Consider the following 72,089-nt stretch of genomic DNA (forward strand, 5'->3'; position numbering starts at 1 on the left):
GATTAATAATCTATCAAATAACTTCAAAACATATTCAAAAACAACCGTGGCAAGTCCTTTAACCTTTAACAGTTTTGCAAATTAACCCCTAGGCTAGCAAGACTGAGCTAAATTGAGCTCAAAAACATAAAAATCGTTAAAAACATGACAAATTTACATACCATGCAAAAAAAAAGTGTTGGCCGAACCTTCCCTCTTCTCTAATGGCTATTTTAGGTTTTTGAAACAAAATGGAGAAGATAATATCTTTCTTTTGTATTTTATTTACTTAAATTTTCTTTTATTTACTAAATTACTACTTTAACCTTATTATTAATCAAAATTTTCAATAAAATCTTGCCCATAATTATCCACTAACTTGATTACGATATATTTACTATCTAAGTACATTAACTTTCCTTTCCATAGCCATTTAGCCCTTTAAACCAATAGATGCCCACTTTTGCAACCTTTACGATTTAGTCATTTTTATTTAATTAACCATTTAAACTTTAAAATTTCTTAATGAAACTTTAATACGACCTTAAAATAATCTCATAAACGTTAAATAAATATTAAAATAATAACCCACTCGTCGAAATTGTGGCCCCAAAACCACTGCTTTTGGCACTACTGAAATTGGGCTATTATATGGTTCTTCTAAGAAAGGAAACATTCTTTGTTTTCTTATTTCCTATAAGAGGGTTCTACTATCAGGATTTCTAGATTACTATAGCTGCTTACAGGGATACTTTGTCTTTAACACGCCTAACCCATGATTAACTGAACTGTGTATCAATACTCAACAAAAATAATAATACATTAATAAAGACACTTACACCAAAATTCAGAAATACTGAAAACAAATTGAATATTTTCAAAAGCTTAGAAATATTTGTTCCTCATTGGCTCTGATACAAGAATAGTCCTGAGGATCTGGGAATTGGATGGATTATAATAGTATGGAAATATTGGAAATAATAATTTGAAATTAAATTTGATTGGTTTTAAATTTAGATTTCTGAAAAACAAAATTAGTTTGAAAAAAAAAGTTAGATTCTCTGTAAAAAAAAAGTTCATAATCTAATAATATATTCTCTGAAAAGTAGCAATTATGTAGGTTTGGAAATAATGTAAGGATAAGATCCCTCCAAACAAAGATGTAAAAAGGCAAGAGCCCATTTATAAAAGACTCTCAGTTTTGTAATGAAAGGTATGACTTCAAATCACTCAATACAGAGATCAAAAGTTTGTTTCTCCGAAATTTTCTAGCTTTCACAATTTAAGTTTTCAAACTATTTAAGTTTTTCAAAAATTTAAATTTAAAACCAATCAAATTTAAGCTTTCAAATTATTATTTCCAATATTTCCATACTCTTAAAAAAATATAATACATCAAATACATTAAAATAAATATTTCCCAACAAATTGAAAATATGTTAAAAAAGTCTTTATACTTAAATAACATAGAGATAGTTGCAACTTAACAAGCAAATGACTTTAAAATAGTACCATCATTAGCAATAAAAGAAGAGTTATATAATATCCAAATAATAACAATTAAATAGTAGCAATTTAATAACAAAATGGCAACAAAACAACAACAAAACAGCTGATTCCGGCCGAGCTGGGGCCAAAAAATCTTACCTGGGGCCTGACAAATTTAAAAAACGGGTTTTATTTTTATTTTTTTGTCTAAGCTTATTTTTCAGGCATATATTTTTACTTAAACCCTCTCACTTTTAGAATGAGGACTTGAAGGATTAACCTTACCACCATAAGATCTAAGTGTAAGGGATCACTTTTCCTAATTATTTGTGTTCAAATTTGGCGTTAAAAATTCATATAAAAATTGTGCTAAAAATAAAATAATAAACGCTACAACTAATAATAATAAACTAGGGCCAGATACTGTTCATTGTATTATGAAAAGAGAATGTATAATATTGGGGCTGTTATTACTATAATAATAAAGAAGATGTAGATTAGTAAAGTCAGAAAAATACACTAATTTCATTATCCATCCTCGTACTCAATATTTGACATTCAATAACTATGTTTACATTTTATCAAGTTTACACAATTTTATCTGTGGGCATAATTTAGATGCGGGCTTTGGATTGGTGAATTGTCCTATAAATTTCCATCTTCAAAGATTGAATTGTTGTGAATTTAATTTTTAAAATGAAATTTTAAATAAGGGATAAAATCAAGTATTTTTGTTTCAAAGTTCATATTTTAAATTAAGTCAGTGTTTGTTTAATTTTGGGTTCAATTAAATTGAAAAGTTATTTTAATTTCTTCTTAGTTTAATTTAATTTAATTTTTAAAATTTTGACATGAAATAAGGTAGATATTTGGATATCCGTTTTGAGAAAATAAAATAATTAAAAAAAACCAAAAGGATAAATTTGTTTTAAATGAAAAGTCATTTTGGTTTTGGGCTTTAATTGCCCAAATTAAATGTGTTTTGCAAAATGAAATTGATTTCTTCTCCTTTGAAAATCAAATTTTGAGTTTAACTTCTTTAAAAGCAAATCTATTTATTTTAATAAAGCCCAAATCAGGTTTAAATTTCATATTTGCTTTTTAGAGTGATAGACCAACCCGAGGCCCAATTTGTGTTGCTGCTAGGATTGAATCCACACCATTTTTAGGGTCCATCAAAATAATCAAATTAAAATGATGTCTTAAACACAAAATCAACCCAAACCACAAATACCTTCACCACTCATAATCTACCACTATTGAGACACCGCAATTTGAGCGTTTAGCGACCGACGGTGCCGTTACTGCGAAATAGTGGCTACAACACCACTATCCAATCGCTATTTAAATCTCTGGTTTTTCTTACAGTTCACATAACGATCGTATGCGAACACTCATTGGCGGATATAAGGGGTAAGTAAAGGGACAGTAGACCCTAAAATTTACATACCATTTCCTTGAATTTTATTATATTAAACCCCTTAAAAATTTATAATGTGTTCCCCAAACCCCCTCCCAATATATATACTTTAATTTTATTCATATTTTAAATCATGTGCTTAACATATCAAATTTACAAGTAGCAAATTTACTTGATAATAAGAGAAAAAAATATGAATAAAATTAAATAATAGTTGTTGAGGCCCAATTTTGGCCCAACTTAAACAAAAAAATTAATACCCAACTAACCCTAAATACCCCAACCCCAAGATTAACAGCCCAAATACATTAAAAAAAGAAGAAGAAAGAAACCTAAACCTAAAAAAACCCTAGCCGCCGCCCTAGCCTTGTCAGCCACTTGCTCTACCGCTTGTCAGCTACCTGCCACCGCCACTTGCACCTGCAGAACAGAGGAAGAAAATACAATAAGTAATAAAAAAAGGGACTTGCAAATGGCTATAAGCCAAGCGAAATTGTAATGAATGGGGGGGAGCATATTTTTTGTATACTAATAGATCAATATATCGAGTAGAAATTTCAATAATACAAAAAGTGCGAGTTTAACGCCAAAACCAGCAACCATATAGTCCAAATCGGAAAAACAAAACACCAAGAATCAGAGATCGAAAAACCAAAGGTGATTTTACCCTTTTTTATTTTTTATTTTTGATTTTCGAATCTATTTACTCACTTGCATGTATATATAAAACATAAAAAAAGGAAAACTTTACCTTTTTCAGCCACCGTGCACGGCGGCCGGCGACTGCGGCGACGGTTGTGGGCCACGGTGGCGATCGGACTGAAACCTCGCCGGAGCAATGGCCTCTGCAGAGAACAAAGAGGAAGAAAGGAATTTTTTTTTAAAAGAGGAGAAGAAATGAACTTTAAAAAAAAAATGGGTTTATATAGGCCACCAAAACGACATCATTTTGGGACTGGCCTTAAACACGCAAAACGACGTCGTTTTGAGACGACCCGACCCGATCCGACCTGCTCCAACTTCAGGATCCGTGTGTTTTCATTGGAGGGGCTATTTCCGCATTTAGCCCCTCCGCGTTTTTATTACTTTGCAATTAAATCATTTTTTATTTTTAATTTGGCCCCGAAATTTACCGCGTTTTGCGATTTGGTCCTCCCTTCAGTGACGTCGTTTTAAGGGCTAAGGGTAAATTTCCTTTTTGGCCCTCTGCAGTCGCACCCGCATTCAAATGGGTCCCTTTTTATATTTCTTTTTAAATTGGCCCCAAAACTTCATATTTGTTTCGAATTTAGTCCCCTTTTTAGATTTAATGTGGTTTCTATATTATTTTTACCATTTTTTTAAAATATTATTTATTATTCAATTTACTATTTTCGTTATTACTATTATTAGCATATTTTTACTATTATTTAGAAATTTGTTAGTTTTAATTAATACTTATATATATTTTATATATTTATAGTTGCTTTTTAATATTATTATTATCCCTAATATATATTTTATGTATACACATTTAAATACTATATTATACACAGATTAATACCATGTTATATACCTATTATTATATCTATTTTTACCCCTATTATATTTGTTACTAGTATTAGTATATGTTTTATTATATATGTATATATCTTTAATATATATATATGTATGTATATATTTATGAAGTATTATTAATAGTTGTTTTTAACATTATTATTATTTCTAATATGTATATATTATATATTTACCGCTAATACTATATATTGTATATTTCTAATATTATCATGCTATTACCATTACTATTATTACTATTGCTATATCTATTATTATTACTATTATTATTATTATATTCTAATCTATATTTATTTTACCTAGTACTACTTATTTATTTATGTTTATGTTATCATTATATTTCACATATTACCTATGTTTATTTACGTATGAATGCTACTATTTTACTATTGCTTTTCTTATATTATTTTCATTGACATTTTACTTTTCATCATTTTGTATTTTTATTAATATTATTATCATTATTATTTATATTATTATCAAAGTTAGCATTATCTTTTAGCTATGTTACTATTATTTTTATATTTATTCTTGCTATTATCATTATTACTACCACCGTTATTTTTATTATCATATTATTGTTATTTTTTTACCATATTATTATTTCCTATCCTTTATATATTATCATTGTTATTAACATACATTATTATTATCAATTCACTATTAATTTCACTTTTATTATTATTACTATATTATCATTGTTATTATTATTTTCCATTATTATTAATATTAATATTAATTTTCTTATTATTACTATTATTAGTATCATAGGTATTATATTATTATTATTATTATCTTTTATATTATCCTTTTATCACTATTTTTATTATCAATTTTGTTAATATTATCATTTTCATTATCATTGCCATTTTCATTTTGTCATGTTTTATATTCATTTGTTTATTTATGTATTTGCTTATTCCATTTTTCCTTACACATTTGTTTTATATTTTACTAGCCTTGTTTTTATTTCATCTTTTTTGCCCATACTATTGTATTTGACATTATCACACCTATCATTATGTTGTTATACGTGTTAATATCATGATTTGCTTTTGTATTTTACTATAAATCGCATTATATTTTTTACCCAACCCAAAATAATTCTTTCATAAAAGTAATATTTCGTATTTGGTAATTCGAGACAATCGTGCCCTAACTTATTGGGTTTCGATTTTTCTCATTTAACCTAAATAACGGAATATTCTTTTAAATCATAATACGAGTTTTAAAAAATGCTTATTTTCAGAAATACGAGGTGTGGTGCCCTAACTTACCGGGTATGACATTTTGTTACCTCGAAATAAGATTTTTCGCGAATAAAGGCAATATTCGGTGTTCGGAAATTCGAGGAAGCGTGCCCTAACTTACTGGGTTTCGATTTTCCTCGTTCACTCTAACTAACCGAATATCTTTTTAAAAGAAGTTAAAATACACAGATTTTTAAGTAAAAGGCAAGCTCATTCTCAAAAGTTCGAGATGTCGTGTCCTAACTCACTGTATATGACATTTTGTTACTTCAAGGCGAGAAGGTCTTTAGCATTCGAATGTTTTTTAAAGAGGGACCGTATTTCAAATTCTTTCAAGTTCTCAAATCTTCGACACTGAGACACTAATTAATTAACTAGGTACCAATTTTGGCGTATCGAGGGTGCTAATTCTTCCTCGTGCGTAGCCGACTCCTGAACCTATTTTCTTGATTTGCGTGGACCAAAATCGTTGTTTAGATAAATCAAACCATTTATTAAAAACAACCACTTTTACGAGGTGACCTGATCACACCTCATCAAAAAAGATTGGTGGCGACTCCTCTATTCATTTTCATTTTCAAAATTTAAGTCGATTCCAGTTTTTCAACAAATGGTTACGACAATAGTTGTTAATTTTTTTTAAAAGTCTAGCTAGCAAGCTCCAAGCGACAATTTGATAATAGGTACAGTGGACCAATACCCATCATTGAGTAGAACATATCTTAGATCCAAGTCGATTCAACGATTAGTTTCGAAGATCGAAGAAGAAAGCTTTTTAGATTTTGGTTCATAGATTCGAAATATTCAAAGTTATTTCATGAAAAATATGAGCAAAAGAAAAGAAGGGGAGGAGAGCTTCGATTGGTGCAGACAGTGCTAATAGAGAAGACCATACAATAACAATTTTAACAACCCGGTAACTTAAATAAAAACTTTCAAATAGTTCAATGACCATTTTATATCTTTTTAAACTTAAATGATCAAAACATAAACTTATTGATAATTTGGTGACGTTAAGAGTAATTTATCTTTATAAAAAATTCATAAATTCACGGTTTCACTTTTAAAATATATTTGTTTTCTCGTTTTAATACTTAAAATTTTTTAAATTATTTTAGTACCTAAAATATTTCACTTTTTCCGTTTTAGAGAGAACCTTGTTTTGAAAAAGGGAAAACTACATCATTAGTCACTAAACAATGGGTAAGTTTTTATTTTAGTCATTTAACTAAAAAAACTTATAATTTGATCATTGAACTATTAAAAAATTTTCATTTAAGCCACTAAACTATTCAAAAGTTTTATTTAAGTTACTAGGTTATTAAGTTTTTTTTTAAGTTTCGCCAGCGTGCTCTAAGCAACGATTTGACGATTGATATGATGACTCAGTACCCATCAACGAGTAGAACTCACTTTAGATCCAAGTTGATCTGAAGGTCAGTGTTGGAGATCGGAGAAAAAAGTTGTTTGAATTTTGATTTACAAATTCATGATTTCCTAAGTTATTTAATAAAAAAAACTAAACTATAGAATAAAAAGGGAAAGAAAACTTTCGATTGGTGCAAACAGTGCAAACAACGAATGCCATATAGCATTGACTTTAACATCTTAGTAGCTTGAGTGAAAATTTTTGAATAGTTTAATGACAAATTGTAACTTTTTTAGTTAAGTGACTAAAACAAAAACTTATCCATAATTTAGTGACTAATAGTATAATTTATCCTTGAAAAAACAAAAACTTCCTAACTGATTAAAGAGTGGGATGCTATGTCACTGTAATGCAACACTCTTTATTAGTTAGTTTTGCTTAATGTAGACCATAAGTTACTGGGATTTTAAATTTCTTGGTTCAAAATTGGAAAAGCAAAAGGCTTTTTGGCTTCTTTAACCACATAATATTGACAATAATGTGCAACTTTTTGTTTATACTTTATATTCTATCTGGTTATGCTTTAACTAAATGCTATGCTTTTCTTCGGATAAAACCCATAAATTCTTTCAAGAATTTGGTTAAATTATATTTGCAGTTAAAATATTTCATTGGTTAGAATTTAATTTTTATATTTTTATTTTTAAGAATTTATTTTCTCTACTTTTAAGATTTTAAATTGATAGTTTTTTTTTATTAAATTTATTAGTGTGACATTTTGAATTTTTTTTTAAACATTTGATTGCAATGTAACATTCTTAAATTAAGGTAGGTTCAGTGCCCTAAAAGAATCGGTCGTTGTTAGACTAGCTCTGGCTTGATGGCATGGGCGTAGTTAGGAGGGTTAGCAGGAAAAAAATACCTACTTGAAAGCAGGAGTGTAGCTAAGGGAGCTGGCAAGGGCCCAACCCCTAAAATAGAATTTTTTTTATTTAAGTCTTTTAAAATTTTTAAAATTTTAAATTAGTAAAGGTCAAATTATACTTTGACCTCTAAAATGATAATTAATTTAATCTTTTAAAAAATATAAAGATATAAATTATTAAATAGTGAAATTATATTTTTACTGCTTAATTACAATTTTATTTTTCCCCCATAAAAAAGCTTTCTAGTTTCGCCCTACTTGATGTCCTTGGCTTCAAATGCCTGGCTAACAAAGCCTTAAGGGGGAAGCAAAGTCAGTAACTAGACCATAGGAAGAGAAAGGATTGATCCAAGATCTAGGCAAAAGGGAATTGATTTAGGTATGTAAAGGCTCAAGGCGTAGGAAATGAATCGCTAGGAATATCTCTTCTTTCGTTTAAACCAAGTAGGCCCTAAACCAAAGGTTTGATCGCTGTGCTTTCCCCTTATTGTTAGTCCTCTTACCATACACCACTTCGTATGGTTACTTCCCCCCTTAACATACGCCGATTCACATCGTTTTTATAGGCAAACTCTGCAGTTGGAAGAACTTATTCCCACTTGCTTGGTCTCCCTTGCACTAAGCTCCTCAGAAAGTCTTCCAGTAAACCGACGACTGGAATCTGGCCATCCTGAGTGATAAGCATTGCTAAACCTCAGTTCAGTGCCTAATTTCTTCCGTAACACCCTCTATTTGGTGTCTTGATCGGACGTAATGCTCCCCTTTTGTCATAAGGCATGGTTTCTCACCACCTAATGATGATATCATATCACGATCATGTGGTAGCCCCGTTCGAATTCCATATGCAAATTCTAATTGAAATAAAAAAAACCCGATTCAAATTTACGAAAAATACAAAGGGATCAGTGATTTGAGTATAAATGGTTTTTACATTTCATTTGTGTGGATGGTCTGGCAAGCATTTTTCTTAGCTGACCACTTTATTAGATTCTCTCAGGGAATCTTTTAGGCCTTGGCATGTCAATTGCAGATTTACAGACATGAATACTGTTAGCTGGCATAATATATCTGTCTACTTTCATAAAGACAACCATTTTACTAGTCAAGAGAAGCATTGGTTTTCAATATAGACAGATACATTTTATGCATTTCTTTTTACTTTATTGTTCAATGATGCAAACTTCTCAAATGAGTAAGGCTTTCTTATACTCATCCAGCTTATTCTATACTACCTACATTTGAGGAAAGTAGCATAGAAATTTGTGCTTGTTTAAGTAGTGTAATGTTCCTTTTTTACTACAATTTGCTTTCAAGGAAAATTATCAATGATGAATGCAGTAGTTATATAACCCTTTTAAATGGCATATGATTAATATAGTAATTCGATTCTTGAAATGCATATGCTTGACTTCCTTGATTTATTTATTCTTCTCTTGATATTAAGACCCAGATTCGACCACACTTGGTTGTTTGTTTTATTGCAGCTCCACCTTTACTTAGTTGCAAGTCATTAACAAACTCAGTCCATTAAATGTGTGTTTTTAAATTTAACAAGATTAAGAAACTTGCTACAAATTCTTCTTTCTCGCGGTCTCAGTGTTTATCCTCTCCTGTATTGATATATAAAGAAAAGATTCTATTGTAATTGTATCAAATAATAATATAAAGATGTATATATAATTATTAAAAAATAAATAAAAATTATAAATTATAAATATTGAGAGGTGTTGGATGTCGAACTCTCAACAGAAAGTATTGTTCCACTCAAGAGAACACCTCGATTCACAGTTGATGTAGATACAACCTAAGTGTACTTTTACATAACCTCTTTTATGAGCTTGCAAGTTATATGTATACCAACCATCAACTAAGACACCTGGAGTGAAATAATACTTCCCATTAAGAGTCAAAAATCCAATTTCTCTCGACAATAAATACACCTGGACGGAATTGATGAACACCACCTATATTCAACTACCATTTTTACAAATTCACATTAAAGAGCTGAAGGGTTTTATTATTATTAGTATTATTTCTTTCTTTAGCCTTTTATGATGTTTGCAAGTTCACAGCCCAGTAACCTTCTCCACCACAAAATGCGGTACGGAAATATAGTCTCTCCTACCTTCATTACTTCTCTTTACTTTTAAGGGAAACCGATCGCAGGAGCAATAAAAATAAATTCAATAATTAAAATTATTTTGTTATATTTTTATTTATCATAATATTATTTTTAGTTACATTATTATAAAATATGTTTTTTATTTCAAAATGCAATATTAATAAATTTTAATTTTATAATATTAGTAATTAAACCTAAATTTTTAAAATTAAAAATTAAAAAAATCTAAATTTATAAATAATAAAATAATTTATAATATATTTTAATCAAAAAAATAATTGAAGAGACCATCATTGTGTTAAGTATTAAAAGACAACACAAGTTTTAAGTAATATAGAGGATAATCAACGGCAGAAATAGTAAAACAAACCCGAAAGGTGTAAAAACAAAAAGGAACACGCGTCCTAATCCCAGGGCTAGCCGCCCAATTAATGACCCATACTTCTTGGTCAGAATGACCCCCGTTATTTCACCTTTGGTAATAATATTCTAATAGTTACTATGAACAAAAACGTGCTGATTAAAATTTTAATGGTAATTCAATTATTATTGGGTTTTTATTTTTGTTGTTTAATTGTGAAAATTCTAAAAATAAAAAAAATTTAAAATAAAAATAAAAATAGATATTTAAAAGGAAACTATAAGTATCAAACTATTACAAATGAATTATCAAAGTAATTATAAAATCAAATCAAATCATTATAATATAAATAAATTAAGAATTGATACAATTCAGACTAAAGTCAACAAACTAAACTAAAATCTAAATACATGTTAAAATTTTGACACCATATAATTATGCACAATAAATCTTAAACTTAAATGCTAAAAACCCATAAAAATCATTTAAGAATTGACCCAATACCACATTAACAAATAATAATATTTCTAAGTTCGGTAGACGAGCTGATTAGCCTCTTTATGTCAATGTTGTTGCATCAATAAATTTAGGCCCCCTATATGGATGAAGACAGAGAATTGACAATTGATGATGAACACCTACCACAAGTAATAATAAAAGCTGAGAAGGAAATTATTGAACAACCCAACATTTTATACCTATCTCACATGCTTCAGTCTCATGATAATTGGGATCTACAATAAATGTACTACATAAATAGGGCAACCCAAACCCTGAGACCCTCATCAACTCAAGTTAGATATTAGAATCGAGAATCATAATGAACATTGGAAGTGAAGCTCAATATAGAAACATGGTGAAAGAGTTGAATGTAGATGAAGGTGAGTCTTCAGAGCCAGTTAGTCCCACTGGTCAGTATTTCAACAGCTCAGTGCTGTCCATTTGTGTTCTTGCTGTTTTGGACTCCGATATCCCTATCGATGATTCCCCAGCCTTGGCTTTGCTTAAAGATGTCTTCCTTCCCATTAATCCTCGCTTCTGTTCCCTCATGGTATATATATATGTCTTACACTTTATTTTCTCTTTCTCAATCATCTTTCAATGGTGCTAACTATTAAAGTGATGCTGAGAGACAGGTTAAAGATGAAAATGGAGTAAAGCAGTGGAAAAAGGTAGAAGTAAAGCTAGAAGATCATGTAAACATCCCTAATTTTCCACCAGGGTTATCACCAGCATCTTATGACAACCATCTAAGCAACTATCTGTCCAAAATAGCAATGGAACAACTCCCACATAACAGGCCACTATGGAACATTCATATCATCAAGTACCCAACTAGCAATGCAGCTGGTAATCTAATATTCAAGCTCCATCACTCACTGGGTGACGGCTTTTCTCTCATGGGTGCTCTTCTTTCTTGTCTACAAAGAGCGGACAACCCTTCGGTTCCATTGACATTCCCTTCACTTACTTCAGCCCCCACAACCACAAGTCTTTCTCTCAAGACCAACTGCATCTTCAAGAACATTCCTAATGTCTTATGGTCAGCTTTCAACACCGTATCAGATTTTGGGTGGAGCCTGTTGAAAAGCAGCTATGTTGAAGATGATATTAGTTTGATAAGATCCGGGGGTCCTGGAGTAGAGTTCAAGCCAATTGTAGTTTCAACAATGACATTTTCACTTGATCACATCAAACAAATCAAGACCAAGCTTGGAGTGGTATGCTATTTTTTGGTACTAAAATTTATGTCACTTGCACATTAAATAACCCATTAGTTGTTTTCATTCAATCTGCCTTACAATTATGCATTTAATTGAAAAGACTTATATTTTAATAAATAATAGTAATATATTGTTAATGAATTAGATAACAAAATTTTAATTCAAAAATTCAAATCAGGTAAAGTTTATATATAATTTTAATAATTTTTCACATAAATAATTAAATATAAATACTTTAATCTTTTTAGTGAAATGGTAGAGGATATAAAAGATCTAAACATTTAGCCTTATTAGATAAGTTGCATTTAAGAATCTGCAATTCTGCGCCTATTTTCCTTCATTGAGAAAACAATATGCTGGTAGACAAGTTTGTTGATGTTACACCTCTGTATATCTTTCTCATTATATATATTTTTTAAAGACAGTCACGAACTTAAAATATAAACAATAAAATAAATATTAAATTTTTTTAAATTGTTATTTTTATTAAATAATTATTTTATTTAAAAAAATTAGCGAATTTTGATAAAATGAAAAAATATATATATTTAAATGCTGAATGGAGTATAATGGAATTATGAAATTTTGTTGGATAAATTTTAAAAATGCATTAAAGTCTTCGATATTTCTAAAAAAAAGAGTATATGGTCATAATATTTTTACTATGCTCCATTATCAGTAAGGTTTTGTTTCATATTTTCCGTTTAGACTTACTTATTTTTCGGGTCACTAACAGACAATAAATGATGTAATTACGGGGATAATTTTCTTTGGAACTCGATTATACATGCAAGGAGGAAGCAATAAGTTGAATAGTGAAAATTCAACAGCACTTGTGTTGCTCAATACTAGGAACATTGGAGGGTACAAATCAGTGAAGGAGATGGTGAAACCCGATCCTGAGTCAGCGTGGGGAAACCAGTTCGGGTTCTTGCATGTTTCATTGCCTGAATTGACCACTGTTGAATCTTGCAAACCGCTTGATTTTGTTTGGAAAGCTCAGAAACTTATCCAGAGAAAGCGAAACTCCAGAGCTGTTTTTCTTACTGGTCAGCTGTTAGAGTGTTTGAGGAAGTTTACAGGGCCCGAGGTATGTTATTTCAACATTATTATATATGAATAGTATTTAGTATACTGGTAGTGTAGTTTTTTTATTTCACAAGTAGCTTTGAAAATATGACAAGCCTTTTTTCTAAACATATATATATTTTTTAAAATTTTACTATATTCTTATAGGACATTTATTAACCTTTAACCTTATGAAATCTAAAAACTCCATCGGTAGTACACTAAATGCTTTCTTCTCTATATATAATAATGATACCTATAATGATATATACAAATCAAAATCCGATTCAATCTTACTGGATAACCCAAAATAATTTGTAGATATTTGGTTTTAACAAGAACAATTATCAATATTGTTAAACTCAACTCCATTGCCACCTTAGATCAAAATGGGTCTCATTTGAAAGTTTCATCTATCAAATCCTAATGAAGCAATTACCCTATTAGGATATCATTTCAGAGGAACTTGGTCTAGTCTAGCTCTTCCTCTTCCATAGAAGCAAAGAATCCTTTTTTTTATACTAATATTCTGTCCAAATTTCAACTTAGCTCATTCAATCCCTATAAATACTATGAGTGGCTCTCCACACCACCACAGTGTAAATCTTTTACAACCTCTATCGCTAAATATTGCATCAACAATTAGTGTTGTTTAGGGGAATTAGAAAAAAAAAGTTATCTCTAGAAAATGAAACCATTCACAACATGCAAAACTTTGAAATCCCAAAAGAAATTGAAGAAACATAAAGAACATCACAAAGTTAGCAAAAAAAAAAGAAAAAGAAGAGTTATCTGAAAGAGTTAGTCAAGAAAGAAGCTAGCCAAAAGGCTCACCAAATAGTTAACCAAAAAAATGGGCTAGATAAAAGAGTTGGTTAAGAAGGGAGCAAGGAAAAAGGTTCACAAAAAGGAGCTAGCCAAAAGAGTTTGCCAAAAAGGAGATAATTAGAAAAGTATGAAAAAAGTAACTAGCAAAAAGAGTTAGCCAAAGAACAGACATAGCCAAAATAGTTAGCCATGAAAGGAGTGAACCAAAAGAGTTCGACAAAAAAGAGGCTAGCTAGATGAATTAGCAAAAATGAAACCTAGCTGAAAGAGTTAGAAAAAAATGGACTAGCTAGAAGAGTTAGCAAAAAAAACAAAAAAAAAAAGATCTAGCAAGAAGAGGTAACCAAAAAGAGAAGGCTAGCCAAAAAAGAAGAAGCCAGATAGAAGAGCTAACTAAAAAAAGGCGTTAGCCTGATGAGTTTTCTAAAAAGGAGTTAGCTAGAAGAGTTTGCCAAAAATGGGTTAACCAGAAGAGTTAGACTAAAAAAAAAGGGGCTAGCTAGAAGAGTTTGCAAAAATGGGAGTTAGTAAGAATAGTTAGACAAAAAGGAGGTATAAAAAATAGTTGGTCAAAAAGAGAGCTATAGAAGAGTTTGCCAAAAAAAGGGGGGGCTATGTAGAAGAGTATGCCAAAAAACAAGAGGGCATCTCGCCTACCAAGGGAGACCCCCTAGCACACCAGTGCCGACCACTACGGGCACCCTTTGTACAACAATGGACTCACACTTTCCCAACCTCGCATCAATAGCCAAGTACTTTTAAATTATTATCTATTAATGCTTATCCACTATTAATGTTTATTGCTTAAGGGAAAAGGTGGCTAGCATTCCTATTATATGCCAAAAATTTAATGCTCAATGAGATGATGAAGTTTTCAAAGCTAATTGGGATTCACTTAAAGAAATGAAAGATTAAGAGGAAACCATGCCAAAACATCTTACAAATAACAAGGAAATCAGATATTATGATCTAAGGTACGTCATTGGAAATCCCTACTCTTTAGGCTCACCTCTAAGGCATCTTATTTTGACTTTAGAGACATCAACGAATTAGTCCCACCTTACATTGCTTTTACATTATCTCAAGGGTAAAGACTACATCCTTCCTTGAATCCAAAGAGAGAAGCACACTCCCCCTCGATGTCTTAAACAAGGATGCGAAAGGAAAAAAAATCTTGATGCCAAGGTGAAAAGTACAGTCCCCCATGATACCTTAGAAAAGGATACAGAGATGAAAAAAATCTCAATGCAAAAGGGCAAGGTACAATCCCCTTAATTCCCTAGAGAAAAATATGATAAAGTAAATCTCAAAACTAATGAGTGAAGCACAGTTCCCCATTGTATACAAACTTATGCTCTCAAAACACAAGGTAAGGGTTCTATCAAAATTTGTATATATAATGTATGACCAAATAATTCGCCTCTTTAAGTCTGTTTCACTAGAATTTGCCTTAAAGGCACCTTATTTTGCTTTGCCATATCAAGCTCGAATTTATAGGTGTTTTATTTCGCTTCACTAAATCAAGCTCACATTAACAAGCGTCCCATCTCATTTCACCAAATCAAGCTTACCTCTATAGGTATCTTATTTCGCTTTGCCAAACCAAGCAATTTATTTTTCTTCGTCAAATCAAACTCACCTCTAAGGCATATTATTCGCCTCTTCAAGTGCACTTCACTAAATTCACCTCTAAGGTTACAACAATTAAATGTTTCTATTGCCATAAACAAGAGACACAAAGAAGCATTATCTTGAGGAAGGTCATTTTATAACTTTCCCTTCGACTAGGGACTATAGTTATAACTATTTTTACTACCTCCTTAAATCCCAGAGATCAATTTGGAAGTCTTATCTATCACATCCTAATAGACCCTTCATACCTTCACACCATTCTATATAATAAGGCATCATTCTAGAGAGACCCACGTTAAGTTTCTTCCTTTATATAAGCTCCCCTTATCACCAATAATGCCTTAGGGCTCTTTTCCTATACCAAAACTCTACCCAAATCTAAACTTAACTCCCTCTATCACTAGTGGCTCTTGGCACCACCATGGTGTGAACCACCATGGTGTGAACTATCCCAACCTCTATCATCAAATCTTACATAAAAAATAATTTTTTTTATTATTTTAAAATTTGTTTTGAATAAACCATTACTGTTTATAATATTTTTTGTCCAAAAAAACAATTGTTCAAAAATAATAGTGTTCAAAACAACTTTGTTCATAATAGAGCTTTAGTCTAGAACAATTGTCATCCAAAGTAGTTGTCATTTGAGAATAGCTCTTGTTAGAAACAACTCTTGATTAGAATATTTTTTCCTACAAGAGCAATTATGTCCAAAACAACCATGATTGATGATAGCTCCTATTTAGAAAAATTGTTCTTAAAGAATAGTCATCATTCAAGACAACTCATATTTAGGACAACTATTGTTAATAACAACTATGTTGAGAATAATTGATGTTGAGACCAGTCATATTTAGAATGGCTCTTGTCCAGAATAATCTATCAAGAACAAGTCATGTTCGAAATAGATCAAGATAACTCTTATTAAAAACAGCTTTTTGTTCAAGAACAACTCATGTTGGGATTGATTTTGTTCAAAACAACACTAGTTATAAAAACTCTTCTCCAAGAACAACTCTTATTCAAAACAACCGTTGGTTGGAACAACCTACGTTTAGAACAACTCTACCATAGAAAAAACATGTTCATAGAACAACTTATGAAAGAAAAAATGATTAAGAAAAACACATTCTTCCAAAGTTGTTTTCTAGAAGATGTATATTCACAAGATATCATTTCACCAAAATAGAAGAAATTGAGATAACTTTGTATTATAGCAAGATTCTTGGGTTAACTTTACTCTTCGAATGTTTTCAAAAGCTTAGCTCGGTGGATCAAAGATGGAAGTAGTTAATAAGCCCCTTTTTAACTTTTCCTTATAGTATCGAGTGTTTTTTCCTTTCTTTTATAAACATTGCAAACTTTTGTTCACTATTCACCATTATCAACAATTTAATTATTGTTTATATATTGTTAATATCTTTGTAATCTAACGTATCTCAATTTACTCCAATTCAATATCTAATTTTGTAAATTTTATCATCTACATCTATAAATAAAAGTTCCCATAACTCATTTGAGAGAATTTTGGAACTTTTGACTTTGGGGCAAGCTTACTCTCAAACTCTTTCTATAATTCTTTTATCTTAATTCTGTCCTTATCTTGGTTCTCCATCTTATTAAGCTTTGAATCAACATTCTAACCATCACTTGTCATTGCGCTCATTACTTACGGATTGCTCCAATCCCTTTCTAACGTCTCTCAACACATTTCATTTCACTCTTTGGAATATTTCCTCTCCTTACCAATACACCTCTACCTTATCCGAACTCGAATTTTTCAAAATTTATCCAAAATTTATAATATTTGAATTAAATTGACCTTAATAGTTATAATTTAAACCCAACCAATACGTCAAATGTACTGTTATGGTTCCAAATTAAAAGAAAGGGTACAGTCAATAATATTTTACATATATTATAGACGACAGCCAAATACATCCATAGCACATTGAAGAACTCAAGCATGACAATCTCAAATGTGATTGGACCAGTGGAACGAATGGCATTGGCTAATCATCCAATTAAAAGCTTGTATTTTATGGTGGTCGGCGTACCTCAGGTTTGTTTACAGATTTTGCTAAAACTTTTTATTTATATATCAATTATATATATATATATAGAAGATGAATTTAATGGATGATTTTGCACATTTACAGAGTCTAACCATAACAATGGTTAGTTACATGGGAAAGCTGAGGATTGCTGTAGGAACCGAGAAAGACTACATTGATTTGCCCAAGTTCAAGTCGTCTATCAAGAATGCCTTTGAGATGATACTCAAAGCTACCCATGAAACTGTTTAAACTTTTTTTTTCTATTGTTTACAGTGCATCATGAATATGGATGTATGATCCTCATTGGCCCCAAAGTTTAATATTATTTTATTTTAGATTTTTCCTCATTTCATTGATAGCATTTAACTAGTACATAATAATTTCACAATTTGGTCTTGATGGACGACAATGAATTCACAAGAACAATAGAGCACCATGCAAAGCAACTCCAATGTCAAATATACAGAAATGGGAAAGAAAAGGGGTCTATCATTTCAATTAAAAAACATAAATTTTAAATTATGAAGGAAATAAAGAGAAAAGGGTTTATTTCACTAAATGTACCTAAACTATCTATTAAATTTTAAATTGGTCTCTATATGATCCTAAATAGTTTACTATAATTTTCTTCTATAATTAATGTAAAAGATAATGTACTCAAATTATTTCAATTTAACTAAAAAATATTAATAAAAAAATTGATTTTTATATCAATCTATAAAAGGTTTATTAAATTTACAAACATATAAAAAAAATAAAAAGACATAGGAATACTTTAGATGTGCTAGCTTAATAAAATGACCATTGTTCTTTGCATAATTATTTATTTAGTTCTCCAACTTTATAAAAGAAATCATTTTAGTCCTCCACTTTGCAAATGTCTATTAATTTAATTTAAGCTAATATAGCAGAAAAGCCTTCAAACACCATGTTTAAATAAACTTTTGTACTCATTTTGTAGTCAAACATGCCCCTAATTTATGGTTTTTATTCATTAAATCCCTTAATGATAGCTGAAATTGACTTTCTTTTTCCTTTTATAAAACACCATGAACGTCAGCCATTAAGGAGCTGCAAACTTCAGCTCAAACCTCTGTATTTGCAAGCTAAAGCCTGTTGGTATTTTCGCCATTAGGTTTCTTTGTATATATGAAAAAAATCTAACTTGCCAATCTTGGTTACCTAACTCCCTCATGCTTGTCACCGGTTGTTAATTAAAGTTCACTCTACCCTTCAACATATCAGTGGAATCCATTATGCTCTTTTTTCTCTTTCTAATAATTAGGGTAGGGATTTGATGTTGTTTTATTATTTTGAAATATTAAAGAATTTCAATCTCATAGATCGTTGTTTTTAGTAAGAGAAATATTTATGACTAATAGAATTATAACACATATAAAAAGGATAAAAAAAAACTACTTCAATTGATCAAGGGCTTCAAATTGGTAAAAACAACAATATTAGGTGCTTATTTGACTACAAAATAAATATAAAGACTTATTTAAACACAATGTAATGATTTAAGGGGTTTTTTTTGATACATTAATCATATTTAAAATTAAATTTTATATCAATAATAAAAATTCTATCAGAAACAAATTAAAAATCCCTGGCGGGGCTTAATCCTAGTATATTTTATTACAAATTACAAAGAAGGAATTGCATGTTCTGTGTCAAGAATTTGTGTCCCTAGTTTAAGACTTGTTTACAATAATTGTAGTTTCATTTCTAACTCTAGTATATCTTGTTGCAGGTTGTTATTTCGGTTCTTATGAAGGATTGCCAATGGCAACCTTTTTAGTTTCAAAAGGTGAAGACTCAATCAATGAATGTTAAGAGTATTGTATATTCCAGAGATTGAGTTAGTTAGCCTAGCTGTTAGCTTAGCCCTCTGTGCTATTAGTCTGTTACTCAATTAGTTAGATTGTTAGCCATAGCAGTTACCATACTGTTCTATAAATACTATCTCTATAATGTACGTGAAAGGTAGTCAAAATACAAAGATTTCTTTCAAATACTCAATGTATTCTTTCAATAATTAGCAACATTTTTCATTCCTTCATTCTATCTGTTCTTTTAGTCGAGTGATTCACCTTAGGTGCTAACATGGTATCAGTTGCCTAAAAGGTTCTAGAGACCTACCTCAATGACCACCGCCGCTTTTACCGATTCAGCTACCGTTGATCCTGGATGTCCAGTGTTTACTGGTACTCGACGCATCTAGTCATTTCCTTGCTATGAGACAATTAAGTTGGATGAAGGCACGTTTTTCAGTGGCAGCAACACATTCGGTTGATTTCTAGGGTTATGATCTGACCGGTTTCTTGGATGGCACTTTGTCGATTCTACCGCGTTTTGTGCAGTCTCTGGAAGGGTCATTCGTTCCAAATCCAGATGCATCGGCCTTTGTTTAACAGGACATCTTATTAGCTTCATGGTTACTTTCCACGATTAACCCCTCCATTTTATCTTCTTTTCCAGAAGCACGATCCGCATGTGATGTGTGGACCACCGCCACTCGTCTTTTTGCTCCACTCACCAGTGTAAAGCTTGCCCGTATTCGTTACGATTTGTTTTTTCTCAAGAAAGGCAGTCTCTCGGTCAAAGAGTTCGTGGCCAAGATCCAGAATATGAGTGCCTTGATAGCGGCTTCTGGTTCGCGCATCTTCGAAGAAGAGAAGGTCGAGACTCTGCTTGTAGGCTTAACTCCTGAGTTTGATGTTGTTATTACTCTCGTTTCGCTCTCATCTTAGCCTTTGCGGTTTCAACGCCTTGTTGATGTGCTCCTTGAGTACGAGAATCGTCAGGCGCGTCTGATTCAGGAGATACCTCTTCATGCCAACCTCTTGGAGACTGTTCTATCGCCGGTCATAGGGGCTCTATTCGTGGTGCTCGTCCCCCATCTAGAAGCCGCGGACGAGGGTTTTGATCCAGAGTTTAGTGCCAGATTTGCGAATGGTTAGGGCACCTCGCTCAACGATGTTTCTACCACTACAATCGTGACTACGAAGGACTGTCATCAGGTGTTCGGGCATCGTCTCTAGTAGATCATCATGGTCCGTTGCTTGTTTATGGTGGACTTCAAGGTACAAATTCAGCCGAACCACCGCCTTATTATTCGGGAGGAAATTTCCACCCTTACGCGTCTGTATCTAGAAATATTAGGGATTATAATCCCTTAGTGCAAAGAACTGATGATGGTCTGTGTGGTGGGGCCCCTGAGGGGTGTTTATTTTGACCGTGCACCTATGCGCTTTCATAATATAGGTTCTAGGCTGATTGGGCTTGTTGAATATAATGACCATAGGCCGATTACTCATGGTCACTCTAGGTTGATTGGGCCTGTTGGGCTTAATGGCCAAATGCAGCATGACCCTAGTCCAGATTTTGGGGATGTCTCACCTTCCTTTGGGCCACATGCTCCCACTCTGCCAAATTGGTCTGTATTGAATTGTGTAGAGCTTGGTGTTCCTCCTGATCATGACCGTAATCGTGGAGGTCCAAGTAGTGATGTTGTCGGCCCATCTATTCCTTGGCAGACTAAGCCTCGAGCTCATGTTTACACTGGGTCTGACTCCTGTATTGGGCTTCCTCGTATACCTGATTTGCATGCGTCTGATGTTTCTGCCTTCACTGGGTCTCATATTAATGATACTCAATACGGCTCCAACTGTGATGGCACTGACTCTTACATCCCTATGCCAGTTGGCAATACATCCTGGTATCCCGACTTGGGTGCTTCACACCATGTATGTCGCGATGCCTCTACGTTGCATGACTCCACTCCTTATTCAAGTTGTAATAGGCCATTTTTTGTCCAGGCCCAAACCAAACCAAATAAAAATAAAAATTACAAGTCTATTTAAAAAAAATCCTAAGCCCAAATTACAAGCCCACAACCTAAACTAATTTTTAATAAAGTAAAAAACCCTAGCCTCCAGCGTCCCTGCCCTCCACGTGAATAGGCACGTAGCCCGAGGCCTGATGGGCCTTTGTCGCCGTTTCACCAAAATGGCAAGGGCATGCTTTTTGCCACCGTCACCAACTACTACCTACAAAGAAAAAATGGAAAAGACAGGGACAATAGATGCAAACCCAATAATAGTGACAAAATAAAAATATATGTATTTTAAACAAGTGTAAAATGGCTATAAAAGCCAGAGAATAGATTGTATTAAAAAAAAAGATCGGAATCAAATACAAACACACAAAAAAGCGTGGTTCTTTTGTTTTTTTATTTTTTTATTTTCGAAAATAAGTAATAAAATAAAAAGGAAACTTTTTAGCTTTTTTGCCGCTGCCATCATCTCCCTACGTTTTGGAAGACCGTCGGATCCTCGAAGATTTGCTGAAAGGTTATATCAAAGAGACCGAGAATCGAAAGGTTCCTTTGCTTCTTCTTTTTTTGTATTTTGGTGCTTTTTTTTTGAGATTTTGGCCTCTGATTTGGGTTGAGGAAGGTAAAACAAAATGGATAATTTTTTTGTGAAATCCGACCACCAAAGATGGTGGTTGCCGTCGCTGACGACTGGTGGCCGCGACGGATAGACGGTGATCCTCTAGCCGGACCCAGCCCCTTTTCAAAGAAAACAAGAGAATTTTTTTTTTTTGAAACCTGTCTCAAATGAAATTTTTTGGTAAATTTTCACTTATATAGGCTCCCAAAACAGCGTCATTTTTGGACTAGCCTCAGACGCCCAAAACGGCGTCATTTTGGTCTCTAACCAGTTTACCTGACCCAATGCCTTAGGATCCGCGTGTTTTTGGACTAGGGTATAATTGTAACCCTAGTCCTTCCGCTTTTCAAGCGGTTTGTAATTAGGTCTTAATCCTTTTTTTATTTTTTTAGAAATTATACCACATGATTTTCGTGTGCTTTAATTTAGTCCTCGGTTCGCTGATCTCCTAGAGAAGGGACGCGTGTCCGTAGGATTGGGATAATTACTTCGTTCGTCCCTCTATTTTTTTGTGCATTACAATTTAGTCTTTCATAGTTATTTTATCCTGATTTGGCCCCAATATTCCACTTAAGTTTCGATTTAGTCCTTCTTATATTTATGCATTTATTTTATTATAATTTAGGCTCTCAATCTCATTTCAATTTTGATTTAATCCTTATTTATTTAATTTTGACCCTTTATATATTTTATTTATTTATTATTTGTTTGTTTATTTATTATTCCTTTACTTTTTTTAATATTTAAAATTGGTTTATTTCCTTTTTATTGTACATTTTATTTCTTTTTATTTATTTATTTATTTTTCTTTACCTTCTTAAATATTTAGAATTTATATTACTTATATTCCTTTCTTTTTGTACTTTTATATTTTATTATTATTATTATTATTATTATTATGCATATTGGTATAATGATTTATTGCTATTATTATTATACTTTCATATTTTATTATGCATGTTATTATTATACCATTGTTACTACAAATTGATGTTGCATTATTACTATTCGCTAGCATGATATTTTTATTTTACTTTTTTGGTTATTTTTATTTCATTTATTTATTCTAATATCATTTTATTTTACTCATCACTATTTGGTTTTATTTCATTAATTACTATGCCGTCATGTTAAAATATATTTATTCATTTTTACACTATGCCCAAATAAATTAAGTGTATATCATTTTTAAGAAATATTGTCATTTTATCAAACACAGAAAATATTCAAAATCGAGGCAATATTCGGTATTTTTGGAATTTGAGGAGTTATGCTCCTAACTTATGGAGTATGGTATCTTCCTAAAACCAAAATAGCTGAATATCCTATTCAAAACAACAAAAAACAAGATTTAGATAGCGATCAAATGGCGATTATATTGGTTTTCGAGAATCTAATGTATCGTGTCCTAACTCACGGGGCATGGTCTTTCTTCTCGATTAACTTGAAATAAGACATTTTTCCATTTAATTTAATTTAGTTGAATCATATCTTAATAACATTATGCAAAGAGGGATTGTGCTTTAAACTCCCTTCAAATTTTCAATTCTCAACACTAAGACATCAAGTAATCAACTAGGTACCAATTTTGGGTGTCACGAGGGTGCTAATCCTTCCTCGTGCGTAATCAACCCCCAAACCCATCTCTTGGATTTTGAATACCAAAAATCATTGTTTTAGTAAATCAAACCTTTTATTAAGACGATTATAGAAGCCCAATTTTGCCTGAGCCCTAAACAGCAACCAAAAATAAATAAAAATAAAAAGTCTCAAAGTCTAATTACATTTGCAAGCCCAAATGACTCGAAATTAAAAATCCCTAAAGCCCAAATGGCCCACAACCTAAACTAAGTTTCAGTAAAATAAAAAAAAAACCTAGCCTCCAGCGCCGCTGCCCTCCACGTGAAGGTGCGTCGCCCGAGGCACCTCGTCCCGAGGTTTGACACCCCTGTTGCCATTTCACCAAAATGGCAAGGGCGCCCTTCTCTCCCCAACATTGACCGCATGTCGATGCTTGCAAAAAGAGTGAAAAAGGACGAGAGACAGCCAAGCAAGAAATAGTAGAAATGAATAGCAAAAGAACAACATAAAATCAGCTATAAGAGCCTAAGAAAAACCGATTGTAAAGGGGGGATTGATTTTTTTTGAAAACAAATAAAAAAACAAAAAAGAGCAATAAAAAATCAAATACAAGATATGATTTTTTTTATTTTTTTATTTTTTAATTTTCAAAATAAATAGAAAATAAAAAAAGAGAAGCTTTTACCTGTTGCGCCGTCGTCGGAAGGGTAAAAGCTGAAAGATTTTTTTCCCTTTTGGAGATTTTCGGTGAGGCTTTCGACGATTCCAACTCCATATCGGAGTTTTATGAGAAAAAAAGGGGCTCCTTGGAAAATTTTGCCTATTGCCAGCCACTGGAGGCGGAGGTCTCTGTCTCTGGTGACTGGTGGCTGCAACGGAGCAGTGGCGGTTGTGATGGCAAGCCCCAAAGAAATTTCAGAGAAAAAATAAAAGGGCTTTCATTTTTTTTAAAAACGTTTAAAAATGAATTTTTGAAACCCTTTTTTTACTTAAATAGGGTGCCAAAATGGCACCATTTTGGAGTGGTCTGAAATGCCCCTGACCAGAGATCCAACCCGATCGCTTCAGGATCCGCATGTTTTTTTAAAAGGGAGATATTTGCGCATTCGATCCTTCTGCTTTTTAAGCATTTTTCAATTTAGTCCTACTTCTTTTTTTAAATTTACCCTTATAATCTTATTTTATTTCATCTTAGTCCCTTGGGGAATGATGTCGTTTTGGGGACAAGGAATAATTTTCCAGTTAGTCTCTCCTCTTTTTCACGTGTTCAATTTCAGTCCTAATTTGATTTTTATTTATTACGATCTATGTCTTTAATTTTGTTTTGATTTCAATTCAGTCCTTTGTTCTATTAATTTCATTATTTATATATTAATTTATTTATTATTCTTCACTTTTTAAATACGTAAAGTTAATATTATTTATATTTGTTTTATATATTTATTATTCTTTATTTTTTTAAAATACCCAAATTTAATATTATTTACATCTATTATAGTTATTTATTTTTTGTTCATTATTCTTTTATCTTTTAAACATTTAAATGTAATATTATTTACATTTTTTTATCAATTTACTTATTTATTTATTTATTTATCTTTATTTTACTTTTAAAATATTTATTTAATATTATGCATATTTATTTTATCTATTTACTTATTTATTTATTATTCTTTTACTTTGTAAATGCTTGAATTTAATATTGTTCATATTTGTTTTGTCTATTTATTCACTTATTTATTCTTTTACCTTTTAAAACATTTGAATTTGATATTATTTATATTTGTTTTTGTCAATTTATCATTTTATTTATTCTTTTACCTTTTTAAAATACTTCAATTTAATGTTATTTGTTTTATCTATTCATTAATTTATTATTCTTTTTTGAAATGTTTAAAATTGGATACCACTTATATTCATTAAGCACTTTTCATTTTCATTTTTTTATTTAAGTTACTTTATTTATTATATTGTGATGTCATAAATTGATTTTCTTATTATTTCTATATTCACATTATTATTGCCATAGTGTTTGTCCATTTACTTGTTATTTATCGTTCTAATATAAATGACCTGCCCATACAGTTATTTCACATTACTTCATTACCATTACGTCATACGTTATATTTAAACATATTTTTTGTTTTCATACTAAACCCGAATAAATTAAATGCGTATCACTTTAAGCCTCATTTTCTTTTATTGCACGATGAATAAAAAGAAAATTTTTAAATCGAAACGACATTAATTATTTTTTTGGAAATAGAAAAGTCGTGTTCCTAACTTACAGAATATGTCTTCTTTCTAAAACCGAGATAATTGAATATATTTTAAAATAAATAAAATTTTTAGCGTTTATTCTCGTTTTCGGGGATTTAAGGCATTATATCCTAACTTACAGGATCTGATCCTTCCTTCTCGAGTAACTTGAAATAAACCTTTTTCATGAAAATTATTTTAGTTAGATAGCGTCTTAATAAAGGATCGTATTTCAAAATTTCTTCAAATTTCCAAAATTTTGACACCAAAGACATCAAATAATCAATTTTGGGCATAACGAGGGTGCTAATCATTCCTCGTGCGTAACCGACTCCCGAACCCATTTTCTGGATTTTGTAAACCGAAAAACATTCTCTTAATAAATCAAACCCTTTACTAAAACGATCAAATTACGAGGTGATCCGATCACACCTCATAAAAAAAAGATTGGTAGCGACTCCCATTTTCATTTTCAAAATATAAGTCGATTTAAAAAAATGGTTTCGATAACAATCAAATTCAAAGGTGATCCGATCATGCCTCATAAAAAAGATTGGTGGCGACTCCCCTTTTTTTCGTTTTTTAAATAAAAAATCGATTTAAAAAAATAGTTTCGACAACTTGGAAACTCTACTGGGGACAAAATAAGAGAGTCAAACCGTGAGTTGATTACTTTTGGTCTTTTTGTCGAAAATTGATTATTTGATTTAAATTTACGATCCTTTCATTTCATTTCATCCTTCATTTTTGCAATGTTACATAATGATATATTTGATTTATTGGTTCAAGTCTCTCGGTATATTTTCGTATATTGCATTTGCATAACCGTTCGATTTTGCCCTTCTTAAGTGAGGTGAGAAACTATTCCTTTATGAGGTCTTCACCTCCGTATAGGATCGCGGATCGCTTTCGGGATACATCCGTACCTATGTCTTCGTGATAATTTCATCTCCATATAGCCATAGGGAAATGTATTTTCCTGAACCGAACTCAGTCCGTATGAGCCTATAATGGGTGAGGATTGAGGAATCTATTGGTTCAGGTACCCTTACTTTAGAACCGAACTGCATATAATGAGCCTTAAGAGCCTACCCTGGATAAAACTACACCAAACCCCTAGTGGTTACCCGAATAGGTACTCTATTTATTATCTCTTCCTTACTTTGAATTCTAGATTTGTATGAAATGTACTAACTTGTTTTGTTTTGTTTTGACTATGACTGCATGGCATTTTTATCATAAAAAAGGTATTGATTCATGTTCAGTTGCTAAATAGAGAATCATGGAAAATGGGTTTCTTAATAAAGTGAAAAACAACACGGCTGAGCGAATATGGTCCAAGAAAAGGAAATAAGAGAAATGTGATAGTCTGTGAGAGGGGTAGGTCAGAGATATGGGTCATGTTATGAGTGAAGCTTTGGTTTGAGTACGAGAAGTGATTGGCTGCTTGTAGACCCCAGCTATTCAAAGCCTAAAATATGAACCGGAGTTGGATCGGGCCTGAGAATTAGCTTTTTTTGAAAAATTTAAGGTTTTGAGTGTGAAAGCGAGGCTGTATATGTATCCGCTTTATATAAAGAAACTTGTTTTCTAGTAAAGTTGTTCTAATGAAATTGAACTAGAATCAACGCCTTTTTGCATACATCTTTTCTATTCATTAACATTACATTTCATTGCATGCAACAAATTTCATAAAATCCAAAAGTGCGTCAAGTTTAGAACTCTAGTACAGAGCCTGATGGATGATAAAGAGTTGGAATTCTTTGAAGATATCGAAGGTTCGAAAGGGAAATATGTTTGTGCCTTTGAAGAAGGAACTAAAAAAAAACTATTAGGAATTTGTTCCTACATCCCCAGAAGTATTTTGAACAACTGGACTGTAGAGGAGATTCCTATAGTTTTTAGGACCATTTAAGAGTAATATTCAGAACACACATATTGCTCTAAGCTTAGGAGCAATAGGAATCTTTTTGTGAAAAAGGCACATGTCTACTATTTTTTATTTCAATAAAATGTATCTTCATTTCTCGTTTTGACAAACATTCTTTCGTTCTTTCCATTTCATTCATACGTATACCACACAAATAGTTATTCTTAGATTCATTTGTTCTGTAGGTCTTCCTTCGTTCCTATAACAAGTCTCCAGATATCAATGATATGAGCAACGCCGCTACTGATTCAGAATATTTTTTTAAGCAAGATATGTGTTTAGAGGAACCTTAGGACTTTAAAGGTGATCAAGATTGTAACCTAACTCCTGATTTATTGAGGATGGTAGAACAAGATGAGAAACAAATCCTACCTCACAAAGAGTTAGTGGAAATTGTGAGCTTAGGAGAGAAAAAAGAGGTGATGATTGGAGCTTGCATTACCGTAGAGACAAAGCGAGACCTTATTGAGTTACCCCAAGAATTCAAAGACGTCTTCACATGGTCATATCAAGAAATGCCCGGGTTAAGTACTGATATTGTGGTACATCGGCTTCCCATAAAGGAAGAGTGTATGCCAGTTCAACAAAAGTTCTGAAGGATGAGGCCTGACATTTTGCTGAAAATAAAAGAATAAGTCAAGATACAATTCAATGCTGGTTTCTTACAAGTGGTTAAATACTCAGAATGGTAGCCAATATCGTCTCTGTTCCTAAAAAAAGGGAAAGTACGAATGTGCATAGACTACAAGGATTTGAATAAAGGCAGCCTGAAAGACAATTTCCCATTGCCTCATATCGACACCTTAGTGGACAACACAGTAGGTTACTCACTGTTCTCCTTCATGGATGGTTTTTCTGGATACAACCAGATTAAGATGCATCCTAAAGATATGGAAAAGATGACATTCATAACCATATGGGGAACATTTTGCTGTAAAGTTATGACATTTGGACTAAAAGCGCGAGAGCAACGTACCAAAGAGCCATGGTAACCTTGTTTCATGACATGATGTATAAAGAAATCAAAATTTATGTCGATGATATGATCACAAAGTCCCGAACAGAGAAGGAGCTTGTACAAGTCTTGAGGAAATTGTCCTTGAGATTGAGAAAATTCCAGCTGAAGCTCAATCCAGCAAAATGTACCTTCGAGACTAGGTTGGGAAAATTGTTAGGATTTGTAGTCAGTGAAAAGGGGATCGAGATTGACCCAGATAAAGTTAAGGCTATACAGGAACTGCCTCTGCCACGTATTCAAAAAGAAGTTCGAGGTTTCTTAGGGAGACTAAATTATATCGTTCGATTCATTTCACAACTTACAGAGAAATGTGACCTCATATTTCGTCTCCTTAAGAAACACAATCTAGGTGTATGAGATGAGGAGTGCCAGAAAACTTTTGACAAGATCAAACATTACTTATCTAGTGCCATTGTGCTGATGCCACCTAGTCTAGATAAGCTGCTGATATTGTACTTGGCAATATTCGAGAATTCCATAGGATGCGTGCTTGGTCAACATGATGAGTCAGGAAGAAAAAAAAAGCAATATACTATCTTAATAAGAAATTCATTGAATATGAGACAAGATATTTGCCAATCGAGAAATTATTTTGCGCCTTAATTTGGACAACCTGAAGATTGAGGCAGTACATGTTGTACCACACAACTTGGCTCGTTTCAAAACTGGGCCTCTAAAGTACATGATGGAGTCGACTGCTTTGAATGGAAGGATGGCTTGGTTATAAATTATACTTTCCGAATTTGATATAATTTATGTGAATTAGAAGGTTATAAAAGGGAGTGCAATAGCGGACTTTCTAGCTAGTAGAGCTCTAGAAGATTACGAGCCTTTGAACTTTGATATCCCAAATGAAGATCTAATGTATGTTGCAACCACTGAAGAAGACTCTCAAGAAGGTCATCCTTAGAAGCTAAACTTTGACGGAGCCTCAAAGGCTGTGGGTAACGGAATCAGGGTAGTCCTAGTATCCCCAAACGCAGATCATTATCCCTTTACTAGTAAATTAGATTTTGATTGAATGAATAATATTACATAATACGAAGCATGCATCATGGGCATCCGTGTAATCATAGAACGTAAGATCAAAGTGCTAGAGGTATATAGGGATTCCGTATTAATGATCTATCAACTCAAAGGTGAATGGGAGACGAGAGACCCCAAATTGATCAATTATCAAAGGCTGGTTCTGGAGCTAATTGAAGAGCTTGATGACATCACCTTCTGCTATCTCCCATGAGATGAAGATCAAATGGCTGATGCCCTAGCTACCTTAGCTTCCATTGTTAAAGTGAACAAATAAGAGGATGTAAAATCTGTCCAGATGAGTATTTACAAGACTCCTGCTCATTGTTACAACATCGAAGAAGAAGAAGAAAAGGATGATCACCCTTGGTACCACGATATACTGTGATATGTGAAGAATCGTGAATACCCTGAACAAGCAACTGAGAATGACAAAATGACGTTAAGTCGGGAGTCAGAAAATTCTTGAAGAAAGAGATCATATGTCTGTATGGAATACCAGAAAGGATTATATCTGAAAATGCACTGAATTTGAACAATAGCACGATACCAGAAGTCTACAGTCAATTCAAGATCAAACACCACAACTCATTACCATATCGCCCAAAAATGAATGGTGCGGTGGAGGCAAACAATAAGAATATCAAGAAGATCATGGGGAAAATGACTAAGACTTATAAATATTGGCATGAAAAGTTACCATTTGCTCTATATGCTTAGCGAACGTCTGTCAAGACCTCCATCGGAGCAACTTCTTTCTCTTTGGTTTATGGAATGGAGGCAATTTTACCCATTGAAGTTTAGATTCCTTCTCTCTGAGTTTTGGCATAATTGAAGTTGGATGAAACAGAGTAGATTCAATCCCGATATGATCAACTAAACTTGATTGAAGAGAAAAGGTTGAAAGCCATCCGTCATGGTCAGATATAACAAAAACGAATGATGTAAGCTTACAACAAAATGGTTCGTCCTAAAGAATTCCATGAGGGGGACCTAGTATTAAAAAAGATCCTTCCTATACAAAAGGACTTCAGAGGAAAGTAGATGCCAAACTGAGAAGGACCTTATGCGGTGAAGAAAGTCTTTTTTGGAGGAGCATTAATTTTAACCTAGATGGATGGCAGAGATTTGCTCAACCCTGTGAATTTAGATTCAATCAAGTGGTATTTCAACTAAAAAAAATGAGTGGCTAAGGTGAAAACCCACAATGGGCGTATTGAGACCAAAGGAATTTTGAGTTCAAAACCTGAAAAGGGCGGCTCAAATTTTGACCAAAGAATGGGCATGAAATAGTCGTTTCCCCACAGAAGCAACAATGAGGAGAAACTTTACATCTTGAGGCATCAACAAAGTACTCTAGATCTCCTAAACATATATCAAGCTCAAAATGGTCCTCAAAAAGTTTGTGCAGAGAAGCTCATACTGCGATGTTTGGGGCACATATTTTCATTTTACTCATCTTGTATTTTAGCAGTGTTTGCTATCTTTGATTAATCCATTCATTTCGAGTCTTACTCCCAATAAAATTCCTTTTTGTCTATTGTGATAATATTTTTCAAGCATTTTTTTATTGAAATAATGATTAATGGACTGATAATATTCAAGTAAAAGGAGTTCTGCATATTGCTCTGAAAAGTTTTCTAAATAGTACAAGGACCTGAAATAGGACCACTGGTCAGAATTGACCAAATTTAACAGTTGGAAATATTTGGGAAAGAATAGTCTAAATTGTGATTTTTTTTCGAGTTTTCTGTCAAAGATACCAGCTGAACAAGAAAGCAGGCTAATACGTTAGTGATAGAACCTTGATAAACGACGAGCAATGTTAACCTAAGCAATAAAAGGGGATCATTCTCGAAAAATGACATTCTGCATTCAAAAACATCATTCATACACATCTAGTTAAGAGCATTTGATTCATTCTGATCATAACATCCTAATCGCTTGACATAAATATGTCTATGAAATGGATTCTACAGGTCATGTTCCTCAGAAAATGATGTAACTGATCAGTGAAACCATAAATCCTATACCCCTGAAGTTACAGTGGGACGGATTGAAGTCATCGTTGCGAATCTCATCTCTTGAAGTTGTAGTGGAGCAGATTAAATCCACAAATCTTATCTCATTAAAGTTGCAGTGGAGCAGATTGAAGATAACAAATCTTATCTCTCTGAAGTTGCAGTAGAGTAGATTAAAGCTATAAACCTTATCTCTCCGAAGTTACAGTGGAGTAGGTTGAAGTTACAAGTCTTATATCCCTGAAGTTATAGTGGAGCAGATTGAAGATAGCAAATCTTATCTCTTTGAAGTTGCAGTAGGGCAGATTAAAGCTGTAAACCTTATCTCCCTAAAGTTGCAGTGGAGCAGGTTGAAGTTACAAGTCTTATCACCCTGAAGTTGCAGTAGAGTAGATTGAAGATAGCAAATCTTATCTCTTTGAAGTTGCAATAGAGCAGATTAAAGTTATAAACCTTATCTCCCTAAAGTTGCAGTGGAACAGGTTGAAGTTACAAGTTTTATCTCGTTGAAGTTGCAGTGGAGTAAATCGAAGATAGCAAATCTTATCTCTTTAAAGTTGCAGTAGAGCATATTGAAGTTATAAATCTTATCTCCATGAAGTTGCAGTAGAGTAGATCGAAGATGGAAAATCTTATCTCTCTGAAGTTGCAGTAGAGCAGATTGAAGCTACAAATCTGATCTTCCTGAAGTTGCAATAGAGCAGATTGAAGTTACTAATCTTATCTCCTTGAAGTTGCAGTGGAGTAGATTGAAGTGACAAGTCCTATACCTCTAAAGTTGGAATGCAGTGGAGCAGATTGAAGATACAAATCTTATCTCCCTGAAGATGCAGTGTGTAATGAACCGAAAGTTACGGTATCGAAAATTGAGTCTTGAGTACTGTTTCCGTGAAATTATTTCATGAATATTGATTAGAAATATTTATGAATTATAGTTGAATGGTTATTTAGTGTTTAATTAAGTGAAGTAGCTTGAATTTAGCTTAAAGGACTAAATTGCATACAGTATAAAAGTTTAATTATAGATTAAAGATTAGTAAAGGGACTAATCTAGCAATTAGACCCTAAGTGCCACGTGTGTGAATGTATGATATAACATGTGTAATAGTTGGTAAAGATATTAAATGTGTTAAAGTAGTTTTTCTTATAGATTAAGTTATTTTATTAGAATAATATTATATTATTAATATTATTATATTGAATATAGATTTATGAGTAAGTTAAAAAGAAAGAAAGAAAGATAGAAAGATAGAAAGAGTTACAAAGAGCAAACGTGAGAAAGAAAGAAAGAAAGAAAGAAAGAAATAGAAAAGGGAAATTTGAGGATTAAGGCCCTAAAGCTTGATTGGTAAGATGTTTTAGCTTATTTTCTTATAATTTTTATGTTTATGGATGCCTAATTCAAAGTTCTACATGTATGAGGTTAAAATGAAGAAAAATAGAAAATTTTTAGATATTGATTTAGTTGAATAAATTGAGGTTTTATGGGTTAAATTGATAGAAATTGAAGTTAGAAGTGAAAATTGAGTGATTTATTAAAAGAATTCTAAGTTAAGTTTAAATATGGATTAAGTTGAATAGAGCTCAAAATTTATGTTTTATAATGAATTTTATGAGTTAGAAATTGTTAATGAGTTGATTAAAAGAGAATATGAAGCTTAAGTTAAAGAAAAAAGATTAGTAATGGAAAAAGGACGAAATTGGAATTTTCGTAAAAGTTTGATAGAAAGTGAAAATGTGTTTTATGAATTAGTATATTGATGATTTTTAATTGTATGATTGTTAGTAGCAAACGTAGCACCGGATACGTCATCAAACAAGGGAAAAGAGAAAGTGAACGAAGATATCGATTAAATTCGATAAATAGTGGTTTGTATTTCTTTAAACCGAGCTTAACCGTTATTGCTATATTTGATATTTATATTGTATGAAAATGTGAATGAGGTAAGTATTTTTACCATATTGAAATGAATGTGATTTTGAATACCATATTAACAGTGTCGGGCTAGTCGGATATAGTTGACATGTCATAGGAATTGGAAGTATTGGGATATTCCAACATTGAGTCGATGAGACACTGTGTGTCGACTACTGTTAAAGTTCCGGATTTGTTCCGATGAAGTACTTTGTGTACTATAATGTTAAAGTTCCAGATTTGTTCCGATGAAGCACTATGTGCTTATGAGTGTGGGTTGGATCCGTGTATCCGTTAGTGTCCGAGTTATGTTAATAAGGGTAAATAAAGTAAAGATTATTAAAGTACTGATTGATATTGAATAATAGCAATAATGTGTTTGAATTACCATGTTTTAAAGTTGATTAAGCTATTGTTTATAGAAATACCACTGAGAGTATTCTCAGCGTACGTTTTGTTTCCGTGCGCAGGTTAGGTACGAAAGCATAAGGACTCAGCATACAAGTCGATCTCCGAACTCAAATTGGTGAAGTTTCTATCTTTTTGGAAAATGGCATTGTACCTAGGATGTCTTTTGGTCATTTTGAAAGTATCTAAGTTGTTAAGTGATATTTTGGTATGTTTTGTAAATGTTACCAAAACTTTAAGTATGGTATGTTTTGATATGTTAGTGAAGAGTAATAAGAGGAAGTGTTGGTAAATATTGTAGAGAGAAGAAATGAAGATGTTATAAACTTAGTTATCAACATTTTATACTAAAACAGATTTGGACAATAACAGTAGTCCAACTTTGAAAATATACCAAAAATACTATAAAGTGAATTAGATGATGAATAAAATATGTAATTGAATCTTAATGAATCTATTTTTATATGGAAGAAACAAAATAGGTAAAAGAGTTGTATTTTATGAGATATTTACGTTTTGGTGAAACAGGGTTAGAGTAATTTCTAGATTCCCTATTTTGACTTTAGAAATTCACCATAAATTGTGTATTAAGAATTAGGACTAAAACTTTATATGTATGGATTCCTTATTGAGTCTCTTTTTAATTGAAAGAAATGGAATAGTCATTGGACTTCTGCACAGGAAGAAATTTGATTCGTAGTGCACAAGGGTCAGAGTAGCCGAACCCTGAAATAGGGGAGACTTTTTCTAATAAACTGTACTAATTGGCTTGACCAAAAATTCTAGAAAAAAATTAGTAAGTAGATATATGAGTCTAATTTCAGGAAAAATTTACGGAATTGGATTTTGAATTTTGTAACTCGAGATATGATTTTTTTAGCGACCATGACGCAGATGGATAGTTTACTACGAAAACTGTTTAAGTGCTAAGATAAGTTTTGTAATTTCTCCTGCTTGACTTCGGCAACGGTCTCGGGTAGGGGGACGTTACAATATTGATTGGTATCAGAGCTAATTAGGTTTAGTCAGTTCTAGGACTAAATCGAATGTCAATGTGAATCTAGAGGTACATGCCATTACTGAGTCAAATTTGAGTTGGGATTGGATGCTGATATGTTTGTTGAATATTTTTGTTTTATAGCATTAAGAATGTCTGATAAAAGCATTGAGGATGCTGATTAAGAGATGTATAGTGAAGATGATGAACTGTATAATGTGAATGAATCGGAGTCTGCAACTCCAAGTGTGAATCCAGTAGGAAATCAACCGAATGTTGGAAGTGATAATACTGAAGTCTTTAGAATAGTCGCCGATGCCCTTCAAAAAGCGGTAGGAACTATGCTTGCTACGTCCTCTATCCCTACTACCTGAAGAGCTCCAATTAAAGAATTGAGAAAATATGGAGCTACAGAATTTTTGGGTGCAAAGGGAATTGATTCGACTACTGCTGAAAATTGGTTAAAGACTACAAAGAGAGTTCTGAAGCAACTTGAATGTACACCACAAGAAAGCTTAGTGTGTGTTGTCTCATTACTGCAAGAGGAAGCTTTAGTATGGTGGGAATCAGTGATTCAGAATGTACTTGAGGAACAGATAAGTTGGGACTTCTTTAAAAAAGAGTTTCAAAATAAGTTTTTGGGACAAATGTACATAGAGGACAAAAGACAAGAGTTCTTAACACTGAAACAAGGTGAGATTCTTATAGTGGATTATGAACGAGAATTTCTGAGATTGAGCAGATATGCCACTGAGTTTGTACCGACTGAAGCCGACCGATGTAAAAGATTTTTAAGAGGATTACGTGATGAATTTAGACTACAGTTGATGCCTCTTAGAATCACTGAGTTTGCAGATTTAATGGAAAGAGCTAAGATAATTGAACAAATTCTAAAGAAGGGATAAAAAGTCTGAAGTTGCTCGTTCGACTGAAAAACGTCCCGGAATGATTAGTTCAAGTTCGCAGCCTAAGTGATCAAAGGAATCACGAGGTAATTGGAGATTTAGTTCTCGATCAGAAAGAAGTGATCGAGGTCGGAAAAGACAGACTACTGTGTCTACTGGCAGTATCCGAAGTCCAGTTCAGAATACTGAAATTCCAATATGTGAGCATTGTGGAAACCGACACAAAGAGGAATGTAGAAAGTTGACTGGAGGTTGTTTCCGTTGTGGAGCTACCGATCACTTTATTAAAGATTGCCCAAAGATATCTGGAACAACATCGACAGTAGTGCAAAGATCTGAATTTGCTTTCAGAGGCCGAGGATCAGGTCGAAGTAGTTCGTTTGCTAGAGGTGGTACTAGAAGAACTAGTGAGAGTGCTACACAACAATCTGAAGCTAGAGCTCTAGCTCGAGCGTATATTGTGAGGACTCGAGAAGAGAAAGATTCTCACGATGTGGTGACAGGTATATTCTTATTGAATTCAGCACCCGTTTATACTTTAATAGACCCTGGGTCATCACATTCATATGTTAATACGAAAGTAGTTGAGACAAAAAAATTAGAGTCTGAATTGTCTAAAGTTATGATAGAAGTGTCTAGTCCACTGGAACAAACTACTTTAGTGAACCATATATGTCGAAGATGTTCGTTAATGATTCAAGATAGAATATCCCCTGTTGATCTGTTGATTATGCCATTTGGCGACTTTGATGTTATTTTGGGAATAGACTGGTTATCAGAACATGGAGTGATTTTAGACTGTTATAAGAAGAAGTTTATTGTTCAGAATGAAAGTGAAGATACGATTGAAGAAAATGGTATTCGGAGTAGTGGATCAATTCGTATTGTTTCGGCCATTAAAGCTAACAAGCTTCTTCATCGAGGTTGTAATGCTTTCTTAGCATATGTGATTAATTCGGATTCAGTTGAAAGTCAGTGTAGTAAAATTCGGACTGTATGTGAATTTTCTGATGTATTCCCTGAGGAATTACCTGGATTACCCCCTGATCGAGAGGTAGAATTTGTGATTGAAATCTACCCAGGTACAGATCCGGTATCGATACCTCCATACCGTATGGCACCTACTGAGCTAAAGGAATTAAAAGTATAGTTGCAAGACTTATTGGACAGAGGTTTTATACGACCTAGTACATCACCATGGGGAGCTCCAATGTTATTTGTTAAGAAGAAAGATGGGTCGATGCGGTTGTGCATTGATTATCGACAACTCAACAAATTGACTGTCAAGAACAAGTATCCACTTCCCCGAATAGATGATTTGTTTGATCAACTGAAAGGAGCTTCCGTATTTTCAAAGATTGATCTGAGGTCGGGATACTATCAGTTGAAAGTAAAAGAGTGCGACATATTGAAGACAGTATTCCGTACGAGGTATGGGCATTATGAATTCTTAATAATGCCATTTGGACTGACAAATGCCCCTGTTGCTTTTATGGATCTTATGAATCAAATTTTTCAGCCATACTTGGATCAGTTCATAATAGATTTTATCGACGATATTTTGGTGTATTCCAAGTTAGAAAAAGACCATGAGCAACATCTCCGGATTATTTTGCAAATACTACGAGAAAAGAAATTGTAAGGAAAATTGAGCAAGTGTGAATTCTGGTTACCAGAAGTTGTGTTTCTTGGTCATGTCGTATCAGCGGATGGAATTAGAGTGGATCCAAAGAAGATTGAAGCAGTTATTCTGTGGAAAGTTCCTAAGAATGTATCAGAGGTACAAAGTTTTCTCAAATTGGCTCGTAACTATCGAAGATTCGTCAACTGATTTTCAAAGATAGCCTTACCGATGACCAAGCTACTACAGAAGAATATTCCATTTGTTTGGAATGAGCAATGTCAGAAAAGTTTTGAAGCATTAAAACGAATGTTAACAAAGGCACCGGTGTTGACTTTACCAGAATCAGAAAAAGATTTTGTAGTGTACAGTGATGCTTCATTGAGTGGACTGGGATGTGTACTGATGCAGAACGGGAAAGTCATTGCTTATGCTTCACGGCAATTGAAACCGCATGAACGCAACTATCCAACTCATGATTTAGAATTAGAAGCTGTAATTTTTGCCTTGAAGATTTGGAGGCACTATCTTTATGGTGAAAAGTGCTACGTTTATACGGATCATAAAAGTTTGAAGTATATGCTTTCGCAAAAAGAATTGAATCTGAGACAAAGGCGTTGGATAGAGCTTCTGAAAGACTATGATTGTGTCATAGACTATCATCCAGGGAAGGCTAATGTAGTAGCCGACGCACTGAGTAGAAAACCTGCGATTGAATTACGAGCAATGTTTGCACAACTTAGTATCACTGAAGATGGAAGTCTTTTGACTGAATTAAGAATAAAGCCAGTAATGTTTGATCGAATCAGATCAATACAGTTAGAAGATGATAAGTTGTTAAAGAAAAGAGAGATGATTCAGAATGGTACAACAGAAAATTTTAGCATTGATGGAAATGGTTGTCTAAGATTTCAGAATCGATTTTGCATTCCGGATAATTCTGAGTTGAAAGAGTTAATTCTTCGAGAAGCTCATAATAGTCCATTTGCATTTCATCCTGGAGGTATGAAAATGTATCGTGATTTGCGTGAATTGTATTGGTGGTCGGGAATGAAAAATGATATAACTGAATATGTGGCAAAGTGTTTGACTTGTCAACGAGTGAAGGCAGAACATCAAGTTCCATCAGGATTACTTCAACCTATCAATATTCCTGAATGGAAATGGGATCGAATAACGATGGACTTTGTGACGAGATTACCGACGTCTACAAATAAAAAGAATGCTATTTGGGTAATAGTTGATCGACTTACGAAGTCAGCTCATTTCTAAGCTGTGAGAACCGATTGGTCGTTAAAGAAACTTGCTGAGGTTTATGTTCGGGAAATCATTAGATTACATGGTATTCCAAAATCAATAATTTCTGACAGAGATCCAAGGTTTACGTCAAGGTTTTGGAAGCAATTGCATGAATTTTTCGGTACTCGACTTCACTTTAGTACAGCTTTTCATCCACAGACTGATGGTCAATTTGAACGGGTAATACAAATTTTAGAAGATATGCTTCGAGCCTGTATGATTGATTTTGAGTCTAACTGGGAATATTATTTGTCATTAGCCGAATTTGTATATAATAATAGTTTCCAGTCAAGTATACAGATGGCACCGTATGAGGCTTTGTATGGACGAAGATGCCGATCACCCGTATGTTGGACAGAACTGAATGAGAAGAAGATGATTGGACCTGAATTGGTTCAAGAAACGGAAAGTACAGTTAGGAAAATTCGGGAAAGATTGAAAACTGCTTTTGATAGACAGAAATCGTATGCAGATTTGAAACGACGGGATATTGAATACTCAGTCGGGGATAAAGTATTTTTAAAGGTTTCACCTTGGAAGAAAATTCTAAGGTTTGGTCAAAAAGGAAAATTAAGTCCTCGTTTTATTGGGCTTTACGAAGTTATTGAGAGAATTGGACCAGTAGCGTATCGATTGGCCTTACCTCCTGAACTATAGAAAATGCACGATGTCTTCCATGTTTCTATGCTAAGAAGATATCGATCGGATCCTTCACATGTTATTACGACCGAGAATGTAGAGATTCAACCTGACTTATCGTATGAAGAAGAACCAGTTGAGATTCTAGCACGAGAGGTAAAAGAATTACGTAATAAACGTATTCCTTTAGTAAAAGTGCTATGGCGAAGTCACAGTGTTGAAGAAGCTACATGGGAACCAGAAGAAACGATGAGATCTCAATACCCCCATCTCTTTTCAAATAAATTTCGAGGACGAAATTTATTAAGGGGGAGAGAATTGTAATGAACCGAAAGTTACGGTATCAGAAATTGAGTCTTGAGTACTGTTTCCGTGAAATTAATTCATGAATATTTATTAGAAATATTTATGAATTATAGTTGAATGGTTATTTAGTGTTTAATTAAGTGAAGTAGCTTGAATTTAGTTTAAAGGACTAAATTGCATACGGTATAAAAGTTTAATTATAGATTAAAGATTAGTAAAGGGACTAATCTAGCAATTAGACCCTAAGTGCCATGTGTGTGAATGTATGATATAACATGTGTAATAGTTGGTAAAGATATTAAATGTGTTAAAGTAGTTTTTCTTATAGATTAAGTTATTTTATTAGAATAATATTATATTATTAATATTATTATATTGAATATAGATTTATGAGTAAGTTAAAAAAAAGAAAGAAAGATAGAAAGAGTTACAGAGAGCAAACGTGAGAAAGAAAGAAAGAAAGAAAGAAAGAAATAGAAAAGGGAAATTTGAGGATTAAGGCCCTAAAGCTTGATTGGTAAGATGTTTTAGCTTATTTTCTTATAATTTTTATGTTTATGGATGCCTAATTCAAAGTTCTACATGTATGAGGTTAAAATGAAGAAAAATAGAAAATTTTTAGATATTGATTTAGTTGAATAAATTGAGGTTTTATGGGTTAAATTGATAGAAATTGAAGTTAGAAGTGAAAATTGAGTGATTTATTAAAAGAATTCTAAGTTAGGTTTAAATAGGGATTAAGTTGAATAGAGCTCAAAATTTATGTTTTATAATAAATTTTATGAGTTAGAAATTGTTAATGAGTTGATTAAAAGAGAATATGAAGCTTAAGTTAAAGAAAAAAGATTAGTAATGGAAAAAGGATGAAATTGGAATTTTTGTAAAAGTTTGATAGAAAGTGAAAATGTGTTTTATGAATTAGTATATTGATGATTTTTAATTGTATGATTGTTAATAGCAAACGTAGCACCGGATACGCCATCAAAGAAGGGAAAAGAGAAAGTGAACTAAGATATCGATTAAATTCGATAAATAGTGGTTTATATTTCTTTAAACCGAGCTTAATCGTTATTGCTATATTTGATATTTATATTGTATGAAAATGTGAATGAGGTAAGTATTTTTACCATATTGGAATGAATGTGATTTTGAATACCATATTAACAGTGTCGGGCTAGTCGGATATAGTTGACATGTCATAGGAATTGGAAGTATTGGGATATTTCGACATTGAGTCGATGAGACACTATGTGTCGACTACTGTTAAAGTTCCGGATTTGTTCCGATGAAGTACTTTGTGTACTATAATGTTAAAGTTCCGGATTTGTTCCGATCAAGCACTATGTGCTTATGAGTGTGGGTTGGATCCGTGTATCCGTTAGTGTCCGAGTTATGTTAATAAGGGTAAATAAAGTAAAGATTATTAAAGTACTGATTGATATTGAATAATAGCAATAATGTGTTTGAATTATCATGGTTTAAAGTTGATTAAGCTATTGTTTATAGAACTACCACTGAGAGTATTCTCAGCGTATGGTTTGTTTCCGTGCGCAGGCTAGGTACGAAAGCATAAGGACTCAACATACAAACCGATCCCCGAACTCAAATTGGTGAAGTTTCTATCTTTTTGGAAAATGACATTGTACCTAGGATGTCTTTTGGTCATTTTGAAAGTATCTAAGTTGTTAAGTGATATCTTGGTATGTTTTGTAAATGTTACCAAAACCTTAAGTATGGTATGTTTTGATATGTTAGTGAAGAGTAATAAAAGGAAGTGTTGGTAAATATTGTAGAGAGATACCAAAAATAGTATAAAGTGAATTAGATGATGAATAAAAAATGTAATTGAATCTTAATGAATCTATTTTTATATGGAAGAAACAAAATAGGTAAAAGAGTTGTATTTTATGAGATATTTACGTTTTGGTAAAACAGGGTGAGAGTAATTTCTGGATTCCCTATTTTTACTTTAGAAATTCACCATAAATTGTGTATTCAGAATTAGGACTCAAACTTTATATGTATGAATTACTTATTGAGTCTATTTTTAATTGAAACAAATGGTATAGTCATTGGATTTCTGTACAGGAATAAATTTGATTCGTAGTGCACAATGGTCAGAGTAGCCGAACCCTGAAACAGGGGAGATTTTTTCTAATAAACTGTACTAATTAGCCTGACCAAAAATTATAGAAAAAAATTAGTAAGTAGATATATGAGTCTAGTTTCAGGGAAAATTTACGGAATTGGATTTCGAGTTTCTTAACTCGAGATATGATTTTTTTAGCGACCGTGACGCAGATGGATAGTTTACTACGAAAACTGTTTAAGTGCTAAAATAAGTTTTGTAATGTCTCCTGCTTGACTCCGGCAACGGTCTCGGGTAGGGGGACGTTACACAGTGGAGTAGATTGAAGACGCTAATCTTATCTCCCTGAAATTGCAGTGGAGCATATTGAAGATGCGAATCTTTATTTCCTGAAGTTGCAGTGGAATGGATTAATGGTACAAGTTACAAATCTTATCTCCCTGAAGTTGCAGTGGAGCAGATTGAAGATGCGACTCTTATTTCCCTGAAGTTACAATGGAGCAGATTGAAGTTACTAATCTTATCTTCCTAAAGTTGTAGTGGAGCAGATTGAAGCGACAATTCCTATAACTCTGAAGTTGCAGTGGGTTAAAACGAGGCTACTTGGAAAATAGAAACACTAAAGAAGTCAAGATTTGGTAAGACTAGGTAAAATTGGCCCTTTTAAGGTTTTTGCTCCGTTCCCATTACATGTCAACGAGCAAAGAGGGGCAGCTGTAATAGGCCATCTTTGCCAGAGCCTAAACCAAACCAAATAAAAATAAAAATTACAAGTCCATTTTTTTAAAAAAAACCCTAAGCCCAAATTACAAGCTTCCAACCTAAACTAAGTTTCAGTAAAATCAAAAAACCCTAGCCTCCAACGCCGCTGCCCTCTACGTGAATGAACACGCCGCCCGAGGTTAGACGTGCTTTTGCCGCCATTTCACCAAAATGGCAAGGGCATACTTTCTACCACCGTCACCAACTACTACCTACAATGAAAAAAAGGAAAACGCAGGAACAATAGTAGTAGACGCAGGAACAATGACAAAATAAAAAAATATATGTATTTTAAACAAGTGTAAAATGGCTATAAAAGCTAGATAACAAATTATATTAAAAAAAAGATCGAAATCAAATACAAATACACAAAAAAGGTTGGTTCTTTTGTTTTTTTATTTTTTTATTTTCGAAAATAAGTAATAAAATAAAAAGGAAACTTTTTACCTTTGTTTTCGCTGCCGTCGTCTCCCTTTGTTTTGAAAGACTGTTGGCTCCTCGAGGATTTGCTGAAAGGTCGCATCGGAGAGATCAAGAACTGAAAGGTACATTTTTTTTGTATTTTAGTGTTTTTTTGGGGGGTTTTGGCCTCCGATTTGGGTTGAGGAAGGTAAAACGGCCAAAAGGGGCACTTTTTTGTGAAATCTGCCCACCGGAGACGACAGTCGTCGTCGCTGATGATCGATGGCCGCAGCGGATGGACGGTGGTCCCCTAGGTCGGACTTAGCCCTTTTTCAGAGAAAACAAGAGAAAAATAAAGTTATTTTTTTTAAAAGCTGTTTCAAATGAAATTTTTTGGTAAATTTTTTAACTTATATAGGCTCCCAAAACAATGTCGTTTTGGGACTAGCCTCAGACACCCAAAACGGCATCGTTTTGGCCTTTGCCTCATTTGCCCGACCAAAGGCCTCATGATCCGCGTGTGTTTGGACTAGGGTATAATTGCAACCCTAGTCTTTCCGCTTTTCAAGCGGTTTGTAATTAGGTCCTAATCCTTTTTTTTTAGAAATTATACCACATGATTTTTGTGTGCTTCAATTTAGTCATCGATTCGCTGATCTCCTGGAGAAGGGACCCGTGTCTGTAAGATTGGGATAATTGCTTAGTTGGTCCTTTCATTTTTTTTCGCGTTACAATTTAATCCTTCATTTTTATTTTATCCCGATTTGGCCCCAAAATTTCACTTAAGTTTCGTTTTAGTCCTTCTTATATTTATGCATTTATTTTATTATAATTTAGGCTCCTAATTTCATTTCAATTTTGATTTAATCCTTATTTATTTAATTTTGACCTTTTATATATATTTTATATATTATTTTAATTATTATTTGTTTATTTATTTATTGTTCCTTTATTTTTTTAATATTTAAAATTGGTTTATTTCCTTTTTATTATACATTTTATTTCTTTTTATTTATTTATTTATTTTTCTTTACCTTCTTAAATATTTAGAATTTATATTACTTATATTCCTTTATTTTCGTACTTTTATATTTTATTATTATTACCATTATTATTATTATTATTTTATTATGCATATTGGTGTTATGATTTATTGCTATTATTATTATACTTTCATATTTTATTATGCATGTTATTATTATACCATTGTTACTACAAATTGATGTTGCATTATTACTATTCTCTAGCATGGTATTTTTATTTTACTTTTTAGTCGTTTTTATTTCATTTATTTATTTATTTATTTATCATTCTAATATCATTTTATTTTACCCATCATTATTTGGTTTTATTTCATTAATTACTATGCCGTCATGTTAAAATATATTTATTCATTTTTACACTATGCCCAAATAAATTAAGTGTATATCATTTTTAAGAAATATCGTCATTTTATCAAACACATAGAAAATATTCAAAACCTTAGGCAATATTCGTTATTTTTCGAATTTGAGGAGTTATGCTCCTAACTTACGGAGTATGGTATCTTCCTAAAACCGAAATAGCCAAATATCCTATTTAAAACAACGAAAATCAAGATTTAGATAGCGATGAAATGGCGATTATATTGGCTTTCGAGAATCTAATGTATCGTGTCCTAACTCACGGGGCATGGTCTTTCTTCTTGATTAACTTGAAATAAGACATTTTCCATTTAATTTAATTTAGTTGAATCATATATTAATAACATTATGCAAAGAGGGGTCGTGTTTTAAACTCCCTTCAAATTTTCAATTCTCGACACTAAGACATCAAGTAATCAACTAGGTACCAATTTTGAGCGTCACCAGGGTGCTAATCCTTCCTCGTGCGTAACTGACTCTCGAACCCATCTCTTGAATTTTGAATACCAAAAATCATTATTTTAGTAAATCAAACTTTTTATTAAGACGATCAAATTCCAAAGTGATCTAATCACACCTCATAAAAAAGATTGGTAGTGACTCCTTTTTTTTCGTTTTTTAAATAAAATGTCGATTTAAAAAAATGGTTTCGACATAGGTAAATCAGCTCTCTTAATGGGTGACGGGTCTCCCATCACGATCTCGTCTATTGGAAATTCAGTTTTACCTACACACTCTAAATTGATTCGGTTATCTAATGTTTTGTGCGTTCCAACTATAAGAAAAAAATCTATTGTCTCTTTCAGTTTGCTACTGATAATGGTGTATTTTTTGAGTTTCACCCAACATATTGTGTTATTAAGGACAGTGTAACTTGGGAAATCTTGCTGACAGGCCATATTTGTAATGGGCTGTATCATTTTTCAATGTCAGGTTCATCTGTTCAGACTGCTATTGCTCCTTATGCTGCTCACATTGGTCTTCAAAATTGGTCTACTGATTTTGATATATTTTCATTATGGCACAAACGCCTTAGTCATCCATCTGTTTCTATTGTCAAATTTGTTTTGAATAAATGTAGTATTACTCAAATAATTTTTGTCTGGATACTGTTTGCTCTGCATGTCAAAAAGGAAAATCCCATGAATTGCCATTTCCCAATTTGACCACTAAATACACTGATCCATTTAGTTTAGTTGTCTCTAATCTCTAGGGACCTGCGTCAGTTGCTTGTGGTAACAATTGGTATTATGTATCTTTTATTGACATGTGCACTCGTTTTACTTGGATTTATCTTATTCGCCAAAAGTCTCAGGCTGTGGATTGCTTTGTTCAGTTTCAGCAATTAGTTAAGACTCAGTTTGAGAAACCTATCAAACAATTTCAAAGTGATTAGGGCAGTAAGTATCAAGCCTTCACTTCTGTCCTAGCAAACCAAGGGATAGTTCATCATTTGTCGTGTCCACATACCTCCAAACAAAATGGTATGGCTAATCACAAACATCGACATATTATTGACATAGGACTCACGCTCTTGGCACAAGCAAATCTTCCATGGACTTTTGGGCCTATGAATTTTGTTGTGTCATTCATTTCATTAATCGTTTTCTTAGACTCCATATAGAGCTCTTCATGGGCAAGATCCCACGTATGATCATCTGTGCATATTTGGGTGTTGTTGTTTTCCTTATTTATGTTCATTTCAACATCACAAGTTGGATTTTCGGTCTCAACCTTGTATGTTCTTGGGATATAGTTTTCAACACAAAGGATACCAATGTCTCTTGCCAGATGGTAAGGTTATCGTTTCTCATCATGTTGTGTTTGATGAACACCTGTTTTTGTCTCCTCCGTCTACTACGCTGGTTTCTGTGTCCTCATCTGGTTTTATGACAATGTTTGTTCCTCTTGTTAAGCCTTCTCATCTAGGCCCGTGGAGCTCTCGCCCGCTCTCTTACCATCATTTTCCTCTCATGTTTGCTGCTCTTCGCCCACTATTTCTGCAGTTCCTTAGGCTGAGGTGGGCTCTGATCGTAAACCTCATAATTTTTCTCCTTTACCCGATGATGATGCTCCTAGATTTGTCATGCCTACTCCTAATGGTCAGTCCTTTCCTCCAGTTCAAGAATCTTCTTTGCCTCCGAAAAATACTCATTTAATGGTTACTCGGTTTAAGGTTGACATTTTTAAGCCAAAGGCATTGACTATTGAGGTTGTTGAGCCTAACACCATTGAGGAAGCTTTTACTACCACAGAATGGTGTGCTACGCTCAAGCAGAATTTGATGCTCTCATTAATAATTCTACCAGGGATCTTATTCCGTTACCACCTAATTGCAAGGCAATCAGGTGTAAATGGCTTTTCAAAATCAAGAAAAATCCTAATGTGCTATCGCTTGTCGCAAGGCTCGGTTAGTTTCAAAAGGATGTTCTCCAGTACCTAGGTTTGACTTTAAGGAGACTCTTAGTCCGGTTGTAAAACCTCCTACTATTCGGGTGATTCTGTCTGTTGCAGTTTCTAGAGGGTGGCAGCTCCGTCAAGTTTATGTGAACAATGCCTTTTTAAATAGAGGTCTTGCTGATGAGGTGTTCATGCAACAACCCCTGAGCTATGTTCAATATAGGTCCGATGGAAGACCTTTAGTCTGTCGTCTGAAGAAAGCTTTATATGGTCTTCATTAGGTTCCGCGTGCTTGGTTTGATAAATTAAAGAATTTTCTTCTTTCAGTCGGTTTTGTTATGTCTAAATCTGATGCATCTTTGTTTGTTTCTCCGACTGGCTCTGTCCTCTATGTGCTTGTATATGTAGATGACATTATTGTTACGGGGAGTGTACCTCATGATATAAATAGCTTTGTTCAGCAGTTGAATGATGAGTTCTCACTTAAGGATAAGGGTGATCTTCACTATTTTCTCGGGATTGAGGTTACTTATTCCTCCACAGGGTGTCTTCATCTTTGTTAGAAAAAGTACATCTGTGAATTACTTGAACGAAGTTCTATGTCTCATGCTAAGAGTGTTCATACTCCAATGGTTAGCTCTTCTACTCTATCTAAGGATGAAGGAGATCGTCTTACTGATCCTACTGAGTACAGGAGTCTTGCTGGTGCTTTACAATATATAGTCTTGACTCGTCCTAATATTGCGTATGCGGTGAATTGTATATGCCAGTTCATGCATGTGCTCACTTCTGTTCATCTGATCGCATTAACGACAATTCTATGGTATTTGAGTGGAACACTTGATTATGGAATTGTGTTTCGTCCATCCGATCGGCTTTCTTTAGTTGGATATGCAGACGCTAACTGGGGGCTAGATTTTGATGATCGTCGCTCTACGACGGGCTACTATGTGTTTTTTGGCCACATGCTTGTCTCCTGGTGTTCTAAAAAGCAGTCGGTGGTTTCGCGATCTACGGCTGAGGCTGAATATTGAAGTCTTGCTGCCGCTACTAGTGATGTTACTTGGCTAGTCTCGTTACCCAAAGTGTTGCGAATCTAAAGTGTTGATCAACCGATTATTTGGTGTGACAATTCTAGTGCAGTTGCCTTAGCTGCTAATCCTGTTTTACACTCCAAGTTCAAACTAGTAGAGCTTGATCTATTCTTTGTCTGAGAAAAGGTCACCGATGGCTCTATTAATGTTGGTGAGGTTCCTGCCTGTGATCAAGTCATCGACATTCTAACCAATCCACTTTTTGTATCATTTTTTGCTAGATTTCGAAATCTTCTTCGGGTCTTACCTATTGAGAAGATGGGTGAATGTTAAGAGTATTGTATATTCTAGAGATTGAGTTAGTTAGCCTAGCTGTTAGCTTAGCCCTCTGTGCTGTTAATTTGTCACTCAATTAGTTAGATTGTTAGCCATAGCAGTTACTGTAGTGTTTTATAAATACTATCTCTATAATGTACGTGAAAAGTAGTCAAAATACAAAGATTTCTTTCAAATACTCAGTGTATTCTTTTAATATTTAGCAACATTTTTCATTCCTTCATTCTGTCTGTTCTTGTAGTCTAGCGATTCACCTTAGGTGCTAACAATGAAAAGTCAAGTTGGTTGACTAACACCATAATTTAAAGAGCTATAACTCTTGGATTAAATCTCTAAAAATAAGACACCATTGAACACAAGTTTGGTATATTTTGTGTTATTCTTTCTCCCCTTTCATTCTCGAACCAAATCTTTATATATATATTTTTATGATTAGAGTATCTTTCACGTATATTTTACAGTTTATAAAAATTAATAATTTCGTGATTTATAACTATTCACCAAACAAATTAACTAATACAGAAACCAATAAACACCAACTCTAATTTCAAATCTTAATTGTAGAATATCATTCAATCCCAAAGCATATGTCACGATAATATGAATAGAATCAAAAGTTGTTTGGTCATAAAAAAGAGATAACTAAACTTATTTCCCTTTCTTTTCTTCATCACCAAGCACATATATATAGAATTTAGTATCGGAAAGCATTCTAGACCCCCAGATTCGACAGCTCTTAGGTTACCTTCATCTAGCAGGAATCCGAGTACATCCAAGTCCGTTCCAAATCCAATTCATGGCGGGAAAAATTGTATAAACGCTCGTTAAATCGCATGTATCAACTCTAAGCACAAGTAAGGGAGTTATCTCCCAATTTTAGTTTAGTTCAAATACGATCTCCATCACTACATATTCAATGTAAAGGTAAGACATTAATGTTAAAACTCCTTAAAACAAAGGGCAAGAACAGATTCTTGGAAACAATTATGCATGTGAATAACTCCACCCAAAAAACCAACAATGAAGATAAAGATTAAAATGACCAGATCACCAATAGGCAAACCCATATAAGTACATATTAGAATAGCAGTTGCAGATCCATTCATCAACAACAGCATGTTAACATAAAAAAGTAGTATCATAAATCTTAAGCTTTAGAGACCAACCTCTCAACCAGTATAGATAACCTATCCACACAAGAAGTAACAAGCCTGTCATCATCTGATCCAAGTATGTTATGGGCATGCCGGACATCTTCTAAGCTTAAACCTACTGCAATTACAATACTTTCATGATTAGAGAGACTCATAATAAAGTTACAGTCAAAAAGGGAAGTTGATGTTATTGAGCTTTTGAAATAAACCCAAGTTTAAATTCTTCAATCTTTCCTCTTACTCCCAAGAAATACTAGGAAATTTTGGAAGAGCGCTTATAAGCTTTATTAATGGAAAATGGCTGACAAAGATACATGCACTATCAATACTACATCAACTGACCAAGGAAAACAAAGACAATATCATTGCATCCATTGTAAGTTTCACGATCTATATTACACAGTCAGGAACAAAATTTTGATGCAGCAGCAGCCACAGCAGCAGGCAGCCGAGCTAGCTAGCTATACAGTTATAACGAGAACATTAATGCTGCTCCTTCCTTGCTATCTAATTCACTGCTACAATCCCTTTTGTTCTCTTAATTTTTAATTAAGCTTGTGATTTTATTGCCTAACGATAAGAAGTTTTCCAATTTCATGGCATGTACGTGGATCCTAACATGATTGGGAAATCCCAGGTTTCGGGATAGATTTCATAGTTCAAATCCCACGTTTCAGGATGGATTTGGTAGTCCCATAACTCTTGTTGAAGTTCCTCTTCGCAGCTGGATCCTTTCACTAACTTGTTCAGTTTATCCTTTATTATTTGTGCTCCAACAAATGCTCCAATCTGTGATCAAACAAATTGATTAGAGTAATTTCTTATTTGGCCGAACAAGAAGATAGATGTGGATAAATTACCTCAGCATGAACAATGTGGAAAACTGTATTCCCTAGGATAGAGAAGCTGGCGTTTAGTACTTGAGCTCCATGTTGATGAAGTATGTAAATCATCTCATAAAACATGAACTGACTGTCTTTCCCAGTCGTTAAAACCACTTCCATGGCGGACCCATTTTCGTTCATCTTAATTTCAGGAGATTTCGACCTTGCTGTGGTTTCACTTGTGATGGTATCGGCACATGTATAAGATCTCTTTCTTCTCATTAAGCTTTCCTTTTTCTCTCTGGATTCGTTCATCCTTGTCTTCAAACTCGTTATGTAGTTCACAGCTTCATCTATTTGATCAGGAAGTGACAATAGCTCCTACAAACATGAAAAAACAAAACAAAAATGACAAACCCCACATGCAAATTCAATAATTCTGACAAAACACAGCCATTAAAAACAAACAGACCTTGGAATTACGATGGGGAAGTAAAGAATTGAGGCTGGCATACAAATTCTTCATATGATTTCTCCTGTTCTTCTCTATGATCTTCCTCTCGATCTTAGCTGAAGAACAACGAGCCCTCTTCTTCTCAATTTGCTTGTCCACGGCTAAGTATTCCATTTGAAGTTCCATTGGTGAAGATGCGTTAAGGTGTTGTCGTGTTTGGTTTATATAACCCACCGGAAACAGCTTGTGGCTAAAAAAATCAAAAGGGAGAGGAAAAAGGAAAATAAAGTGGAAAACGCCGAAACTTCAATGAGGGAGTAAAAAGGGATTACGGTTGGAATATGATGGAAGGAATAGTTGAATAAATGAGAACACGTAGACGTCGTCATTTATGTTACGTCACCCTCAGTCATAAGCATATAGGTGCATGCTAAATATCTTCAAAATATAAAATTAATGGGCTAAAAATATTTTCCTTTTTGTTCATAACCAAATTTCTATTTATTTTACCACTGCATTTTTTATATATTCAGAATTAAATTGGTAATGTAACTTTAATCCTAGGGGCACACATCCCTATCTTTTTCTTCTCTTTTTTCTAACCTTCCCCGGAAACAGCTGTTTTTCTTGATTTTATTCTGCCACCCTTTTACATGTAGATACGTCTATTTCGGTATTTACTTTCGTCCGTAATTAGGCTTGTCCTTTTCCTTTTTATTTATCTAACATTACATTTTAGTTATTTATATTATCATTATTTTACAAAGTGGCTACTTTATCATTAAACTCCGTTACTTCCTTAACGATAGTCTTACGTGACTGTCCAATTGAGTTTTAAATATCAACTTGAATGTCTAGTTGTTGTGATGAAAATAGGTTTTTAATTAAATAAATTTAATTTGAAATGCCACGTAGGACATCCAAGTTGGCATTTTAAAACTCATTTGGACTGCCACGTAAGACCACCATTAGGGAGGTAACGGAGCTTAACGGTAGAGTGATCACTTTGTAACAAAACAATAACGTAAGTGACTAAAACATAACATTTCAAGCATAAGTAACTAAAATGTAATCTAAGACAAACAAAAGTGACTTTTTTTTATAGTTTACCCTTTCTTTTAATTTTTATTTGTATTTTTAATTTTAACAAATCCCTCTGGGAAAAGAAATTGGAGCATTTCTAAGTTGGTGAGTAATTTGAATAGAGACTTTTAGTAACTCAATTTATTTTTTCAAATTTCACCTAGAGAGGTGGTTTTTCAAAAAAAATATATTTTATTTTATTTGATACACATGGTCCCTTATAAGATAAATACTAAAACTTCAAAAATCATTGATGTGTTCTCGTAATCGGTTGAACAATTATAGAATCACAGAAGTGGCCCGATCGTCTAATTTAGGTTAAAAGGATAGAAAATAATAGAAAAAGATGGATAAAATAAGATAGATAGATAAAGTAAGGACCTCGACCCAATAACTATATTTAGAAAAGAACCGTAGGTATAGAAGACTTCGACCCATTTTCTATGAAACAAGTTAAAGAACCGAAAGTATCAAGAAGAAACCCCGACCCGTTACCTATCCAGAGGTAAGAACCAAAGGTAAAATTGTGATTGTCACACTCTAGAAAAGAAAGAAGGGGAATGATAAGATTGGAAAGGCGAATGCCACAAGATGTGAATCTTGAGAAGTTTGATAAGTGTTCGTAAAGAACAAAAGAAATAATCTCACAAATATATTGATCATAATCCCCACAAATGAAGTTCATGCATACAATATTATATTACATTCAATGGATGACTGAATGGTCATATGATTCTCCCCTTGATGTGCATACACTTGGTCAAAACATCCCTATTAACCATACATAAACCTTTGATGTTCATCATTGCCATCCATGCATTTTTAAGTTCAATGTATGCTTTATTAATCTCTTACATCCTCCTTATCGTAGGTTCATGTATCTGGATATTCAATGAATTACCCAATAGTTAAATTTTTCTCCCTTAGGCACCATCCATCCAAGGTATGTATGTATGTTGAATCCAACAATGCATTAATCAAACTAGTCCTCTCAATAAAACCCTAAAGGGTGAGCAAAATGCTATTAAAAGCACCCTATGAATTAGATTCTCAGGAAAAAAAATGATTAAACCCTTCATTCATTCTTTAGAGGATAAGATTTCAAATCTTCCATGGGATATTATCATTCATCCATCAGGGGATAAGATTTCACATCCCTCAAGGGATCATATTTCACATTCTTAAGGAAATACTATTCTGTATCCCTCAAGGGATAATATTTCATATCCTTTAGGGGACATTATTATTTATCCCTAAAGGGATTTTATGATTAACCCTTCAAGAGATAATATTTCACATTCTCCAAGAAATACTATGGAGATAATATCTTGAGTCTCTCAAAGGACCATTCATACATTCATCAATTAGGAAATAATACTTTAAAACTCTTATGAAAACATTTATTCATCTATCAAGAAATACTATATTAGTCTCCGTAAGGAATCAGACAATTAGTTATCCAATCTATCAAGGAATAAAAGTAAACTTCTAAACAAAACCTTACAATAAGTCAACTCTTAATTTTGTAGTAGATGTAAAGTTATTCATTACTACCTTACAAGACAAATTCAAACATTTCAGGGGCTATCCTAGGATAAAACAATCTTAGCAATGTATTCCTCCAACAGAAGAATCATCAATTACATTTCCTCCCTAACAACAACAAAACTTCACCCCTATAAGAAAAATTTCTACCTAATCTCTTATTTAGTTATAAGAATAAGTTCTCATAAACAAAATACCTTTCACCAAGCTATTTATGTAGATGTTAGAAACACTACCAAGCAAATTTGTCTCTAGTGTTGCCAGCCTCATCTTATGTGATAAAGCAACACACCTTAGAGAACACCGTCAAGGTAAAAGCCTTCATTGTCATCTTTGTATAATTTCTTGCATAAAGAGACGTAATATCATCATGAAATCTACTAAATGCTAAACAAATACTATAGTCTCTTACACATTTTTGTGCAAAAAATATCCATGTAGTCCTAGACAACTACTATGCAATCATAAACACAAATACGGAATCAATTGTTTACTTCCTTAAGTCATTGTCAAGTCACTTTATATCTCGTCTCAAACCTGAGTGAGACATATTGTTATACCATAGATCATATATAACCCTAAAGAATGAGTATAAAGCCCAGAATACTAATCAATCTAAGAGAAAGGAATATGCACAAATGGGTAGATGTCACTCAAAAGGCATTCGACAAGTACCTATGGTACCTACTAAAAGGCAAGAGGCAAATGGCAGGATCACCTCCATTCGGTAAAGACATTAACATCGACCATTCATGAGTAAGAGATAGTTATACCTTACCCATTCACACACTCTTATGTAGTCTAGAAAGACATGACACCTTTAACATAAAAGGACAAGGTATATTCACTTAGAGCTATGATTTCACCATTACCTTTACTTTGCCTAAACTTGCCTTCTAAACTCTAATCTAACCCTTACTAGATTTAAGCATTATAAAGTGGCTCAAAGTAAAAGCTTTGGTGCCCTATACTTTACCCTCTATTTTATACTTTCAATCATCATTAGCCTAAAAGTTTCCAACCCATAGTTGTCTTAAAGTGTGATTGAAATAGATTCAAATACAGCCACATATCTAATTTTTAAATACTTATTATTATTTTTTACTAAACCCTAAATGGATAAGTGTCACCCCTTGAATTATTATTGTTAAGTTCAAACTTTTCATAAGCAATGTATCAAGTAAATTTTTTTTTGTAACTTTTTAATTTGGATTATTATTCGGTCATTGACGATGGAGTTTTTTAATTTCACTCGTAAAGTTAATAAAATGTCATGTCTCTTTTTTTAAGGAAAAATATTTGATATACTACTAGTGGAATTTTTAGATTTTACAAATAATATCAAAGTAATGACAAGTGTCTTATTGGGATATAGTAAAACATTATATATATAAAAGGGCACATGACAATTTTTAAGATTGTTTGTAAAATAAAAAATAATACATTGTTAATGTACCAAATACTAACCTTTTTTTTTATTCACCAAAAAAAATTACTAACTTTTTTTTTAAAATATCAATTAAAGGTATGTAATAGTTTTTTAATCCCACTTCTAAAACCTTTTTTTTCTACCAAAAAAATATTTATACTAACATAAGTAAATCTATTTATACTAAAATTTATTACATTTATTATGGTTTAACTGAAAAATAAATTATAAATAAACAATAAAAAAATATTTTATGTAGTTATTTTCAGTGGTAAATTAAAAAAAAATTAAAGATTCTAATTTATATTTATTGTTGTAATTTGAGTTTAGTTTTTAAGTAATTTTTTAATCGAGTGTGAGTTATTCTTTATACTATTAATTATTACAAATAATTAATTCATCAATTTAATTATAATCAAAATAAGAATTTTATAACTTATATTTAAATAAAAATATCTCGTAATAAATGGGGAGTGGACTTTGGTCCAACGGCTTGCGTCGGATGATTGGTTTTGCAAAATCAAATATTAACACTTCCGAAGCATAATCATTATTAAATTAAGGAGTAATACATATAAGATTAAGTTATTTAAAACATGTTTAAAAAGATGAGGTTGAAATATTTGTTGAATCAGAACCGTAAAATAGCAGAGACGTTTTCCTTGAGGGGGCCCGTCTCCCATGGGGTGTCAAGTGTCAAGCCAACAGAAACTTGAAGATTTTACTTCTACTAAAGGGAAAGGGGGTTGACCGAAGGCCAAGGCTGCTTGATCTGTCTCATACTATGGGAAATCACTGTGTGAATTGCGGCTCTGTAGTCTGTTCCACCTGTTGATGCATAATACTTCCTCCCATTTCAGTGTTGACTGTCAACTCCCCATCGTTTAAGCTTTCAGGTTTTCAATTGTCATAGTACTTTTCAATATAAACAGGGTAACACAAAGTCCGGCCGCTAACTGGGAAGCTCCTTGGAACTTCATAGGCAATCCCATGGAACCACCACACTACCTCAGACTAGACCTCTCTCTCTCTCTCTCTATCTCTATCAGATTCTAAACAGATGCCTTTTGGAGGGTTGTCATTTCGGGGAAAAGCAGGATGGCAACCACACTACCTCAGGCTAGACTTCTCTCTCTCTCTGATTCTAAACAGATGCCTCTTTGGCGATTGTCATTTCGGGGAAATGCAGGATGGCAACTTTTCTTTTTGGGGGTTCATTGCTGCGTGGATAATTTTCATTGCTATGCCACAGCACTCAAATTAATAAAATATTAAATATGCTCTTTTGATTTGGGATTGTTGCAGTGGAAGTAGACTCACTATATCCAAACCTTTCAAGTCAATTATTATTTATTCGATTAATTCTATGATAAACGTTGATTATTGTTACCAATGGATATTTAATGATTTTATATTTTAGTTCCATTTCGTTCTCAAATTTATTAAATGATAAATTGTAATTTAAGAAATAACTCAAAATAATTAGTGGTAATTTTACTATTTTAATAGTCTACATCTTTATAATTTTTAAAAGATTAAAATATTTTTTTATCATTTTTGGAGGTCAATGTGTAATTTTACCATTATTAATTTAAAATTTTATAAATTATAAATGACTTAGATAAAAAACTTTTCATTTTAAAGGGGCCTTACCAGCCCCTTGGCTTCACCACTGTAAGCAATGAACACAATCTATTTATTTATATAGTTTGGATTCAATCCTAAGTCTACAAGATCATGCCTAAAGAGTTAATTCCTTATATATGAGATGATTTAATCTCAATCTTATGTCACGGGGCTAGAGCTTTTGTCTTGCATTTCGTGTAGCCTTAGGCGATCCTTTCGATCCAAACACGCCTAAGTCAACCTAACCACCAAACAATTAAGGATTCACAAAGAATTCCTCCAAGACACTAATTTATATAGAGGAAGCAACTTAGCCAAAAGAAGGCTCAAAAGAACAGAAAGTCAAAGAAAACTATGCACGAGAGGTGTTTGAGTAAATGCTCTCAATTGTATTATTTTCTCTCAAAGAATACAAAAAACAATAAAGAATGGAATGAATTACAAATGAGTGGAGGCTCTCTATTTATATTTGAGCTCCCCAAAACCGACGGTCTAAATCAAGTTGCATCAACGAACAAATTAGCCTATCCCTTAAATCTAAGGATTCAGATTAGTTTCCCTGTTTACCAAGGTAGCTTATGTTGTCATATCTTCATCATTGGGTCACCCAAGTTTCAATCTGATAAGCTTCTTCAACAGCTCTTTGAATTAGGCTAGCTCTTGTAGGCCAAAAGATCCCCATGTCAATGATAGGCCTCCATAGAATGCATTGTGTGTGATGGTCACGGGCTTTGAACTGCGGCCCATGACATTCTTATTCATGCTTATTGCAACCCCACTTTTATACAACTATGAAGATTAAACTCTCCTACCAAGTCTTCCTCAAAAAAAAACTTGTTACAAACTAATAAAATAGTTTGTTTACAACATACATTTCGCTCAATTAAGTTTCTCTAATGAAAAGTTTGTACTCTCAAAACTCATTCATAAATCATAAATGAAGACCTTTTTTGGTTTTTAGAAATCGATAGGAATAAAATTTTACAATTTTATTCAAATTAACCTTCTTAATAAATGAGATAAATTAGAAATCGATTTCAACTAAACTTTTTAATCACATATCTCAAATAAGGAAAGTCAATCACACTAAGGGCCAGTTCTTCATTGCTTTTGAAAAGTGCTTTTGAAAAGTATTGTGAAAAAGTGCTTTTGAGAAGCACTTTTGAGAAGTGCTTTGGAAAATTTTAATTGTTTGATATTGCTGTCAAAAAGTGCTTTTGAAAAGTAAAATGTCCATTTTAGACATGATATTATAAAGTAACAAATATATATTTAAATAATGTTCAAATTAGTTAATATTATTATATTTTAGTAAAAATATAAAAAAATAATTTATTATAACTTATTGTTAATATTTTAATATATAATATTAATTTTAAATATTTCTAAGTAATTAATATTAATTATTTATTAAATTTAATTAGAACATATAAAATATATTTAAATATTTAAATATAATAATTAAATATTTGTAATTAGATATTGACACAATTGTATTATTTTAAAAAATATTTTTTATTTTTAATTAATGCTTTTAACACATTTGTAAAACTCATATTAAATAACCAAGAAAGAGAACACAAAATAATAGCATCAAACACATTTTACGTCAAAAAGTAAGATTAAAAAGGTAAAATAACAGTCAAAAGTACTTTTTGGCTGAAAAAGCTAAAATTTACTGCTTTTCATCTCTAAAAAAGCTCATCCCAAAAACTAAAAAAGTTGCCCCAATGATATGTGTTCTTCATTACTTTTAAGAGAAAAATACTTTTTTTAGAAAAAGTTCATCCCAAAATCAATGGAGAACACTAAATCACTTGGAGTTGTCTTTGCTTGACTAAAACTCTTTTAAATAATTCACGAAAATTTTCTACATTAAATCCCCTAAAAAGATACTAAAAGTAGGTATAATAAATTAACAAAAAGATGGAAATGTTTAGTTTTAGGGTGAAATTTTTTTATGCAAAGAATAATGCTTCTCTTTTACAACTTTCAAGAGGAAAAGAGCGCCTTTCGTTGATCACTTAACGTACTCGAAAAAAAAGTAAGAATTTCCCATGATATTATTCACCATGCTTGAGACAATAACGAGTTGGCAATGTTAATTTTCTCAAATTGTTGTTGAAAAGAGAATCAAAGATGTACCCAAAAATTTTATTTTTTTGACAAGGATGAACTCTTTGTTCATACAGTAATGTCACTAGCTTGAGCCCTTTTGGTGATTAAGGTAGGCATGGAACCTTGTCCTACCACCTCCACCAAATCCCAAACTTTTTAATTTTTTTGGAGACATCGTTGAAAATGTCTTGGGGAAGAGTGTGATGTTTCAATCATTCTTGTGAGATTACTTTTAATTACCAATACAACTCTCGTAAAGCAAATTTGCTTTTTGAAAATACTTTAAATTAAAATGATTTAAAAAAAATCAATTTTTAGATAGTTAATAATAACATGTGAAAATATATATCTTTAGAATACATGAATAATATAATATATTAAAAACATAAAATTAACACTTCTTTCTATTTTTAACTCTAAATTTAATATATTTTTATAAAATTTTAAAACTCTAAATTCTAAAATTTTAGAACCTAAATCTTAATTTAACATTTTCCTTAAAATCATAAATAAATTCTAACCCTCATAAACCTAGTTGAACAAAAAAAAAAGACAAAAAACTAATTTTATTTAAATAATCAACACTAAGGGTTAAAATATTATTAAGTAAAATTGATCCAGTGTTAAAAAGTGTATGATATTGAATAAATTTTTTTTAAAAAAATATTATATTTTGTTACACCCACGATGTGGGTGAAAGAAAATATTTTATGTTAAAAGTATTTAATTAAAAATGATTCAATAATGAATATAGGTGGAGCAGTAATGAATTTGTATTTCAATACTATTGAATATGTGTTCAATCTTTGGACTTTTAGATTTTAATTATTTTATTTAAAAATGATATAAAAGTATGAAAAGACAAATATCACCATAATAATATTAATTATCATTTAAAAGAATAAATATTTTTATAATTTCATAACTAAATTGGTGACCTAATTAATAGTGATACAAATTTAGTAGAGTGCTTAAATATATAGAATAAATGATGTAATTTCTCAAAAATATGAGTCGTTATTTGTTAAAATTTGTCACAAGCAAGTGTTTGCTTCTGTGGTTAAGTGCTTTGAATGTGTTGAGATTGGGTGTTCAAGTCCCTTTGTGAGTGTATGACAATCAGTGTTGTTAAGTGGTCAAGATTTAAGTAAATTCAAATGCTTTAAAAAAAACTGTTAAGAGTAGTAGATTAGTGGGTTAGTTGGGATTTAATAGCAAAAAGTGATATTTGGTTAAATTTTCATTTTTTTCCCAAAATATTTGCCCCGCTTTGCACGTTTGTTCTTTCATTTTTTTTCCCAATTCAATTTCCTTCCTGCTTTGCAATTCAATTTTCTTTGTTTCCTTTCATTTGTTATCATTCCCATATTTTTCAATTTCTTATTATTTTGGCTGCTATTTCGACCATTCGGGCTTTTAACTTACTTCTACTCTTTCTTGCTATTTGTTTCGGTTTTGGTGTTGTGATTATTCTTTTGATTTCTCGTGTAAGTACTCTTGAATCCTTTCTCGTGTTGTAAGTGAGTTTATTCTTACTGTTAACTTTTAGGGGTTGAAAACGTTCTATATGCTTAATCGATTGCCTTTTTAGGGGAAGTTGGAGAGGCAATTAATCCTCCGGTGACTTAGAATTGTTGGTGGATTGCTGTTTTCTTGAAGGTGAGAAGTTGATTTGACTTATAAATGTCAAAATTCTGTGATAGTATGTCGAAGTTAGTTTTATTGTTTGTTGAGAATCGAGTTGGAAATCCATCTCAAATAGTGTTTAATTGATGTGTTTGAGTTTCAGGAGTCTAGTAGGTGTTTTTGCATCAAAATCGAACTAGGCATGTAACCAGAAACCCAGAAAACAGCAAACGGCGAAAGTCAAAATTGGGCACTGACGACACCACGCGACTGTGTGCCAGGCCGTGTGGTAGGCCATGTGACAAACCATGTGCTGGATCATGTGTGACAAACGGTCCAGGCTATTTTGGCCCATGTAGGCCACACGGGCTAGGCAAATTTCGGTCGTGTAGGCCCACAACTCAGGATTTTTCCCTATGGTCGTACACGTTGTCCCGATAGACTGTGTGCCTTCCATGGGGTTGGTATGTGATTAAATACACTATGAAACACGAAATTGGGTTATCTGATTAGTATAAATTTTGATATCTGCAAATGTGTCTGAGCTGTCATATGATAGTTTAAACTGAGAGTAATGTTTAATACGAACATGATTTGTATCTGAAATGTCTTGCATGATTTCTGTTCTATTTATATTTGATTCTGGGGTAGGATATATTATATAGATAAAATGTTCTATGAGAGGCAATATCTCTCCCATTATACGAGCAACACAACTGCAAATATTCTGAAAAGTGTCATACCGATACTCAGTGGTGTTTAAGGTTAGATAGGTCTTTGATAACCTTTATGGTGTGTTGGGATGGTCAAAGTTGGAGTGTAGCGGATAGGGGTAGGCTGTATGAGACGTTCATCTGTATCTGTTCTGCTACGTAGTTAATATGAAATTAAACCTGTGATTCTGTTTTCTTTTAAGTTATACACAGACTTTCGAAACTCACTCTTGTTTTAACTGCAATTTTTTAGGTAATCCTTAGATTTAGGCGGGTCGGTGTGGTGGAAGCTTGGTTATATTCGTAATCTATTTCTTTAATTATTTTAAATTGGATTAAGTGTTTTGTAAAATTTAGATTGTTTGAATATTTTGAGACTGTCTCGGTTTTAGATTTTAATTTAGATTTTTGCACGATGTTGATAAAACGATCTACCAAAAAAGATTATTTTTCCAGAACAAACTATTTTTGAGAAAACAAACTTGATTTTCCCATATAATAATCTAAGAATTTTCGCTGCAAGGAATTTGATTTAATTAGGAAACGTAAATAAACAATGTTTTTAGTTAAATAATTATGACTAACATGTTTTCTAATAAAACAGGTTTTCAAGTAACAAAAGTTCACAATACTTTTCAAATAAACGAAAACTGGATTTCAAATCATTTTACGTAATCACTCCAGATTCGGCCATAACGTCTAGGCCGTGTTTGGGGTGTTACATTTAGTGGTATTAGAGTTAGATTACAAAACTCAGGCTGTGAAAATTTTGAGTTCAAAAAAATTTTATGAAAAAATGTTTTTCTGAGTAAAGTTCATTTTTTCCACGAACCTGAAAAATAATTCTATGAAATACCGAGTCTCCAGTGCTGATCCTGTAAGTACTTTAGTTAGAAACCACTGAAATGATTAGAACTGTACTGTGATAGTTAGAGACTGAAATATCACTTAAACTTCTTTTGATAACTTTGGAACATAAAATATATGCTAATTAATACTGGAATTAATTCATAAAATTCGTAATGTAGATATATTATAAATGAGTACTCGTGGATCATGTGGACGTGGTACCCGTGGGCGCGGCGAGCGTCGTAGAGGAACTCGAGCTGAGCCGTCCGCAATGGGTGGTATGCCTAATCTAGATACGAGTGAGACATAGTCTACACCTATTGCTGAGATCAAGTCTCAAAGTCGCTCGGCTAGGGACGTTGCATTGTCCCAAGCCATCTTAGAGTGTTGGAGGAGGTCGTTGGGCCCCATTTTAGTTTTGGGAGCTGTGGGTCGGTAACTAAATGACTCTAGTCTGATGGCATTGAGTTATTTAAGGTGTCACTAGAGTCGCCCCGACTGTGGTCAATTATTGGTTAGAGGCCACAAAAAGAATTATGAATGACATCAACTGCACCCTTTGAACAGAAATTGAAGGGTGCAGTATCTCTGTTTCGCGATGAGGTGTATTAGTGGTGGTTAATGGTTGAGGAGGGTACTCAATCGGATCAAATTACTTGGGATCAATTTAAAAGCGCCTTTTAGAGTAAATATGTAGGGGATGTTATGTGGATGCTCATAGACGCGATTTTATGAACCTTACCCAGAAAGATAGGACTGTGGCTGAGTGTGAGGTTGAATTTTTTAGACTGAGTCGTTATGCTCGATGGATGGTGCCAACTGAGTATGAGAAGTGTATTCGCTTCGAGGAAGGATTAATGGATAGTTTGAAGGTTTTGATAGTTCTACAAAGGGAGCGAGAATTTGCCGTCTTGGTGGACAAGGCGAAGATCACTGAGAAGGTTAAGCGCGTTGAACGCAAAAATAGAGAGCATGAGAGGGGTAAGAATAAGATGGATTTAAAGCCCTCTAGTTCTGCTCAAAGGCCTAAGAAACAGGCCAAATTTGATGGGCCTTCAAGGACTGAGGTTCCAGTTGTTTGTACTATGACTCAGCTGTGTGGGGACTATGGTAGATGTCATACAGGTGAATGTTAGAGGAGGTTTGGAGCGTGTCTGCGATATGAGTCGATGGAGCATCGTATCAAGGATTATCCACGACATTCTGATCAAATGTAAGCTCTAGCTTCGATATTTTTTTAGCCTCAGTGGGTAGTTCAGCAACAGCCTAGGGGTCGTGGTCTGGCCAGGGGTGGTAATAGTATGGGAAAAGGATAGAGAGCACCGGGTAGAAGTGCTAACTAGACTGAGGCTCGGCAGCTTACGTTGGTTTATACTGCTAGACGTCATGAGGACAGAGGCACCACAGATGTTATCTCTGGTACGTTCTTTATTCATATCGCCCCTTATTTTACATTGATAGGATCAACATATTCCTATGTAGCTAGTTCTATTTCTAGAAACTTGGGGATTTCAGTTGAGAGCACTTCTGGAGAGATTATTGTAGTTAGTCCGTTGGGTTAATCTATTCAAGCTAATAGATTGTATAGGAGTGTACCGTTTGAGATACAAGGGGATTGTGTTTCTGGCTAATTTAATGGAACTAACATTTGGGGATTTCAATCTGATTCTAAGAATGAACTGGCTCATAGAGCATCAGGTCAGTTTGGATTATGCTAATAAAAGGGTAGTTCTAATATCATAGAATGATGTGGAGGTGGTTATGATCAACAAGCATCGGGATTATTTATCCTATGTGGTCTCCGCTCTTATGGCTGATAAGTTAGTTTGTAAAGGATGTGAAGCTTATCTGGCTTTATGAGTGACTGAGCTTCTACGGGTTCGAATGTTAGGTACATTCAAAATTTTAAAGAGTTTCTGGATATTTTTCCCAAGGAATTGTCAGGTTTGCCTTCAGATCTGGAGGTCAAGTTTAGTATCGAGCTTCTATCAGGTATAGGTCTGGTGTCTATCACTTCTTACCGTATGGCATCGAAGAAGCTTTTAAAGTTAAAGGCTTAGATTCATGACTTTTTGCTTGAGGGTTTATCCATCACAGTGTTTCTCCTTGGTGGGTTCCAGTTTTATTTGTAAAGAAGAAAGATGGTACCATAAGAACACGTATTGATTACCGTCAGTTGAACAAGTTAACGGTGAAGAATAAGTACCCACTTCCGAAGATCGATGATTTGTTTTTCATATCGGTTAGCTTTACCACCAGAACTTGATTGAATTCATAATGTTTTTAATGTATCTATGCTACGACGGTATCGATTAGATCCTTCACATGTTATTTCTCCAACAGAGGTAGAGATTCAGCTTGATATGACATACAGTGAAGAACCGGTCAAAATTTTAGCTTGGGAAACAAATGAGTTAAGAAATAAAAAGGTGGCATTAGTAAAAGTTCTCTAGAAAAGACATGGTATTAAAGAAGCAACTTGAGAACCGAAGGATACTCTAAGAAAGACCATTTTCACCAAACCTCTTTACTGGTAAGATTTTTGAGGACGAAAATCCTTAAAGGGGAGAGTTGTAACAGCCTATTTTCAGTGAAATCGAAATAGTGGTTTTGGGACCACAAATTCGGGCCAAAAATAAAATTTATTTTAATTTTATTGCATGGTCTGTATTATGATAGTGATGTCATGTGAGAAACCTGATAAGAAAATTTTACCGATTATGTGTTTAATTATGGGAAGGACCAAATCGCATAAAATGCAAAAGTTGAATTCTAGTAGCTAGAATGATTAAATAGTTATAGAATTCAAAACTTGAGGTCTTTATATGGTAGTTAAACCATTAATCAAAAGTTAGTAGATATTTTTGATGATTCATCCATGGAAATTTAGAAAAAGGCAAGGACTAAATTGAAAATAAAAATAATTAAAAGATGATAAATAATTAAAAAGAAATTAACGTCTTATTTTATGTCATCTTCTTCCCTAAAATACATGGAAACCCTAGGAAAGAGAAAACAATCTTTCTTGGGTTAATTGGGTAAGTTTTATTGTCCCGTTTTTAGTAATTTTGATATTTTTGAAACCAAGATAGTTTGGAACTAGCAGCTGTGATTTTTGCTCTGAAGATTTGGAGACATTATTTATACGATGAGAAATGCTACATCTATACTGATCATAAAATTTAGAAATATCTTCTTTCTCAAAAAGAATTGAACTTGAGATAAAGAAGGTGGATAGAACTCCTAAAAGATTATGACTGTGTTATAGACTTCTATCCGGGAAAAGCTAATGTTGTAGCTGATGCACTAAGTAGAAAAGCTGCAATTGAATTGAGAGCGATGTTTGCACGGCTCAGTATCAATGATGATGGAAGTCTTTTGGCCGAGTTGAGAGTAAAGCGGGTAATGTTTGATCAGATCAAATCAACACAGTCAAAAGACGACAAATTATTGAAGAAAAGAGAGATGGTACAGGATGGTACAGCAGAAAGTTTTAGTATTGATAATTGTGGATGTTTGAGATATCAAAATCAAATTCCTGTTCCAACTAATTCCGAGTTGAAGAAATTGATTCTTCAAGAAGCTCACGATAGTCCATTCACTTTGCACCTCAGAGGTATGAAGATGTACCGGAATTTATGAGAACTATATTGGTGGCCAGGGATGAAAAGAGACATAGTAGAATTTGTGAGTAAATGTTTGACTTGTCAGCGGGTAAAGACAGAACATTAGGTTCCTACTGGACTACTTCAACCTATTAATACTTCCGAATGGAAATGGGATCGAATCACGATGGATTTTGTTACGGGATTGCCACTATCGGTAAGCAAAAAAAATGCTATTTGGGTGATAGTTGATCAACTTACCAAGTCCGCTCACTATATAGCAGTCAAAACAAATTGGTCATTGCAGAAGCTTATAGAAGTATATATCCAGAAAATTGTTAGATTACACGGTATTCCGGTATCGATAATCTCAGATCGAGATCCTCAGTTCACATCGAGATTTTCGAGGCAGCTACATGAATCGTTGGGTACTTGATTTAACTTCAGTACGGCCTTTCACCTGCAAACAAATGGACAGTCTGAACGAGTAATTCAGATATTAGAAGATATGCTTCGGGCTTGTATCATTGATTTTGAATCAAGTTGGGAACATTATTTGCCATTAGCTGAATTTGTCTACAATAATAGTTTTCAATATTGTATACAAATGCCTCCGTATGAAGCATTATATGGTCGAAAATGTCGATCATCAATGTGTTGGGTAGAATTGAGTGAAAGGAAGGTGATTGGGCCAGAATTAATTCAAGAGACAGTTAAGAAGATCAAAGATAGATTAAAAGCAGCCATCGATAGACAGAAATCTTATGACAATTTGAAACGTCGGGATATTGAGTATTCAGTTGGGGACAAAGTATTTCTCAATGTCTCTCCTTGAAAGAAAGTATCGAAATTTGGCCGAAAAGGAAAGTTAAGTCCTCATTATATCTGGCCATATGAGATTGTAGAGAGAATAGGGCCGGTCGATTATTGGTTAGCTTTACCTCCGGAATTATAGAAAATTCACGATTTTTTTATGTTTTTATGTTTCGAAGATATAGATCGGATCCTTCTCATATTATTTCTACTGAAGACATTGAAGTTCGACCCGATTTGTCCTATGAAGAAGAGCCAGTTCAGATTTTAGCAAGGGAGGTAAAGGAATTAAGAATAAATGAGTTCCCTTAGTAAAAGTTTTATGGAGGAGTTATAGTGTAGAAGAAGCGACTTGGGAACCGGAAGAGATAATGAGAGCACAATATCCTCATCTTTTCTCAGGTAAATTTCGAGGACGAAATTTATTAAGGGGGAAAGAAATGTAATGACCCAAATTCACTGGCATCGAAAAAGCGAGTTATAAGGTCTCCCTCTTAGTAAACCGAGTTCATAAATATTTATTAGGAATATTTGTGAGTCTAGTTGTGTGTTTAATTAGGCTTTAATTAAGTGAATTTAGCCTAATTAAGAATAATTAGGGAAAAAGACTAAATTGAATAAAGAAAAAAGTTGAATTATAAATTAAAAAAATATAAAGGAACAAAATTGCAATTAGGCCAATCCTTCTAATTTGAGGCGGTAAACTTAGATAAAGTCTATGATTTTTCTTAGATTTTTATATGTTATATAGTTATTATTAATTAATTATTATTATAGTTTATATTAAATTATTAAAATTATGATATCATATTATGAAAATAAATATGATAATGACAAATGTAAGGTACAAATTAATACATGTGTAATAGTATTAAAAAAGTACAAATATAATATTATAATTGATTTATTTAAAAATTAGAGTTAAACGATATTTATTAATTAAATAATTATATTATAAGATTTTTTATAATAAATAAATAAAAGAAAGACAAATGGATGGTCATGATAATATACAAATGTAAAAATATTTATGTGTACATTTGTAATATATGCATTTGTTATTAAATAGATATTTATTATAATTATTAATTAAATTAATTATAATATAAATTAAATGAAATAAAATAAACAAAAGTATAAAACAAAAGAAACAAAGCCAAAAAAAAAAGAAAAAGAAGAAGAAACAAAAAACATTCGAACAGGGGAAGGAAAGAAAGAAAAAGAAAAGAAAAAGGAAAAACTAAGGTTTTAAGGTTTGAAGCTTTAAAAGGTAAGTCAATTAAGTCATTTTCTCTTAATTTTGATGTTTTAGAAGCTTTAGAAAAGAGTTTTGTTGAAATTAAGTTGAAGTTTTGAAAGTTTTGAAAGTTCTTAGGTTTTTGAACATAGTTTATGTTGAACAAAATAATGAATTAGGGGTTTAATTGAATGAATTTCAAGTTAGAATTGACTAAAGAATTAAATTGTAAATTAGGGGTTTAAGTTTTGTGTTGTAGGGATTAAATTGAAATAAGTTTTAAATTAGGGTTTTATTATGAACATTAGATAGTTAAGTAGAATATGGAAGGAAATTGAATAGAAATAAAGTATGAATTGAGTTAGAAAAGTAAATGAGTTAATTAGGATTAAATTTGGATTAGGGTATAAATTGGATAGAAATTCAATTATTATTATTAATTAGTGTTGTAATTAATAGTGTAAATTATTATTTTTGTAGTTAGCAAAGAACCCACGGCATCGACACAAAAAGGAAAGGAGAAAGTTATCGAGGAGTAATTACGAAATCCGGGTTTGTATTACTATAATTCAAGTTATTTTTATAAAATTTTAAATTTTAAATTATATGTATGGTAAGTAAATTATGAGGTAAGTATTATTATGGAATTGAAAAGGAAATTGAATTGATGATGGATAAGTATTGAAAATGAATTGTATATTGATGAAAAGTGAAATTGAATTGATTCATAAATGAATTGAAAGTGATATTGAATTGAGAAAGTGAACCGAATTCCCTATTAACTAGTGGGGCTGAGTAAGATATAGTTGACATGCTATAGGATTGGAAGAGTTCAGGGATTCTTCGACCTTGAGTCGATGAGACACTGGGTGTCACTATGTTTCTTCGGATAAATTCGATGAGGTATCGGGTACTAACTTTCTTCGGCTTTGCCGATGAGACACTAGGTGTCAATTATATTGCTTCAAATTATCAGATGAGGCACTGGGTGTCATTCTGGTGTGTTTGGTTGGATTCGTGTATCCGCCAAGGTCCGAGTCTTGTTAATAGGGGTAAATAAATGAAATGATAAGTCAATTGAAATTGATTGATTGAGCCATTGAAATGAGAAAAGAAAATTGAATTATGAATTAAGATTGAAATTGAAATTGAAATTGAGATAGAGAACGAAAGGCATGAACTAAATGTTCATAAAGTGACTTAAATTCAAGTTTATGATATGTGTATTGAATGATGAATAGTTAAATTGAATTGTTATTGTGAAATAATGAAAGATAGAATGAATTAGTATATAATAAATTAAATTGTTACATGTTTAATATCTATATTTTATTTTGTTAATATAATTTGAATTATGATAATACCACTGAGTATACCCATACTCAGCGTACAGTTTTTTCTGTGCGTAGGTCAGTAGAAGTCAAGAGTCCCAGATTAGCATCTAGAGTAATCCCGACTTCAGAGAAAATTTGGTGACATAATCTTTCTTTTGGGTAAAAGTGACATGTACTTAGGAGTTGTATAGGTCACTTGAACATGTCTTATGTTTTGGTTGTAAAGGACGATTTATAATGTTTGGATGGTTAAATGAAATGGTAAGAAAAGTTATATGACATTTTGGTATTTTTGATACTAAGTTAAATAGAAATGAAGGAAATTATCAATAAATTTTGAATGATATTATGAATGTTTATTTAATTAAAATATTAGGTTAATGTTTTAGATATAATTTAGGTGTATTTAAATGTGAGTTGGGTTGGTTGTGATTTTTGTTTGGATTGGTCTCGATTTGAATTTATAGGGAAGGTTAGATATTTATAAAGGGGTTATATAGAGTTCGCACAAAAAAAAATAAAAAAATTTCCTCAAGCACCCGAATTAGTCCTGAATCACTCCTAGCTCGTATTTTGGGCCTCGATAGTCCATGATAGGGACTTTAAGATTATTTTATATTATGTTTGATAATTATTTGTATATTAATTATAAATTGACCGATAAGTCCAGTAATGCTCCATAACCCTGTTTCGGCGACGGTTTGGGGTATTACAACCCTGTTCCGGTGACAGATATGAGTTTGGGGTGTTACACTCAAGATTTTTCCCTAGGGTCATACACATCCTCCTGATCGACTGTGTGCCTTCCATGAGGTCGGTATGTAATTAAATACACTATGAAACACAAAATTGGTTCATCTGATTAGTATAAATTCTAATATCTGCAAACGTGTCTGAGCTGTCATATTATAGTTTAAACTGAGAGTAATGTTAAATATGTACATGATTTGTGTCTGAATGATTTGTGTCTGAAATGTCTTGCATGATTTTTGTTCTATTTATATTTGATTTTGGGGTGGGATATATTATGCGGAGGAAGTGTTCTGTGAGAAGCGATATCTCGCCCATTATACTGGCAACACAACTGCAAATATTTTGAAAAGTGTCATACCGATACTCAGTGGTGTGTAGGGTTGGATGAGTCTTTGATACCCTTTATGGTGTGCAGGGATAGTCGGAGTTTGTGTGTAATGGATGGGGGTAAGATTGTAATTTTGTATATGATTCTTATTCTATATGAGACATTCGTCTGTATCTGTTCTGCTATGTAGTTAATCTGAAATTAGATCTATGATTCTGTTTGTTTTAAGTTATACACTGAGTTTCGAAACTCACTCTCATTTTAAGTGAAATTTTCAAGTAATTCTCAAACTTAGGTGGGTCAGTGCGGATTTGAATAGGTAGAGTTCACAAAATAGGAATGCTTTATTAAATGTTTACATTTGAACTTGTGCCTTATAGCATATAATGCACATGTAGGTAACTACATTGTCATTTGGGCTTGTAATAATAATTATATTATATTTTTATAATCTTTGTTACTTTTTATTTATTGTTTAATATTTTTTATGTAAATACATATTAAATATTTAAATATTTAATTGTAATATTAAATTTGAGATAATTTTTCTTACTTTGGTATTTTAATCAACTTTTTCCTTTAAAACTTTCTATAATGTAATGAATTCATGTTAAAGTGAATATATAATTGAATTAAATATAAATTTAAATAGAAAAAAATCAAATATATTTAATTTTATAATACTTTAATATGTTATTAAATTTTTACTATTTTGTAATAAAAAATAGATAAATAAATAGACTGAATAGAAAATACATAAATAAATAATAACATATACTTTTTATTTAAAATTTACTTAGTATGTATTTGCACACCATACAATAATTTGACGAAAGTGTAAATACTAAGGTAATAATTATACTTTCTTATACTAAGGTAATAATTATACTTTCTTATAGTTACAAGGAATTCTAATTTCTAGATGTGTTTAATTAATAAAGTGTAATTTCATCGTAACTCCCAATGTTACACTTGATAGTAATTGTAATTACACAACTAAATAATTTTAAATTTTAAAAAGATATTAAATTATTGAAAAAATTATCAATAATATTTTTAAAAAATATCTTTAAACAAATAACAAAACCTAAAATCAAGTCATTGTATATACTATGTAAGCCAAAAAAAAAAGTATCAGACAATATGTTTACTAGTAAGCTTAATAAGAAAAATAAACATCCCAAGTAATTTTATTTAATTACTCTATCATTCCATATTATTGAGTTGTTATCTTTCTAACATTCACCGTATAGTCTTTGTTATCATTGATTGATTCTTATTCAAGCATAAATAATAAATACCATATAATTTAGTTAAATTTAGTATAAATAATTTATAATAAATACTATTTAATTTATCTAATTATTTAGTAAGTCAAAATGTATAGAAAATTAACACTCATCAATAAAAAAAATTCAAATTATTTAAATGATATTAGTAAAATAACGTATAATAATATTTTAAAAATAAAAATATATCCTGAAATTAAAATAACATTTTAAATTAAATCATGTACGAACATGTTTGGAAAACAATAGGATAATTGGATCTTAGGGTAATTATTTATAATTACCCATGTAATTACTCTAATTTTCTTAAAAAGTGTAATTGAAGTACTTCAATTGTATTATTGACTACTTTCTTGTGCTAACTTATTAGTTTTTAATTTTAATTGTTGTTACTCGTTTAGAAATATGTTAACGTAGTGATAATTTTTTATAATAATTAATATTTTATTAAAATATAAATTACGTAATTATGTAGCTATAATTATACTTTTTTTTTTTGATTTACTACTTTGCTAATATTCCAGTTTTTCTTTTATGATATTAGGTGGGTTTGATTTGTTGAAAAAGTACAACATTCAATTATTAGGCTCCGTTAATGTGTGCTTTGTCAACTATTCTTTTTTCTTGGTTAACTCTGCTTTCGGTTGCCACTAGTTAAGCTTTCCTTAAATGTATCTTCATTGCTATGTATTTTTTTTTTTTTGAAAACATTGTATTAGTTAGA

General features: G+C 32.5%; 2 protein-coding genes across 3 annotated transcripts; one reads left to right on the forward strand and one right to left on the reverse strand.

Annotated features, from left to right (window-relative positions):
• The first annotated feature begins 11,176 nt into the window (after positions 1-11,176).
• LOC107898968 (O-acyltransferase WSD1) lies at positions 11,177-18,124 on the forward strand. 2 transcript variants are annotated; one of them, XM_041111511.1, is made up of 5 exons: positions 11,177-11,519; positions 11,605-12,189; positions 12,929-13,282; positions 17,715-17,782; positions 17,880-18,124. In XM_041111511.1, exons 1-5 carry the CDS (start codon positions 11,289-11,291, stop codon positions 17,884-17,886), a joined length of 1,245 nt encoding a protein of 414 aa, XP_040967445.1. In that variant the 5' UTR covers positions 11,177-11,288; the 3' UTR covers positions 17,887-18,124. The 2 variants fall into 2 exon arrangements, with proteins under 2 accessions (XP_040967445.1, XP_016680031.2); XM_016824542.2 differs by having other exon boundaries at positions 11,183-11,519; positions 17,645-17,782.
• Positions 18,125-50,077: 31,953 nt separating this feature from the next.
• On the reverse strand, positions 50,078-51,296 carry LOC121228210 (transcription factor bHLH162). The gene is made up of 3 exons (XM_041111512.1): positions 51,036-51,296; positions 50,600-50,944; positions 50,078-50,528 (listed from the first exon to the last, which is right to left on the reverse strand). Exons 1-3 carry the CDS (start codon positions 51,201-51,203, stop codon positions 50,334-50,336), a joined length of 708 nt encoding a protein of 235 aa, XP_040967446.1. The 5' UTR covers positions 51,204-51,296; the 3' UTR covers positions 50,078-50,333.
• Positions 51,297-72,089: the final 20,793 nt, after the last annotated feature.

Source organism: Gossypium hirsutum, chromosome A04 (assembly GCF_007990345.1).
Source record: "Gossypium hirsutum isolate 1008001.06 chromosome A04, Gossypium_hirsutum_v2.1, whole genome shotgun sequence".
NCBI classification, from domain to species: Eukaryota; Viridiplantae; Streptophyta; class Magnoliopsida; order Malvales; family Malvaceae; genus Gossypium; species Gossypium hirsutum.

Coding starts and splice junctions, on each gene's coding strand:
- LOC107898968 (XM_016824542.2), top strand. CDS start 11,289: ATGAACATTGGAAGTGAAGCTCAATATAGAAACATGGTGAAAGAGTTG. Junction 11,520..11,604: donor CTCGCTTCTGTTCCCTCATG/GTATATATATAT, acceptor GCTGAGAGACAG/GTTAAAGATGAAAATGGAGT. Junction 13,283..17,644: donor GGAAGTTTACAGGGCCCGAG/GTATGTTATTTC, acceptor CATATATTATAG/ACGACAGCCAAATACATCCA.
- LOC121228210 (XM_041111512.1), bottom strand. CDS start 51,203: ATGGAACTTCAAATGGAATACTTAGCCGTGGACAAGCAAATTGAGAAG. Junction 50,945..51,035: donor TTCCCCATCGTAATTCCAAG/GTCTGTTTGTTT, acceptor TCATGTTTGTAG/GAGCTATTGTCACTTCCTGA. Junction 50,529..50,599: donor TCCACATTGTTCATGCTGAG/GTAATTTATCCA, acceptor GTTTGATCACAG/ATTGGAGCATTTGTTGGAGC.